Raw genomic sequence first — 72,089 nt, 5'->3', positions numbered from 1 at the left:
CATGTGTTCTGGAGAAGGTTTTGAAGGAAGTCGTGAAGGGAGAGGGTGGAATTTCTCAGTTGAATACTTCAAAATCTAGCTTGCTCTTGCTAGTTTCTCTAATCTTACCAACTTCAGCTAAAATAAACAACAACTGTCAATGTTTTCTGATTTCAGTGTCAATTGGTCTGTCATTTGGACCATTACATTGCTTTGGTCCCATGAATTTTCCTTTGGCACGACCAGCAAGTCAATGTTTTAATTTATCCTGTCAAATATCAACTATTTCATAGATTGATAGATATTTCACATACATTTATGATTCCCAGGTAAAGTGCAAGTGTCTTATTGACTTGGAGATCCTCTAACTTTTCCTTCAGTGTGAATATGAGGTTGACACGTGTGAGTGTCTCAGCATCTACTGGATGATACAGCCATTAATGTCCCCCCCAGGACTGTAATCCATTAACTTTTTAATTAAAGTTTGTCCAATTTTTAACTTGCTTATTCGGTCATTGATATTTAGTACTTATGTTATGTTAATGAAAATGATTATAATATAATAGTACATAATATAATATTTTAATGTCAGATGTTTCTGTTATTTTGTCCACACCTGGTATATTTAGAATTAATTTTATGAACATCCGTGGACACAATGCATGTTATAGTTTTGCAGAGAGGATGAGTCATTGATCTTGGTGCAGTGTATACTTTACCTGCCATACCTCATAACAGCCACTAGGGGGCAGCTCCACTAACAATGATGACTTTCAGAATGAATAAATGGATGAATGGGAGAAAGTGGTGCTTCCATTTTTAAAAGCCCAGTCAAATCCTATATGACAATTTGAAGAAATGCTTTGCTTTCGTCCTGAACAGCTCTGTAGCCAACAGCAGTGCTATTATTGAATGCATAACTCAAACTGGACACATTCCGCTTGGTATGCAGCCTGTATTTCGTCCTGACCTGCCATGGTTCAATACTGAAAAAACGCCATGACGTAAAACAGCTTTCCCTGGCACCCCTTTATGAATAAAGAACTTAAGTACAAAAGTGGTTGCCCAATACTATTACAGGAACACTCAGACATTCTGACGCAGGAGGTTTCTTGTCAATTGAGTTAAATACTGCGGCAGTGGGGCAGTGAATGAGAGCCACACCCTCCTCTTACTGTGTGTCACTGTAGTGGTAGTAGTGCCAGGGGGGCTCCTGCGTATTTCCCTGTCTGAGTGTGATTGATAATGTCTGGGCTTTGTCCTCTTTGTCATTGCTCATAGAAATATCAGAGTGACTTCACTCAATCCTGCAGTCATTTAGCCTGGCTGGGAATGATGAAGGGAGACTTTGAGTCATTCCTGCAAAAATGAATTTGTTTGATTACGGGGTAATGATAATTTATACAACAATTAGTCTGCTAATTACAATGCTAAAAATATGACCAACTTTGTGTTTATTGTCCGAGGGGCTGGATTGTTGAGGGCAGAAGATAATTCATTTTGATGCAACAAACAACACAAATAATACTACTAAAGAAAAACAAAGTTCAGTGATCTCAGGGTTAACAGGCTTATTGAAATGCATGAAACTAAACATCATTTACATCACAAGCCTGTTAATCCTGAGAATTGAGTATTTAGAATGAACAAATGAAATGCATTGGAAAAGTTTTTTATTAACAGGAAATTACAATCCAATGTCATAGTAACAACAAGAAGTATCTGTGGATTTACAAAATACTGTAGCTGTGTGCAAAAATGACTGTAGCACTGGCTAACCCTAACCCTAGTTCAAAGCCATCGCACTGTGGAGGCTAGAGTACACAACTCCTGTTAGCTTACAGCTAGCTGATATCAACTGATTTTAAGTTTTTTATTGTGGTAACAGTTTTTGGCCAGTCAGGCGTATATATTAATGAAATAGTTAATAAACCCCTTTGACTGGAATCCAAATTTTCAAATTGTTTAAGACTTTAATTGAGGTTGACTCTTGGCTTTGATCCAATGGACCACCATGTTTCTTGCGAATGATAGCAGCTCTGGCAGTGGAAGCTCTTCTGTCCCCACTCCACACTCCTTTTCAGGTGAGTTATTGCTCTCTGAGTCTTCTGCCAAAGACGAACCATCCACTCCCACTAACATTACCTCCTGTTTTTCTTCAACAATGTCCTCCTCTTCATCATTATTCTCTGTGTTTGATATCATGATGTCCTCCACTACATTAGTGTTATCATTGCTGGAATTAGGAGATTACCATTTATATCACCCCCTCTCCCTTGTTTTTACAAAAGCAGTCTATCATCAGCTAATTAGCTTTAGCACACTAGAATGCACAACTTATTGTATTTCACCAAATCGATTCAACTTTTGTAGGAACTGCCAACTGGAAACTGTTATGATCATCATGTGTGATGCCGCAATTATACTCGCAATGGTAAGAACGAAGCAATCAAATCACACAGCAAGCAGCAAATGTCAAGGGTCATCACCACTTACTCCAACTGGTCCAAATTAAACCACCTTAATAAACTTAATTAGTTCACCCACCCACACCACATCCCCAATTAATCAGATTGATAGGTTTTATGACCTGGCCTGCCTGACACACAGAGACGCACCGCAGCGCTCCTCCCCCTCCATGTTGAAAACACCATGTTGAAAGATAGGACTGTCAGTAGTGGGGCTGGGTTGCTTGTATCCATGGTGCCTCCAGCTGATCAATGAGAAATGACGCCACATCCAGAGGGAGGAGGACTGATTCTTTCCTCTGTACAGCCCCATGCATTTTACAATCCTCCTTACTGTACACATACTGATCACAATGCCATCCACCATTCTCAATAACAGCAAAATCTTGCTGTGTCTTAACCCAAGCAAGAAGCGGAACTTAATCAAATTGTGTGAATTAGACATTGTAACAATATAAATCATCACGGTTTAACGTGAAATTTTTCATTTTACAACAATAATAATAATAACATTTATTTTGTCCATAAGTGAATAAACAGAGGAAAATAAGGTCCCTGAACACTGTTTGAAGCTAGAAAGGTGTCAGGGTCCGCCACATATAAACAAAGTACAACGGTATAAATTGTGTTGTCCTTTAAGGTCAGTTTGTTTATTCAGTCATGAAAACAAAGAGAGTTTGTTTATTTAGTTTGATTACGCAGAAAAAAATCAGCTACTGAAGATATTTCTCTGCTCATTAACATTTATTTCCCAAAACTCCTTTGGATTCCTCCTTTAACATTAAACTTTCCATGTTATTACAATAAATTGTTCATGTTATAACATGATATAGATGGACATGACTGCGGGGATCGAGACAAGCATCATTGGTTTAAGACACACCTTCAAGCAGATAGCCCAGTTGCGATGGTAATACAAAACCCTGCCACAGCAGGCTGGTGCGCCGAGTCAAACCAGGTATAGCCAGGTCGGCAGATGTGATGGAAAAACAACATTTCAATCAGGAGAGATTTTTTGAGTGAACATGAAGATTTATTGCCATGTGTACCAAAAGAATGAGAAAGTCTTTGGTGGTTAGACTCCATCGTGATGAAGCTGCGCGTTGAATAGGAAACCCCCCAAAGAAAAGTGAAGAATAGAAAAGAACGATGGGACAGATTTTTAGATGAGTATCAATACCTACCTTACTGCAGGGACATATTTCTCTCAGAAGAAGCATACGAGTATTAGATAGAGACATGCATGGCTGGGAAGAAAGATGTAAATATTATGATCTGCCCCACTGAATAGATTGCATAGAACTTAATGCTTATAACATGATCAGCATGATTAAAGGTCGACGAGGACCCAACTGAATAAAAGGTCATGCAACCAAATGAAAAATAGGAACAATGACAAACAGGAATTAACTGCAAATATCATGAATGATGTGTGATGTCACAACAACCAGTTTATATGACTTTTTTTTTCATTTTATCTATTCATGCTTTTGACTTGAAGTACCAGTCCTTTATCTTTCTTTACATTTTTCCTCTTACTGTGTTTATTGTTATGCACCAAAACACAAATTCAAATTGGCAAGAAATGTGATTCTGTTTAGGGCGCTTGTGTGTCCAAGCTACCTGACTGGTCAATATACTGTACAAACACAAGTAGTTTAGTTGTAGGTTGTGATTATTATAAAAAAAAAGCACACGTAATGTTGTACTTTAGAGGCTGACCTGCTCTTGCGCAATCCTTTGAGCTCGAAGATCTTCTACTCGACGTATGAACATCTGCTCCTTGACCTGTCGCCCTCCCACGTCCACAGCCTCTGCCTCCACTTTCTCAGACACTGCTGGTTGCCCTCCTGTCCTGTCTGACGGGATGATGTGCTTCAGTCTGGCATGTCCTCGTCATCAGAGTTATGATCCTCTAACATGCAAAACATCTTAATATCATGAGTCCAATACGATAGTCACGTCAGAAAAAAATGTGTAACAGGCCCACCACTAATGTTGTTTTAGCTTTGCCATATCTAACTTTACCATAGGCAGCTGTTGCTAGCTAACCAGCAATAATTTACAACATCAAAATACACTTTCAAAACAATGTCTGAATGCTAACGAAGCTAGCTTGACAGCTATCAGTACTAGCAATGGCTATGTTGTTGTTTACGTTCAATCTGATAATATTAGATGTTTACTTACTAGGTGAATGAGACATGAGGAAGCTACTTGTAGTTAGATGTTGTGATGAAAACAATGAACAGATACACTCTTCTTCCACCCGCTAGTGAGGACTTGGACTCCGTCGAGCGGTATTCGGCAGGCGTCAGACACGTTGCAGTTATTAGTAACGTAACAAGAGGTTTGTTTTGCCCTGAGCAGTTCAGGTACGGAGCGACAGCAAGCGGCCTCTGCTTGCCCCACCGACAAAGGCTGAAAGAAAGCGAAAGTCTGTCACTGAAAAGACGGACACAAAGCGGAGATGTGAAACAAAGAGGTCTCAAACCCAAGTAAACATCGGGTCATCGTTTGAACGGTGGCGAAAGCTCCGTGAAGATCTGGACCTGAAAAGCGATGCTGATACAGCGGAGTTTCTGTTGAACAGGTCATCTTTCCTCTTTATTGTGGATGTTGTCACACAGATAACTTTCATGCCGATGCTGGCTTATGACTGTGAAAGCTGCCGTTAGTTTTTTTCTGTGTTATTAGACGGCGTCGAGACAATTTCTGTCTCTGCAGTATTGTCAACACTTGTTTATTTGTTCGACGGAGACGTTAGCGTGGCATACAGAGCCATCAGTGGTACATTATTATTAGTTACATGTTTAACGTGATTTCCATTTAGTACAGCTCATGTTCAGAGTGTGGTGAAAATTGTCTGTGTGTTTTCTGATAAGGAAAGAGGTTGGTTTATTGGTTGAAAAATGTAGTGTTATCTAGCAGTATGCATTGTCTAACGCTGACCAGCAGAGGGCGCGTTCGCTTCACTGTGTGTGCCATAGACTTATAAAGAGTAGACGCCGCATTGGCTGCTGAGGCGCAAGAAATACGGCCGCCATCTTGGACCGGTCACCCTACCTGATCCTACCCGATAGACATCATAGAGAATTCAAGATGCCAGAGCACTGTGCAGCGTATTCCTGTGCAAATCGGCGGACGATTGCCAACAGGGGTCGGGGGATTACTTTTCACAAGATTCAACATTATTATTGTACTGTATTTATGTCCGCCAGCGAAATTTAGCCGGCCGGCAAACGTTAAGCTCGGCTATGTTTATAGCCGGTGTTGAGCCGGCTATTAGGCCAACTGAGACTTTATAAATCTTATATTCCATAACTCAGGCTTAGATTACAACTGACACAAGAATGCTATTGTAGAAATAATGCAAATATTGCTGGTATAACATTGACCAGCACATTTTACACAGGTGACACAGGCTGTATTATTCACATGTAATTCTTTCATCCTAACAAAAGTAAGACACCTCTCATGTCTCACACCCACCCCACTTACTTACAAATACAGACAACAGAACATCTGACTGTAGAATAGTTTGCAAACAAGCTCACTTACAATTTCAGCAGCTTTGGTTTATTATCAACAGCAGCAAAATGGGAGTTTTGTTGACCCTAACCCTCTAAGAAATTTGAAGGAAGAAAATAAGCTTGACCTCCTTCTTAAAATGTTTTTGTGTTGACTTTCTCGAATCTCCCGTTTTTATTTTTAAGGTTTCCCAAAGACAAAGATTTAAGGAAGAAGTGGGAAGTTGCTTTGAGGAGGGAAGGATTCACTGAAGGCGAGTCATCCGTGATCTGCAGTGAGCATTTTAAGCAGGAGGAGTTTGACAGGAAAGGACAGATTGTCCGACTCATAGATGGTGTTATTCCCTCCATCTTCAGCTTCCTGGTTCACCTCCAAAGAGTAGGTGTATCACTATAAGGCTATTAGCATTCATAAATGTAAATATTCTATTATCAATAACAGGGCAGGGTGAAATACTTATCCCTGTGTGTGTATGTGTGTGTATTTATATATATTCTTATATTATGCTTCTTCATTTTAGCCAGAAAAAGGCAGGACTATGTCTGCTTCCAGAAAAGCTGAAGAGAGCCTGTCTGTGGCCCCTCAGGATGACCCGGAAGCTTCAACCTCACAACCTCAGCCTAATGATGTGAGTATTTCTATTTTAAACATCATATCACAATCGTCCTAGACGAAGTAAAATCTCTCTTGTTTGCTGCCACTCATATTAAACACACTCACAAATAAACCCATACACACAATTGAAGACATGTTGAACATGAATTCCTGACACACACACACACACACACACACACACACACACACACACAGTGCTGGCAGTGGCTTTGACAGGTGATGACTATAAGAAAGAATGTGGGCCATACTCTAGTTGTGTCAAAGTGATGTGTGTGAAGTGAAACGTCACTCAAACCATGTTCATCCCTCTTTCTACTAGGATCATAGCTATGTCTTGCCTGCTTCTCCTACCTCTCTTAAGGCCAGACTCACTGAAGCTGTAGCAAGAGTGGAGAGTCTGGAGCGAGAGAAGCAGAACGCCATGGCTAGAGAGAAGAGGGCAAAGACCACAGTGAAGAGTCTTTTGGGGGATTTGAGGGAAAAGAACCTCATTAATGAAGAACTCAAAGAGAGGCTTGATTTCTACTCAGGTAAGATGAAGTTAGCACTTTGAAATTCATGTACATCTTATTCTTACACTCTTTATTAAACTCCTTTGTTATTATATGAAGGGGACTTATTAATTTTTTCTCATACAATTTCAGATCTTCAAATAGACTTCATGGCAAAGCAGGACAATGAGTACTCAAAGGACCACAGAGAGTTTGCCCTCACACTCCATCTACATGGTCCAAAGGCATACAAATACCTCAGAGAGACTCAAAATTTTCCCCTACCTCATCCACATACATTACAAAGGTAGTGTTAATGTTGTTCAATTGAATTTTTGGAAAATACTGTTGCAAATACGTTAAATAGCTACTTCTCAATATTTTCTCAGGTGGCTGTGTTCGGTGGATGACAAGCCTGGCTTGAACAAGATGATGCTGGATATGCTGAAGAGAAGATGCCAGGAAGACCAGGCTAAATATGCATGTGTTGCACTCATGTTGGATGCCATGGCCATCAGAAAACATGTGCAATATAATCCACATAACCAGTCAATGTCTGGTTTTGTAGACATGGGTGATGGAAACAATGAGACCGATGTTGCTACTGAGGCTCTTGTGTTCATGGTGGTTGGCCTACAAGGACATTGGAAGGCTCCCATTGCATATTACCTGACGAAGTCTCTGTCACCAGAAACACAAAGGGTCCTTCTCAGTCATGCTTTGGAGGAGCTGCATGCACGGGGCATTAGGGTGGTATGTGTCACGATGGATGGGCATGCCTCCAACGTCAGCATGTGCAACCAACTTGGGTGTGAGCTGAAGGGAAACCCACGAGAGCCGCTTAAAACCAGTTTCCCACATCCGTCGACTGGTGACAAAGTATTTGTTATGATGGATGCATGCCACATGCTGAAGTTGGCACGTAATATGTTGCAGGTAAATGATGATTGTTGTAGACCTATTTGTACAAGTTATGTCTCTGCTGCTAAAAGTTATATCTAAATATTGTTGTCTGTACATTTGCACAGTTATAGCTGGATGTGATGATCAACATTTTGCTGTTTGTACTTCTTTGAGCAGTGACTGAATCTTTCTCTGCAGGCGTACAGTCCAATTGCAACGACCACCGGACAGATCAATTGGAGGTACAACAAATAATCTCAATGATGTGCAAAAAAAAGACGGACTGCATGCTGCCAATAAAATCACAGACAAACATGTCTACTTTGAGAACCACAAGATGAGGGTGTCCCTGGCTGCACAGACACTGAGTCGCTCCGTGTCAGTTGCTCTTCACACAATGAGGGATCTTGGGTACTCTCAGTTTAAAGACTGTGAGGCAACAGCAGAATTCATTGAGGTAATACAATTAGTGATCATAGAACCAAGTAAGTGTTTTTAAAAAAATAACATCAAAATGTGATTTGAGCATCAGGAACAAATTGTTGAAAATTCTGACTGTCTCTAAGTTCAACATGCAAATATTTTCATAAACCGTGATATTGCATATTCTTCATAAACACAAAAGTTTGTATATAACCTTACACATACTTTCACAAATTTTAAAGTGGTAAAGCTCTGTGTGAAATTTGCTGTAGTACAACGCAGGCCTATGGAGAGAAGGAAGTCAAGCAAATACTAAGTTTGCATGTTGCACGTTGAACATACAGTTTAGAAATAAGTACTCTAATAATAAGTACTATAGATGAGTATTGATTTCAACTATCTGATACCTAATGAAACCCTGTAATGATAGTGATTTAAATGCCGATATTTCTTTATAGATGATTGACAGGCTGTTTGATACAATGAATGGACGCAATCCTCGTGCCAAAGGATTTAAAGCTCCCTTTGGTGCTTTGAATTGGATGGAGAGGAAAGCATTTTTGTCAAGAGCCAGGGAGTACTTGCTCACTTTGGTGACAAAAGATGGAACACCACTTCACCGATCTAAGAGGTCTATTAAAATAGTGCTAGTTATTTATGCATGAAAAGTTCATGACATGAGTTCAATGAGTTCAATGAGTTCATGAGTTCATGAGTTCATGAGTTCCGTTATGCATCGAGTTCATAAGATGCTCTGTCCTCTGCATCAGGTTCATATGATGCTACTGTTACAATGTTTTTTCCTTTAGTTTTGTTTGCTAACATGATGCTCTTTTATTTCAATGTTTTTCTGTGTTTAGTTTTGTTTGTCGGAATTATCTTGAATTCAGTGTGTTTCAGATCCTAGATGTTTCTAAATGGTACGTATTACACAACATCAAGCACATGTAGGTGTCAAAATGGTAGGTATTGCATGTGTTCTTGTTCTCAAGTTATCCCAGTTCTGCAATTACATTGTTCCTAGTTAGCTAAGTGTCCTACAAGTATACTGTATAAGTTAAACAAGAAACTTATCCCATTCCTAAAAACATGGATGCAAACTAATTATCTATCGGCCCTGGTAGCAGCTAACCATTTTCATTCTCTGAGTTTGCACCCCTGTGATAAGCACTCAAGAATTGGGGATTACACATTACATGAACAATGAACAAAATTATATGGTGCTTTCTTGGGGTGTCTTGTTTTGCCATGATCAGAGTAATAAAACGTTTTTCTTTTGCAGGTACTTGTCGGTCATCGGATTTGTTATTAACATCGACACGTTGATGCTGATGATTCCTGAACTGCTCCTAGTTCAGCGATATGTCCTCACCTACAGGTTCAGCCAGGATCACTTGGAGCTCCTGTTTAATTCCATCAGAGCGTCAGGTAGGGTTGATGTTCTTTTAATTGCAATAAATTCTGAAAATGACTTATGAGTAATGTATGTATTGTGTGCCTGTTTTCCATACAAGGTGGCTGGAATAACAATCCATCTGCACACCAGTTCCAGGCCATCTTCCGCCGTCTGATGGTTCGGTGTGGTGTCTCGCCTAGTGAGACAGGCAATGTTGCAGCCCAAGATGACACTGTGTCCCTGTCTGCGGTAGAGATGTCCTCTGCTGAAACTGCTGAAGAGCATCCATCTCCATTCGCCAACATTTCGGCCGTTTTGAGTGACCACAGCTATCTTCCCACTCGGTTTGGTGGTCTGGTGGAAAATGCTCTGGTGTACATCGCAGGGTTTGTAGTCCGGCAGATTCTGCGAAAGCTGTCCTGTGATGTGTGCCGTGCAAGCTTGGTCAGAGATGCTGTACCTTCATCATTTGATGAGAGCTACCACCTTCTAGCCCTGAAAAACAATGGTGGCCTAGTGATTCCATCACAAGGCACAGTGAAGGTGCTGAGAGCTGCAGAGAGGGTAATTTGCCAAGCTTCAGCAAGGCAAGCTCCAAAGGTGTCGACAGTCACCTACATCGTCCAGGAGGAGATTGGAACAGAGGATGTTTTTCAGCTTGGGGAACACATTGAGGAGACACAGTTTGGCATCGACAACCATTACTCCAACTTGTTGTCGTTGGTAGTGTCTGTCTTTCTGAAAATAAGGCTGCACCACATTGCCAAACTCACCTCTCTTGACCTGCAGAAAGGGAGCACGAGAAAGAAGCTCTGCAAAACAGTCCTCTTTCAGGGCTTTTAGCTCATTTAAACTCTCATGAGCAACTTTGTGTAAATATGTGTAAATATGTGTTTAACTTGAAAATTTAAATTTTTTTTATCATCTGTCTTCATTTTTTATGATATATATAGATTTTCATTTATTTCTGAGAGAGATCTCTCAGAGAGAGAGAGATATCGATCTAGAGAGAGAGAGAGAGAAAGAGATCGATCTAGAGAGAGAGAGCGCGCGAAAGAGATCGATCTAGAGAGCGAAAGAGATCATAGAGAGAGAGAGATCTAGAGAGAGATCTAGATCGAGAGAGAGATCTAGAGAGAGATCGAGAGAGAGAGCGAGAGATCTAGAGAGAGAGATCTAGATCGAGAGATAGATCTAGAGAGAGATCTAGAGAGAGAGAGAGATCTAGATCTAGAGAGGAGAGATCGAGAGAGAGATTGAGAGAGATCTAGATCTAGAGAGAGATCTAGATCTAGAGAGAGATCTAGATCTAGAGAGAGAGAGAGAGATCTAGATCGAGAGATAGATCTAGAGAGAGAGAGAGAGATCTAGATCTAGAGAGAGGAGAGATCTAGAGAGAGATCTAGATCTAGAGAGATCTAGATCGAGAGAGAAATTAAATAATACTTAAATAATAAATGTAAATAATTCAATGTAATTGTATTATAATTGTATTTCGGCATGTTTTGCCTTCGGCAACAATGGTTGATACCATTCATGCCAATAAAGCCAATTTGAATCAATCTTGATATAGATATAGATATAGATATAGATTTTAATTTTTTATGAAATATATGTAGATATAGACATTCTTTTTTTTCTGAGATATAACTATTGTGATTTATTTATATATGGATGTATAATGTATTATTGTTTCTTTGATTTTTCAACTTATTAAAATAGCTGAGTAGTACACAATCTGCTTCTGCTTCTCATATATTAGTGTTTGTGTGTGTGTGTTATATTATATTATATATCGTATGTCTTATGCAAAATACCTATCATACATAACATATATCACATACCAGAATATTCTATTACTGTTATGCCTACTATGAATATTAAAATACGTCGAATCATGTGTCCGGTATCATGCCTACATGTATGACGTTTGCAGAAAAAAAATCCTGTGAAAATCAGTTTAGTATTGAGCGAGTTCTGATGGATTAAATGCGCTGACGCTTCATTTCTCCTGTCAGACAGATTACACTGAGTAGAGCTGGTGACCGGTCCAAGATGGCGGCCCCACGGCTCGTCAGCGCCAATAGGCAGCAGCGGTCAATGCGGCGTCTACTCTTTATATGTCTTTGGTGTGTGCAGGGACAAGGGAAGTCTCGTGTGAATACGTTCAGAGAACGAGAACACACACTTGAGTATGAAGTTACGGTGTGTGTGGCGAACTGTGATAATAATATGACATATTTTTGCTCTTTGCAGGTAAGAAGGGAGAGTTAGAATTGTGTAATTGATGGGTGAACATGTTATGTGGGAGTTTATGATCCCGGTTGGACTTTATGTGGTATTGTTTATGAATGTTACTCGTTCAGCGAACGTAACCTACTGAAAATGGCTAGCCAGTAGTTAGCACTGGTTGCCTAGTTACCTCGAGTGAGCGTGAGGCTGGAGGGTAGAACTATGAGCCGGTCTAAAGAGCCCGCACTGCTCGGGTGTAGTTCATAGATAAATAAATAAATAACTTAAAATACATGATTGATTTGGTTAAAGTGACAATGTTTGGTAGGCATGATTAGCTGACTGTGTATTTGAGAAACAAGTTGATATTGAAGGTACATGATGAAACTGGTCTGGAATAGCGATGCAACAGACATGATTTATTGTTTGGATGTTGGTCTAGATGTTCATAATTTTTCTGTGTTAAAATATATCATATACGTTCAGAGAAGGAGAACACACTTGAGTATGAAGTTACGGTGTGTGTGGTGAACTGTGATGATAATATGACATATTTTTGCTCTTTGCAGAACAAAATAAAAGACTTTAAATTAAATGTGTAGTGGAGGGCAACTTCACTCTGCACCACGCTACATTAGCCTCTATGTTAGCATTGTAAGCTAACAACAAGCTAACATTGCTATCATGTTTACACCAAATCAGCCTATTTATTTGCTCGTGGCAGCTAAATGAAGCAGCAAGTAATGCAAGTAAGATGAATGAATGGATGAATGAACCCCTCCGCTTCCTGTTGGGGTTTCATTCATCCTGTCCGGATTTATTTCTCCATAACAACCTCTTGCCCGGTCACTACTCAACTGTTTTGCTAACCCTCCTCCCGGTCTTGTCCATTTGTTTTCAACAAAGCCTTTGCTAAATCAATATGATGGATTATCATATACGCGTTACGATGTGTGTATTTGTGTGTTTTATCTGTCATAAACAAGAGATTACGGTTTAGGGGGCACGTTTGTGTCGCGGTCTGGTACTACTCAAACAGCTGGGACACAGCTGGTCCGAGGCTCATGCAGGTTTAGTTTTCAGCCACAATGTGAAAGCGATCGTTGTGATTAAAGCTGACGGCAGCATCTGTTAGTCTCTTGGCCCTCAATAACTTTTAGAAGTGGCTAACTTAGCTGTTGATAAATAGTAACGTATTACCTAGCTGTAACGTAACGTAGCTGTAACATGCTAATGACGTTACGCTAGCTTGGCTGTGGAGCTTAGCTGTGGACATTGTAATGACTTACAAGATTTACGTTAGTTTCAACGTACATTGTAGTAACTTTACCTGTGAATCCGACATCGTTACTCTGCATTCATTCTGCCAGCTTGTTGCTCTTGTTGCTTGTTGCGGGAGGGGGTGTGTCATGGGAGGCTCGGAGGGGAGAGTGATACGAGCTCTGAGGGGAGGGATTAAGGAGCACAGAGGGGAGGGGTGTGTGTGGGGGGGATGCTTTTTTCAAATCTTTCTCAGATCGTAGACCAGAGCTTTAATACAATGGTCAATAATATGTAAATCAGAAATAAATGTGTGAATGCCACAAGACAATTCCTGGCTTTGGGTTGTAGTAATGTTTGTTGACTTGTCCAAATTTATGTCACACACCTGATTGAAGTCACCCCCAACTGTAAGTTGATAATCTGACACGTCTAGAAGAATATTAGAAACCGTACTAAAAAACTAAAAAAGGGTCATGGATATTTGGGCCATATAACGATGCAAGACATATTTTTGTGTTGTTCATTTTAATACAAAATATGCTAGTCTTCCAGCATCATCTTTACCAGAACTATCGATACTACCAACTAGTTTCCTGTTGAATGTGATAGCATCTCCTTTTGACTTATCGCTGCAGAAGAGTAAGCAACACACTTGTAGAACCTATTCTGAAATCTATGAATGTCATTGGATTTCAAATGTGTTTCCTGACTCAGAGCAATTGAAACCTGCTTACGTTTAAGAAATTCCAAACACTTGGTGCGCTTAACCACTGTTGCCAACTCCTCAGTAAGGAAAGTCACTATTGGCTGTCCTAAAAGTCGCCAGAAGTCTCTAAATGACGTCATCACCTAATTTGCATAACTGGCCATGTGAATTGAATTGTAATGGACGCTGTAGGAGAGAGGAATAACGTCGTGGGAGAGATTAAAAAACACCCTTAATATGTTTAGAACTACAAATAAACTTATTTTAGTGCAGTGATTTATTTTGGACAAAGAAAATTTTACATTTATATCCAGCCCTGACTGTAAGCCAGGGTGGAATCAGCCAGCGGCGGCTTCGTGCATGCGCGACTCGCAGTCTGGACGCAAGGGGTGAACTTCTCTTGCTCTGACTGCAGCTGGGATGGAGTGTTGCGTGAGGACTGGGCCGCCTGTGAGTGCTTTGGGATGGTCCCACGGCAGCACCCGCTGCTCGTTGAACGATACGTGCTGTCACGTCAGAGTCTCCACAAGTCTCCAAATACACCAGAAAAAGTCGCTAGATTTGTCGCTAGTCGCTTTTTTGAAAAAGAGTCGCTAGAGGGGTCTGAAAACTTGCTAATTATAGCAACAAAGTCGCTAAGTTGGCAACACTGCACTTAACCAGTGTGTTTAGACCCAGGACATTCATTGACATTACATTAGAGGGTTCATTAATAATTGGGTTTGTGTAATCCTGTACACAGGAGAATACCACATGTAGACCTACACAGAACGGCAGCTTTCACACACCAAATAAAAAATGTGATACAACAGTCTCCATACAAACAGCAGGGCGTTGGCGACAAACGCATAAATACCCGAACAAAATATTCCATCCACAAGAGATAAAAGTTTTCCTCTTAGGTTAGAAAGAAAAATAAATAAATTATCATAAAAACTCTACTAACTGTGGCTTTCAAAGATGACACACGTCTCTAGTCCAAGTCGGTATAGGTATCAGAAACATTGCAAGATAAAGATTTATGAAATAAGGAAGGTCTGCGGTCAGTTTAATACCTTGAGCCGACCTAGGCGCTGTAACTCGCCTAAACTGTAACTAAAATGACACAAACAGTATGCTTATATAAGCTTGTGCTTGAACACACAGGAAAGGACCCTGTACATTGTTTTCTACACATGCCATAAAGTTTATTCAAATCAAAATTAAGCAGGCCTATAGTAATGTGATATCCAAATGATCAGATAACATGCCACGGCTGCAGTCAGCGCAATAGTCTGCAGTGGTCAAATGAAAAGAAAACACAAAAAAACAACTTAATTAGCTCAGGGTCATATCAGACCCTGGTAGGAGATTTCTGCGCTTACCAGCCTTAAACAGTCCGCTGTCTGGGTTAGTTTGATTCAGTTTCAATGTCCACTGGGATGTCTTGGTCAGCATAAACTTTTCGGCATCCGCTGCGTTTTCAAAGAGATGATGCTTGACTTTCAGGGTTGCTGGATATCTCAGAAACGCCGTAAATCTCTGTTAGCGATCTGTTTTCTCCCTGTGTCGAAAGCTCTCCTCCTCTGTGCAGTTTGGTTGCTGTAGTCCGGGAAAAACAGCAGCCTAGATGTTATGGACCGACCCTCGTTGAGCACTGACGAGAAGGCTCTGACTCTGTTGAGAATCTTCTATCTGTCCTGGTAATGTAATAGTTGGAAGATGAGTGTCCGGGGACGGTTTGCCTTATCCTGGGTGGTATAACTGCGGTGAGCCTGTTGAATTTCCATCCTCTCCCCTACAAGAGAGGGGGATCCACACCGGTATACTGACTTGCAGAAACTGAATGGGGTTTTCACCCTCTGCTGACTCAGCTAGGCCCACCAGTCGGATATTGCATCTGAGCAACCTATCCTCCATCTCAGTGAGTTTTTGGCAGAGGCTTAGCACATCATTCTGGAGGCTACCCACTTCATGTTTAACCGCTCTCATGTTAGCTGTTGTAGCATCCAGTCTCCCATGGAGCGTTTAACCAAACTCAGCTTGATGAATGATATCCTGGCTAAGTTTAGTAATAGGCCTATATTAATAGTTAATAGTTAGTATAGTATATTAACAGTTTTCTTTCCCCCCCTACTCTTAAATAAATTATTGAAACCTTGCACTGAACTAACAAATGAAATACATTTATATTTCAATTCTTGCCAGACACCTATGGGCACCGATTGTAAAGTTGCGCACGCTAAAAATAAAAAGCAACTTTTCGCTTTTAGATTTAACATTTAGCATTTAGATTTAACATTTAATATTTAGATTTAGATTTAATATTTATATTTGAATTTAACATTTAGATTTAGTTTCAACATTTATATTTAAATTTAGCATTTAGATTTAGATTTAACATTTACATTTAACATTTAACATTTAGATTTAATATTTAACATTTAGATTTAACATGTAACATTTAGATTTAGATTTTTTTATTTAATTGAACATTGACATTATATTTTTACAAGAGAAGTAAATATCACAAAGTTCACAAATATTGCTGTAAATCTTGTCAAAAGTAACATTAAAAAATTCACATATGTTTTTTAAACATGGTTTGTTGCTAAATATGGCAAAAAGTTGCTGTTTATTTTAGCGTGCACAACTTTACAATCGGTGCCCCATAGACACCTGGCAGCATTTCTGCTCAAATTTTCTACATATTTAAAAAACAAATGCAAACAGAATAAACATCTGTATGCACATTAGTTTTTGACTGTTTTTTTCTCCTTATAGATTATTTACTTACACCTTGAACAAGGCTTATCGTACTCTATGTTGCCAATAGCCAGGCTTACACCAATTACATTACCATGCAATTACAAACTGATAGAGGCATTTACTCCATGCAGCAGCAGCAGGGCCAGCAGCAGAGTCACATAAATTTTAGTGTGGAGAAAGTTAGGAGAGCTGACTGACAAGATGATGGCAGAGGATTTGTTGTTAGAGTGAATTTTTGTCAAAGCGAATAGCAAAAGCGCCTGTTAGGCAAAACGTAGGATTTTAACAGAGTGATAATAGGAAACCTGATAACATTAATTACGGAAAAGGAGTTGTTACCTCACTGACCCTTCTTGTCCATTACTCCCACAGACTGAATAAATCTACTCCCTGACGTATTTAAAATCAATCCTCTGTCTACAAATGCCCAGATAGGCATTGCTCTGTTTCAGATGAACAAAAGCAGTGCTAACTGAACACATTATATTTCCTATGATGAGCCTACTTCAAAGTAAAAGTCAACAAGCATTTTTAAATATTTTTATTAATAGTTTTTATTTCAATTGCATATGATGGTGTAGTTTAAATTATTGTGAAGCAACTAAAAAAAATAAATAAATAAAAAATACTTTTTCAAGCCAGATTATATTATACTTTTGACTTCAGGAAAATAAGAAAGTGGCCTGGGGACTGGCAGTTTGAGACCCCTGCTTTATTGTGATAGGACAAGAAAGAGAAAGGAAATTGAAGGAGAGAGTGAGCATGCAGCATAGAACCACAGGGTGGTTTCAAATCCCGGGCCACTGGCAAGGACACAGTCTCTGTCTATTGGGCAAATTGAGCTACTGGGCCACTCAATAAAAGTGGTGTGTTTTACCATAGTGTGTCTGTCAATCTAACAAAGACAGTCTGACACAGTTTGAATAACTTGTGACCTGTGCTCTAAGGACTTGACTAGGAACAATCCTGAAGGCATTTAACATTTATAAAGGAGGGAGGTTCTACTTTTTCAATGTATTTAAAAAAACATCCAGACACTGCTACAGGTGTAATCAACCATCCAATCAACCATGTGTATGCAAGTGTGCAGCTTGTAACTACTTTGGAATGATTTCCTGAAGTGAGGGGATGAGGAATCAGACCCCTGATCATGGAACTGTGAGCCATGTACTGTACTTTACCTATTCTGCCACAGAGCAGCAGAAGGAACTATAGGTGTAATCAATCATACAATCAACATACATATGCATGTGTGAAGTTTGTAAATATGTTGGAAATGTTTCTTAAAGTCAGGAGACGGGGACTCAAATCCACAACCATGGTAGCATGAGACAACAGCATTATCCTATTTGCCATGAAGCAGCAGGTGTGATACAGTCTGCTGAGGGTCTGAAATGGGGCTGCTCCACTACTTATAGTGTATACTGCACAGTTCCACCAAACACATTATTATTCTCATCTCATCTCATTTTCTTGGCCGCTTTATCCATGAGGGTCGCGGGGATGTTACCACTTTATCCCCCCTTTCAGGGGGTTGCGGGGGTTACTGGAGCCAATCCCAGTTTTCATATGGGCGGAGGCCAGGGTATATCCCTGGACGAGTCGCCAGCTCATCGCAGGGCCCTCTGACGGCAGAGGCTGCCACACAAGGTGCCAACTGCACATCAGGAGCAATTTCGGGGTTCAGTATCTTGCTCAAGGGTACTTCGGCATGTAGCTCAGTTCCGCCCAGGGGAGCCGGGGTTTGAACCAGCGATCTTCTGGTTGGTTGCATTATTATTCTGATCTGGTAAAATCTGTTGTAGTAGCAGTAGTATTGAAGGCTGTAGTTGTAGCTGTAGTAACAGTAGCAGTTGTATCAGTAGCTTAGCAGTACCTGTAGTAGTAGTTGTAGTCACCAGTAGTAGTAGCATTAGTAATAGTAGTAGCAATAGTAGTAGTAGTATTGGTAGTATAAAGGCTGTAGTAGCAGTAGTAGTAGTAGTAGTACAAAGGCTATAGTAGTAGTAGTAGTAGTAGTAGTACAAAGGCTATAGTAGCAGTAGTAGTAGTAGTAGTAGTAGTATTGGTAGTATAAAGGCTATAGTAGCAGTAGTAGTAGTAGTAGTACAAAGGCTATAGTAGTAGTAGTATTAGTAGCATAAAGGCTGTAGTAGTAGTAGCAGTAGTAGTAGTAGTAGTATAAAGGCTGTAGTAGTAGTAGTAGTAGTAGTACAAAGGCTGTAGTAGTAGTAGTAGTATAAAGGCTGTAGTAGTAGTAGTAGTAGTAGTAGTAGTAGTAGTAGTACAAAGGCTGTAGTAGTAGTAGTAGTAGCATAAAGGCTGTAGTAGTAGTAGTAGTAGTACCATAAAGGCTGTAGTAGTAGTAGTACAAAGGCTGTAGTAGTAGTAGTAGTAGTAGTACAAAGGCTGTAGTAGTAGTAGTAGTAGTAGTATAAAGGCTGTAGTAGTAGTAGTAGTAGCATAAAGGCTGTAGTAGTAGTAGTAGTAGTAGTAGTAGTAGTAGTACAAAGGCTGTAGTAGTAGTAGTAGTAGTATAAAGGCTGTAGTAGTAGTAGTAGTATAAAGGCTGTAGTAGTAGTAGTAGTAGTATAAAGGCTGTAGTAGTAGTAGTAGTAGTAGTAGTACAAAGGCTGTAGTAGTAGTAGTAGTAGTATAAAGGCTGTAGTAGTAGTAGTAGTAGTAGTACTAGAAGTAGTAGTAATGGTAGTAGCTGCAGGTGGGATCTGAACAGCCAACTTGTGATCATGTGCCTTCCATTCATTCTCTAAGGCAAAATGTTGAAAAAAGCTTAATATTTTTAAAAGTACAATATATATATAAAAAAAGGTGAAAAACAGCACACCATTCATGAAAGAGCTGTATATTTTAATATTGTTTTTGCAGCTGAAAGCCTGCAGGAGCTGAAAGGTGCCAAAAAATGTACAGAATTGTAATTATAACTACAAATGTATTTCAATACAGTGTACAAATACAGTGAGAATTCTGAAAGCTGAACTGAAAATGAAAGCATTGCAGAAAATGCAGAAATGTGAAATAAATTGCCTGAAATATTACAAAACTAAAATGCATTGCAGTAAACTGCTGAAAAACCTGGATGTCAAACTGCAATAACTGAAGAAGGTAAGAGTATGAAATAGCATTGGTGGAAAAGCTGGGAGGTAACTGTAATAATGTCAAAGCTGAAATTTGAAATGAGTAAGATTATTTGCACAATATTGTAATGAAGAAAAGAAGAAAAAGTTGGAATAAAGCTTAGTATTTTTAAAACACAAAAGGTAGAAAAAGGTGTAATAGAGCAGAGAGGTTCCCAAAGAGCTGAATATTTTACCTGCACAGAAAGCAATATGTGGGTGGAATAACCCTTTAAAATCTATAAGTGCTTGTACAGAAAGTCGTATTTGGTGGAACAGCTCTGGAACAGAGTGCTGGAGGTTTAATGAGTTCATCAACATCACCTGTGTCAAAGAGAATCTGGTGACTGAAAAGGTTTGGTCACTGAGACAGAGAACCTGAAAAGTGCCTCTGAAAGAACATACCAGCCAGTGCCGGCCCAGACCAATTTGGTGCCCTAGGCAAGATTTTTAGCTGGCGCCCCCTTGCATCGCATACACTCACACAGAAACTGCATGTATGTATCCAATATTTTAAAAGTGCATCTGAAGAGAGAAGAGAAGTATATGTGACCACTGGATGTTACATTTTAATAAAAAACTGATGCTTGGTGTGTGCTATACATAAGACTTATATAGACCAATAATAAAAATACGATGAGATTCATTCAACTATATCGTCATTGCAATGCAATTCAGTCTAACCAGAGTGCAAAAAGCAGTAAAGTGCAGTGAAATTTATATATATAGCCTATGAATGATATGGGAAAGCTAAGGTATGGAGTATTAACAGTAATACACTTTAACAAACATAAACTGTGACAATAAACCAAAGGCTTACAACTACCCTATTACTTATAAATGGGATGGAAAACTCAGAGCATTTTAACTGACATACAAGCAGGAAAACACAGCCAACAGGTTGTAATAGCACCTGAACAGGCCTGACGTTAACTTTCCAAATGTCCCTGATGAATTTAAGGTGGAGTAACATTAACTTACGTCAACTCAGCTATTTACTGATTATTAAACAATGCTACTATCGTCCGAAGTAAGCTAGCAAGTTAACACTCTGCTCCAACAACGGTAACTACGATCATTAAACTATTAGTTTCATTCACTTCATCACATTGACGTTACTGTACCTCTTTCTTTTTCACATTTTGCTTCCTCTTCTTTCCTTCTTTTCCTTCCCTGGGCGCCGGATGGTTTCAGTCTTTTGGACATTGTGGTTTCGCTACAGTATCAATAAATCTCTCTCTTGGTCTTGGGGTCATGGTCCGGTCAGATTCAGGCAGCTCGCCTCTCCACCCCGCCCCCCACCCTCACAGAGGGGCACAGTGCAACGAACCAGCCAGGAACCCAGAAAAAAGGCCTCTCCATTACTTAATAGGCTTTGCTATGAAGTTATGTTGCTGTGGGCTTATATAATATTTCGAAATAATATTAGTAATAGCGCTGGTAAAAAATTGTTGTTTTTTTTTCTCCCCCCGTTTGCGGCGCCCCACGTGGATGATGGTGCCCTTATCATTGGCCTATACAGCCTATGCCATGGGACGGCTCTGATACCAGCAGTTAAAAAATGTAGGCTCTTTGGCTTAAATCAGCAAACTTAGCTCACTACCAGCATCCTCAGGTCTTGCTGTAAATGTAGATGTATTATTTGTGTGAATAAGGTTTAAAAAATGTCAGAGAAATCACCAGAACAAGTTGAAATAAAGCTTAGTATTTTAAGAAGCAAAATAGGGAGAAAAAGGTGGAATGTAAGCATACATTTCCCCAATGAGCTGAATAATTGGACATTAAATCTATAAATACTTGCAGTATTATAAAATATAAAAATAATAAAGATTCAAATAACTAGAGTGTGAAATGACACTATAGATTTCAGATAAAGACTGTCAGTGTTAAAAGAAGCAGGATAAGATAACATACCATCCATTCCAGTCACTGAATTATGTTTATGTAACACATTTTATATACATTCATTTGATTATTTATTTCAGAATGTCTTATTCGTGTTTTCAATATGGAACACTTTGGGTCTCTATAAATAAATGATGACATCAGTAGACCTCAGAATCATGTTTATTGCAGGTATGGACATTGAATGTTTATTGAATGTGACTCCTGTTTGTCAGAAGCTCATAAACAGGAAAATAATAGACATCAGCTAACGAGATCATTAAGATAAGGAATAACAATAAGGGCAAACAAGCATCATGTAGTTAAAATAAAAATTAGCTAGACAAACACAGCTGTACAGTACAGGTTGAATTATATATTGGATGATGGTCTGGTACTGTAACTGTACTTACTATTCCTGTACCTACCATCCATTTAAAAATATACACCAGTACAATACATATCATCACCACTTAAATAATGACAATTATAAAAAGTTATGTTGACAATGAACAACTTCATTGACATATATTTTATAAACTGTATATATATGTGTGTGTGTGTGTGTACACATCAGATAATTACATACAGCATGAGATATGAGAACACACAAGCTCCACAAAGATAATAAATCAGTGTTGTAAAGTAACAGTGAGCAGTGGTATAACAACTCGCTCTCACTGATTGAGTGAACCAGCACAGGCTCTGTGGCTGCTGACTGTCCTGTTGGGGATGTTTCACCCAATGGAGTGCCAAGTCCAGGTGTGTCTGGACTGCCTTGACCAATCCTGCAACTTTGTCGCTCACTCACATCATGGACAACCCATTTGTAGCCAAATGGAATAAGCCAGTGTGGAGCCACAAATGAACACAGCACTCAAGGAACTTTCTAAAAATGATCCTGATTTTTTTTAAACGACAAGTGTTGTTAGCCCTCAATACTGCATGCTCTTCAAGTAGTAACAGGAACACTGTCAGTCAGCTAATTACTGCAACTGTACATTATTTAACAGTGTCACATGTCACCTTTCTAGCCCATCGTATTGTTGGGAGAAGGAAGCTCGCAGACTGGAAAATAAACACACAACGTCAACTTTAGCGTCATCTTGAAAACAGCACACAGCTTTCCATCAGTATGGAATCGGCTCCTTTTTGCCTTTCTGTTTCTTGTCAGTCTGAAACATATTTAATTTCACTGTTAGTAAGCTGTAAAAACCCTTTGTTTAATATTGCTGCCAGGTGTGTGATGTGTGCACGTCTGAACAATACCTTGCAGTCACAGTACAGTCAGCTCCCTGTGAGTGCTGCTGCTGATGGAGAAGATGCGTGCTGGAGTAGATGCACATATTTTGGATGAAGTTTTTGGATAAATTAATCTCAAAATCAAAATGGACTGATTGAGGGCATTCCACTATAACATCTTAGGATACGGGCTTGCAGAAGCTATTCTCCAAATTTGAACATATATACAGTATATCTTTTTTAAATCTAGCCAATCCTTCACGGCTGTCCTGTGTATAATTCCATGCCAGGGTATAGCCAACAGCCCTGCATTGTGAGGGGCTTGAACACTGTATTATTTTGTTTGGTAAAACTATTTAGAATGCGGGGTGAAACCGGTTAGGCTACATAATTCTGAGTGCATAACCTGGTTATGCAGCCACTTTAACCAGGTGTGTTCTGAAACAGATGCTGGAGGCTCAGAAGGAACTGTATCCTCTGGTTGGCTAAGCCAGAAAGCACTAGAAAAAAAAGGAAAAATAAGTTAATCACTGTCACTCCTCACCACCATCCACAATTATTATAGTTTTATTTCAGAAATATTGGTATGATCCTTCAAAACAGAATCAGTGACATGGTACTTAACACGCCTTATATTTGTGGAATGGACACAGTTTATTAACTGTTAACGCTGCTGTTTGTCCAGGCCTTGGTGCAGGGAATGCTCAGTTGCAGTAGGCAATTCCCAACACTGAAACAATAAAATGTCCTGGCCAGTACAACTCAGATCAATATATTGCTTACCAAGCATTGTTTTTATACATTTCATTTAATCCTGGGAAAAGGGATGACAGATAGATAAAAAAGAGACATTGCCTGCAGCTGCAGTAGTCAAAGGGACAAACCCAGGAACATCTCTGCACTCTTATGTCAGCACAGTTGAAGAGTAATAGAGGGGCAGGAGCAGGGAGGTGACAACTGCTTCATGTAAGAGCTCAGTGGCAATGACAGACCGCCCATCAGATCTGCAAATGAGAGCTGACGTGTCCCATCTGGACCATCTCGATTAAACTGAACCTTCAGTGCAACTGAATGACAGTCACCCCAAAGCAAGTTTCAAAAGGTGATTCATTCTTTTACTTTCATTGGGATTTTCTGTGTGTGTGTGAGTGTGTCGTGTGGAAGGGCAGATGAGTGATGCAACTATTGTGGCAAACAGGATAACTGCAGATGTCACATTATGACTCATTCTTGTGGCATCTTAGGAAATTACAATCTCCTCACAACCTTTAAACATGAAGTCACACTTTGTGGTACGTGTGATTTATGTGTGTGTGTGTGTGTGTGTGTGTGTGTGTGTGTGTGTGTGTGTGTGTCCACTTATGAGAGAGGTACAGAAAACTGTTATTGTTTTGCTCAGTACAGTGGGACCCGCATGATCTTAGTCCCCCACTGCTGCATTCATCCAACTGTTCTATAGATGTACTTGACATTTAGTGGCTAACAATAGCTGACTGAAGTTGACTGTGTGAAGTGCAGATGACAAATGTACATGGATTTATTCAAACGCCTCTCACACTGGAAGCATCCCCCACTCTTGGGGCTTGTGAGTACTTGATGGCCAAGCACAACCACTTCACTTTTCATCGCACTATAACAGAAGTCATGACTTGTGGGTGTTTTTCAGATGATCGGGACACACAATTAGATTGTAGCTAAATCATTTGACTGGGTGATCACTTTTGGACAGTCTCAGCTTGAAGACATGTATGATTTTGTTTTCTATTCTACACAAGTTTCGAATCCTTCTGAAAATTCAGTCAATATATCACCAATGTACTTTAATACTTGGGGTTTCCACCAATGGGTACTTAGTAAAGTAACCAAGAAAAGGAATTGTTTTGTGCAGGTGTTAGCTTTATATTTGTCATATTACTGCTGGGTTATATACTAAAAAGTATATATGACAGTAGAGGGCAACAGGGTGGACTCAAACCCTGGGCTGGTGTAGTGAGGACACAGCCTCCGTACATGGGGCACACGGGGGTGTTCAGGTGCTGTTGGGAGATTACGTCATTTGAAGCATACCAAGACCTTGATCCTAGCTCCTCACCTGGGACCAATTTGCCTTGAGATGCAGGTCCTACTGATGCGTCACAGGCGCACACAAACCTCTCTGCCATAATTAAGTGGCAAATAAAGATAAGCAAATTGGTATGGCGTCAGTAATAAATAAAATGTGGGTGTTGAACTATCGTGGTGAAGAGGCAGCCGAGCCTGAAGGCATTAACCTTATAATTTAGGTTCCAAACCTCACGTACGGTCATGAGCTTAGGGTTCTCAGTGGAAGAGGAATGCGGATTCAAGAGGCAGAAATTGTCTTCTTTCACTCATTGAGACAGGGTAAGGAGCTCAGACAACTGACATACAGTACTAATAAAATGGACGTCATGACAGCTCCTCCAGCGTGAAGCCAAAATATCTTGATCACCCCCTAGCAGCTGGCTGCAGTACTGGTGATAAACCCCTCCCCCAGATGGGACATGAGCTAAACTAAAAGCTTAAAGCAACAGTCAAATAATTGTTTCCCAAAGGTGGTTTCTGTCTCTTTTAATGTATGTTCAAGCTTTAATTTTTCTGATAAGTTTGGTTTTGATTAGTTATTTGATGCTATAAAAAAGGGATGAAACTCTGTGATTAACCGCTGAGACCTGCTCACAACTTGGCTGCTAGGTATTGAACTCCACCACCAGATCACTATTGTGCAGACTCTGCTCCAAATGAGGTCACCAGTCCAGTATGGCAGCAAGTGCATCCGAAATAGGAAGTGGGGTTGTCCATCTTTTTATATGTCAGTGGTTCCCCACATGTTCAACTGGGAGAGCCCGGGTCACACCTAGAACACTCTGGAGGAATTATACTGTATATCCGGTAAGATAGACCTCAGGATCCCCAGGAAGAGCGAGAGAGGCATACCTTATTAAGTCTTATTCCATTGTGACCCACACCCAGATATGTGGTGGGAAATAGATAGATAGATTCAAAAGTGCGCTCTAAATCTAATTTGACTTAAATTCTCTCTGAACTAACTTTTGCTACACTCCGGCCGTCTACAACATGTGCAAAGAATAAAGGAATAAGCTCTTCATATATATTTCTCATGATCTTCTTTTTATTCACCCCCACCAGTTTTATCATACGATGGGAACATGGTTATTTGTAATAGTTAATGGAGACAAAGACTCGAAGAATACAAGCATCATCTGCTGCTTGTCACAGCAATTTTACCATCAGTGTCTATGGTGTAGCTTGTTTACTCCTCACCTCAGACAGGTATCAAAATTCCTCTCACATCAGCCACCCGCCCACAAGTGAGCATCCATTATCTAGATGGAGCCCAGGGGACCAACTCCATCAGAAGGTCACAGCATTGTTCATGCAACCAAACTCTCAGCATATAAAGCAATTTAGCCACAAGGAAAAGTGCCAGTGTTGGTCAAAAACCAAACTTGATCCCAGGCTGTTTTTCAAGTCCAACTAGAAACTTCCTGAAATGATCCAGAGTTTCTGAACCAGTGCCATAGCAGACGAAACACAACTAGTAATATGATCATTGTTAGACAGAACTAAAGCTATTGTTTATATCCAAAAAGCAACAATTAATTTGTAGAGTAATGGAGGACCTTACAGACTTTGACAGCTTGAAGTGAGTTTTGAATCTATTTGAAGATGAACCTGTGGTTTAAACACAGTCTGAGAAATTATTCTATCTGCTGAAATGTGCTTGTATTCCCATACCCTTTAGAACAAGTCAGGCAGATTCCCAGAGCCTGTTTTTTAATGTATTAAAATACACTGACATTAGCACTTAAAATTAGCACCCCTTAATTAGTAGTCTTAATAATTGTGATAAAGCAACAAAAACGTCTTAGTGAAGGTTAACAATTACATAATTGCGAAGTTACTTGAAGTCAATAAATGTATTATAATTTGGGCACTCTTAAGGCTTAAACTGTTATTAAGTTCCTTATAAGAGCTTATAAATGTCTTATGTATTGCTGCTCTTTTCAACTGTGGCTGACAATAGAGTGCTGCAGGGAAAATGTATTTTTGTGGGCTAACCCAGAAGTTAGCATTGCCCTGGATGGCCCTGGGTTTTTTTAATTGGATTTTGGTTTATTACAGGTAATGACGTCTGTAGCAAAACATTTATGATACTTACACATTTTGTTCGGTGGGATAATCTTCACAGATGACTACCTCTTGTATGCTTTTTGAAGCGTAAATGCAATCCCCAGAAATAAAAAGCAAATGTTGGGGTAATTTAACGTCACCACCACTTAGCTTCTTACTACACTACATACTATAGGCCTACACAACATTTCCATCCTCTGGGCCCACCAGTAGAAGCACAAATTTGATAAAAACAGCACAGCACACCATACACATTCTGACATTGTGGTCCTAAACCAGGTCATATCTGGAATGGATCTGTTCCTTGGGATGTAATTCAATCAATCATCAAGGAAATTAAATAGTGTGGAAATGTAATTACTCTTTTGGGGGAGGCTTATTAATGGCCCATGGTGACCCCTGGACGCCAGAGTTTGAACCACAGGAGTAAACCAATTCACTAGTTGTTTTACTCAAAGTGCTGTGGCCACCAGCAGGACACTATACTGGGAAACACCAAACGAAGAACATACACAGTGTTATGAATGTAAAAAACGGGATGACGTTGGAACGGAGAATGTATGCTCAGCAAACCAATAAAGTAAGGGACAATGATGTTTTGAGCTTTCTGGAAGCCTCTTTAAGATAGCTTCAGCAATAATCCAACTCAATTTAATCACACTTCATTGGAAGGATCAACCACAGCCTCACACATATATATTTCAGAAGGGTTATTCTCCTCCTCGTTGGGTCTACTGTGTGGTGTTTTGTGCTGAAATTTAAATGGATCAAACGCAACAGCAAAAATGCATTACCCTCGTGGTTAGTACAAGCAGTCAGTACACTGACCTGCATGAATACACATGAGATTATAATTAAGAGTGAGGCTACTTTATTCACACATAAATGTTATTTCAGGCCCTTTAATTTGAGGACACAGTCAAGTCCTCTTGAACTGCATAAATGGTCAAAATGAGTTTCTTATTTCTTCAAGTCTTTACAGTACTTTCTGACAGCTTCAGAGAGCTGAATATTTGTTATGTCTGAGGCAAAACAAATTAGCAACAAGTAAGAGGTAAGGTAAGTAAGAGGTAGACTACTCACACTAAATCAGAAAACATTAAATGTGCAGTCCAAAGATCAGTCGTTCTCATCTTTTCATGATGAGTAAACACCCTGTAAAAGCAGTTATACAATGTCTCATGTGGCTCAGAGGAGGGCTTTCTAAAATCCAAAAAAATAGTCGGTGATATCATCGTCTAAAGACTACAAAGTCATAACACAAAAATGTATACTTTTCACATTAGTTGCTCCTTGTGAATGTAATGTATTTTCATACAGAAGATATACAGTAGTATATACTGAGGTAAAACTTTTTAGTTTCTGCTTTTTGTTCCAAGTTAATCGCTCTTGTTTACATGAAGATAACCAGCGACCCCTCTCACAAGTAAAGGCATTTATATTGAGTACCAGATATGAAAACTTTCATTTGTGTCATTTTGTGAGGCATTGACAAACAAGCTGTTTTGTTGTTCAGGTTGAATGACTCATTGCAGCGTTGTTGCAAGGCTCATACCCCTTTCATAACTGACAACAAAAAAAATACCCACTACAGCCCAGTCGCCAGGATAAAATGTTAGCAGCTAACCTTTCTGCAAACCACACAAACATTAAAAAAGTTGTACATGTCATAGGCTATGTACTGCAGTGGCATTTCCACATTCACATGACTGGCAAACCACAAACCCAGTGTTAGTCTGCATTTCAACATTGGTAAGTGGGAAACCACTGGATTTTTTTAAAGGAGATCTTTGTGGCCTTGAGACCTCGCGACATCTGGCTTTGTTTGTGGTGACCAAAACAGGTATTTTAAGCCAAACCATGTTGTTTTACTAATGCTAACTAAGTTGTTTTTGTGCCTATACCTAACCTACTTTGCCAACACTTACTCTGGCAATTGGGTTGCCCAGTAACATTTGGATTTTGTCTTTCATGTGAATCAGTACAATCTGCATTCACTCCGCGTCAAACAACTCTGTAGTAGTCACAGGTGTTTATTGGCCCTGGCTCTAATCAGCTGTGATGAAAACACAACACCAGAGGGGACATGCTCATTTTTAGCCACCATGTTATGATGCACCTTGAAGTTAAGGCAGCTGGCTTGGCGAAGGACCGAAGTAAAAGATATTTTAAAAAGTAACTGCTGTTAGTGGCTTCTGTGCTTGTCAGCCTCTGATCGGACCTGCACATATGCAACTCTCAACAGAGATGAGAAAGAGGTGAGATGTCTCACTTCTTAGCTACTTTCATCATCAGCGCTGGAAAAATAAAACAATGTGTCTTTATGATAAAGACTTTTTAGAACAAATTTTAACATCTCCTGGATATAGTCTATTCACTGTTTTTGGTGCATGAGTGATGAAGACCAGACACACAAGAAAAAACCCATGGAAAGGCAAACTGGTCTACTGGCAGTGGGAGGAGTCAGTCGCCTATTTTTATCAGGCTTACCCAAGTGTAAAAAGCTCAAATGTACACACTACTTTAGGTGTAAAAGTGGTTTTATATTGGCACAGCAGGTCTTGCATATCTACAGAAGAAGGAGCTCTTGTGTCAGCTCCTATCTGTCGCTGCCATGAGGTTCAGGAAAATTAAGTGCACAAGCTCCTGTTGTGAAGTGTCTGGTGAGCGTGTTATACCCACTGAGAAAATGAACATGTTGTAGCCCCATTCATATCATCACGTCACCTTTCATTTGAAAAGAATGAAAACATGATGTTACACTTTGTGTTTGTATGTATCAAGGGTCATAGAGTTGGTAACATCTCAACATTGTATCATTTTAACATCAATAAAATATTACCACATTAATTACCAGAAAGTGTGATTACAGTGAAATTAATGACCTCCCTCCCTCATCTGACAATGTCTCATATCACATTATATACAAGGCAAATACTGAAGTTTCACTAAAATCCAGAAATGAGTTCATCTCTTGTGTTTGCAGATTCAAAGATCTTTGTGCCTATTTTCAGTTTACACCAGACTCTGTTTTTATTTAGTATCTTCTTGCCTATTTTAATTGAAAAATAAATTGAATGCTTGGCTGGATCCGTTTACACCAGGAATTTTCGTATTCAAACTGCTCATGTATTAACGGTTGGCACTGTGTTGCTTTGACTTAGTCGTCTCTTCCAACAAATGATCTGTTTTGGATTCATTCCATGCATGAAATCAACTCATGCTCCAATATATTCACACATCTCAGAATCCCATTTTCTGCTGGATGCCTTATCAAAGTTAGAGGAGTGTCCACCGTGACCGACTACGCAATCCAGCTGATCATATTACCTACGCAGTGGTATTGACAGCAAACGTCCCCTTGTCTCTCTGGGCTGGTTTCCTATTTGTCCACATCTCCCTATAATCTGCATATCTGTTTATCTCTGTGCACCAACCTCCATGACGCCCTGATCTTTCTGCCTCCTACGTCTTCTTTCTCAATCCTCCTCCTCTGTGGTAACTCCCTCCCATGGCTCCAACAGCTCCATCACCTCTCTCTCCAGCTCTCTCTCCTCACCTCCCCCTTCCGTCTGTTAATTGGATGAGCTGTCACAGTTGTGAGGATGATTAAATTCCAGTCGGGAGTGGCTCTGTGACCACGGAGCCTCCCTGGTACAGCTCAGTGATGAATATTAGTGTAAACCATTCCACAGTCACCTCACCTGCACAGGGAAGTTCAGCATGTCTTCTTCACTTTAAGTGTCCCACAACCATGCATGATGGGAATTTAGGAAAATAAATATTATCGTGTTCATGGTTTGAAGTCAATGCTCTAATTCTCAGAAATAATAATAACCAGATATACAGAATATCAAGGTCAAAGCAAAGCATCCTTCAGAAATACTCCTGTTAGTGTAAATTGGTACTGCACCATGGATTAATTAATCAAACAGATGAATAACACTGCCATAGCGCTCTGTTCCCAGCCCAGGGAAAACATTTGCATTTGATAGCACATGTGTAAACAAAATGAACTTATTGTTAATGGCATAAAGGCACTTAAGCAAATCAAGCACTCGTTGAGGTGCGTGGACACTGAACTTGGTATGACAGCATAGTCCTCTATTCATACTGAACACCCTGCTCTTTAAAGCACAGCCTTTCTCATGGAAATCAGGGGCAGCCTCAGGTCACACACCCTTCTCTTCTCCATTTAAGCTTTGATATAAGAGGTTTGTATATAATATTTTATTTGAGTTGTAGGAATAGGCTATATGTAACTTAATATATGAGGCATTTGGTTTAAAGGAGCACTATGTAGTTCTGGAGAAGAAATTCAAACTCAGAATTTTAATATTTACAATATTAATGAGGTAATGATACAAACGTTGTTCCATCAGTGAATAAACAAGCTGCTCTCAGAGGACAATAAGGTCCCAGAACACTGTTTGAAGCTAGAAAGGTGGCAGGGTCCGCCACATATAAACAAAGTAAAACAGTATAAACTGTGTTGTCCTTTAAGATCAGTTTGTTTATTCAGTTTATTCAGTCATGAAAACAAAGAGAGTTTGACTATTTAGTTTGTTGAGGCAGAAAAAAATCAGCCAATGAAGATCTTTCTCTGCTCATTAACATTTCTTCAACAAAACTACAGAGTGCTGCTTTAATGTGCCACCAAAGTCACAATACAATACATATGCCTATTGATACAATAAAATATATATAGATTTTGTGAAAAATGCTTGATCATAGACCTGCGTGACTGTTACCTGAGTGTAGATAAGAGCTCTGTGCTCCACATACAGATCATATCTGCTTTAGAGATTTGAGAAGAGAAGGAAAGGAAGAAGGTGGTGTTTCCTTTAAACTTAACATGATGGGGAACTAAAGTGGGCCTGACCGGAATGCCTCAAATGCATCACACTATCTCATACTGCGACTTTTGATTTGCTATTAAAATGACCGTAAAGTAGGCTCAGTGTTCGGCCTCAGTGAGCACACAGACGTCAGTACTATACTGAGCCTGCACTACTCTGTTCTTCCAACTGCAGGATAATATCCTGGATCAGGCCTGCTCTCCATCAGCTGATCCACGGACTTTAATGCTTTTAGAACAAATATTGTCAGTGTTCAGAGTTATGACAGCAGGTTTATGGTGTCACAGTGAGGTTCTGAATATTTATGATTCACATCACAGTTAGATTAAGACCTGTGACGCACAACATCTACAGTTCGTGATATCAGAAGCGCCTCGGCTGGTACCTCTGTATTATAATATACTCGTGACAGGGCTCGAGTAATCACACTACTGTAGTGACGTTACTAGAATAGCTTCCTGGGCTGCTATATAGGAGTGCATGCGAGCCTCGGTGGTCAGGAGGACGCACGGGAGTGAAGCTGGTGCAGAGACTGAGCGCGCGGAGAGTTTATCGCCAGTGGCCGGAGCTCGGAACAGTGTTTTGACGCACGCACGCACGCACGCACGCACTATGGACTACTGTTGAAGCTCAAGAAGCAGTGCGCGCCCACAGCTGCTGCTCGTGTCTCAAACCTTACTCACTTGGTTCTGTGTAAAGTTCTCGGCGGTTACTTGGAGATAGTATTGAGTGTAAGTGATTCTAGTCGCGTCGACAAACAGCTCCGCATCATGAAGTTTCTGCTTTTGCCTGTTTTAATGGCTTTTCTCGCCGTCGCCCAAGTTTTTTGCGAGGAAAACGAGCCAAGAGAAGAGGCTGACTACTGGACGAGCACCAATCAAATCCAGGTAGTGTTCTCATCTTATTCAGATTACTTTAGTCATTTATAAATGCCGCTTAATACGTGATGCTGTTCTAATTCGGAGCAAGAACAAAGAATAGTTAGTCAACACTTCTGTGACTGTCAGTGTGTTTCACCCACAGTGAGTAAGTGAACTAATGGAAGTTAGTGTGATAGAAGCGACCATACATTCAGCTCTTTGAGCTCACACTTAGAGATCAAGTTAATCCCAACATCAAGTTATACAGGAGGCGTTTTAATATTAAAGTTATCTAAACCTAATAATAATGCTGTACATTTCTGTAGATGAAGTGGAGCAGTAGTGATGACAGAGTATGGATAAAGTATGAGACGTATATCAGCTCACTGATCCAGATGTTTTCCGTCAGCATGTTTAAAGATGTGGTCTGATGGCTCTCTCCATGAAGCACTCACGAGTTAAGTCTTGAATAGAACATGATTAGTTAATTTTACTCTGATTAGAACATATGCTAACATATGCATATGCTAGACTAATATATGCTCAGTGTTGCATTCTGCCAGTGTGTTGAATTGATGAAATGTCTCTGACTGTAAAGAAGTCTACCTCGCAAGTGAAGCCGAGACATCGAGGCTGGATTTGCTGAAGCTAGAGACAAACCCTGCAGAGTGAGAGTGCACTTCCATTCATTTCACCAAATGAGTGTCAACGGGCAGACACACAGGATGTAGAAAATTCAATCATCAATAATGTTATTATGATTAATAAATTATTATCAATGAAATGTTTTACACTTGATTCTGGAACATTCTGGCAGCAAGATCATTTGCCTCAGAAACAGGTGAAACAATCGACTTAAAGAAAATCAGCTTTAAGGACTCACTATCGCCAAAACATGAAGATGGAGGCTGTTGCAGTGCTCAGAGCAGCCCACCAATAGGAAATTAAATGAAGCCTTTAAGTGTACAGTATAGTGAGAGCTGAAGCCCAAACCAGCTCCATTGACATGAAATGCACGTCCTGTGTTTGACATTGCCAGTGGAATAGTGCCAGTATCCTAAACTGTAGGCTGGGGCCATTCTGCAGATGAATGAGCCTACGATAAATCATTACAGCTTCGTGCGCAAGACATTAGAGGCCCCCAGGTCCACATCTCAGTCCCACTAATGCATACTGCAGACATATATCCTGTGATTGAAATAGAATGCTTAATGAAAGTTCAAAATGTATGCCCAATATGGATTATTACTCTGTGCAGTTTATGTGTGGGAGGGTGGTGGGCAGATGGATGGGGGTTGAAGGGGTTTCGAATAATACACATATCAGAAAATATTGTGCCCTAATATAATAGACCAAAATGTCACATTAAGATGTACATGCAACAGTTAAAGCATGGTGACTTAAATGAACTCTGAGGAGTTAAAAATAGGTTTTCATGTAACAGTTATTGCTTCATTTTCCACAAAAATGTTGAAACCTCTTCATAAAGACACATTTTGGCAAATAGCATGAGAGACAGGGCTGTTCTGCACGAGTCTACACACTCCTTTGTTGTCTCCGTGAACATTCATTGAGATTCCCCCACCCGCAGGACGGCTGGCTTTCCAATGACCCATTCAGAGAAATCCTCCTGAGGATGACGAGAAAGCCGCGGCCGCATCAGTTCATCGGTCTGATGGGGAAACGCTCCACGGGTAAGAGCTCATTCTCAGTACCATGCACGTTTCTTTCACTCTGCGGACGTTCATTTAAATGTTGTCCTCTCTTTCCTCCCACAGCAAATGCACAGATCACCCACAAAAGTAAGTATTTTATCAAATTCACTCATTTAATTTTCCTTAAAAGTCAGTGGGAAGAGGATTCTCCCTGAGCATTAAGCTTCCACAATGTTCAAGCAGCTGCTTGCGTGTCTGTTATCGTCAGGATGAGCTGATTTAAAGTCACTGGAACAACGATATGATCATTTATTACGTGAGTCTCAACAAGTCCATCTCATACCTCGTTTCTAATCATCCTGTCTCCATATTTGGTGATCCCAGAAAAAAATCCTTTTCCACCGTTTTAGAAATACTCCATGAATCCGCCCCCTCACCTCCCAGACACTAAAAACAAAATAATAAAATGTTTTATTTGTTTTTTTTATATTTTTTTAAAAAACAGTTAGCTTTAATTTATGTTGTCTATAAGTTTTATTAATTAACATTAACTTATTTGTATTTGTTGGCCTAAAAGTCATCACTTATGAAGCCTAAAAATACTGGAATCAGCCTTTAAAAAAAATATGTGCAATGAGTAACATGCGTAATTGTAGAATCTAATCTCCCCCAGGCTGCTAAAACCAGTGACAATTCTAGAGTCTGTTGGGGCCTCAGGCAAAGATTTCCAGGGGGCCCCTACAACCACCATCCATCACCATCATGTTATAAATAATATGACACCAACACGAAATATACAAAATTAAACATCACATTGTAAATAACCCATATTATAAGGCCAGTGATCATCAACACATAAAGCACTGATTTTTACAGTCCTTTTTCGGGAGGTTTAAGGGGGTTGACATTGCAAAATATACCAATATGAGCGATTATCAGGGGCCCCAAACATTTGCCTGGTTTGCCTCTCCTGACAGTGTGCCTCCGGCTCAAACACCCACGTTTGCAGAACAAACACAGGGAACGTGACATCAGTGTCCTCAGCGGCAGCTACGCCGCTCCTGAGTCTAAAGCTTAAATTAAACCATCTAAAACCTGTTTGAACTATCCAAAACACCACTGATGACACTTTGCTATTCATAGTTTACTAAAACCACACAATCAAATTTGGATTCCTATTGCCGTAAAATCAGACGAACTACTTCATTGTTATACCAACATAAACAGCAGTACAACACACAATACATCCCGGCAGCAAGTGTTTTAGTGGACATGTGCTTTATCACACACACACACACACACACAAGGTTTAATTAATAGACCACAGATGATTTTGTTCGTCGCTGTTTTTGCTTTTCTTTTTGAACACATTCATTTGTGAGTGAGGGAGGTGGTCCGAAGCGGAAGTCTGTTTGTGACAAAGAGGGGAGAGATAAGGAGCGCTGAGGAAAAAAGGAATGAGGAGGAGGGGATTTACCCTTTTTCTCTGTCAGGGGTTTTTTGTCTAAATTAGTCACCCACTCAGTGATGCAACACTAGTATGTATGTATCTAATTTATTCCTCTTATGCAGGCATGACCATAAGTCACTCATCATTAGGGAGAGGGAGAGTGCTGGGATCAATGCCCCAAGGACATCTGAGAGTTAAATTGGATTGTTTATGCTTGTGATGGATGGAGGGGGTTATGCATTTCACCCTTCACTTATAACGAGGATTTCTTCTGCTCTTACACTCTCACACAATTTTCTTACACAAACAGACAAATCAGTCAAGGGAGAAGACAGAGACAAGGCAGGACAATGTTTAGTTGTTTCAGTCGTAGGTTCAAGATTCTGCTCCAAGCAACAAGGTCATCATTTATAGATTTACCTAATTATCTAACTAAATTATTTTATCAATTTCCTGTAGTTCACTCTCATATTTCAACACAAGAAACTAGAGGCAGGCAATATGGATAAAAGAAATCAGTCTAATGCAAATATTGCTGTTTGTACTGTAAGATATTCCCCCAGGGCTCTCTACAGTTTTATAACACCCCAATCCAATACATACACACACACACACACACACACACACCCCTCCTCCTCCTATGATCATATTACAGTCCATTACTGTGATTGACAAAAGCCCCAGTCAGTGTGTGATACGACTGTCCGTCATATTTACACCACAACAAACCTGACAGGACCCACTGTCAGTTTACTTTGGGTCTGACCAAACCTGGTTTGGTTTCACAAAACTGAAGTTGAAGCAATGAAATGTGTTGCAAACAGGCTTGAGCTCCCACTGTTAGGTCCGCGCTGTATTGACAGAGAATCTTTTTAGATCCTGACGAAGTGTTCTTCAATCACCCAGAGACGGTGAACAGGGAAGAGCTTCTTTCTTCAGACTCGTTCCTTTAGTTGCTTCCACCTTTTTTCTTGTGTGGTTCAATAAGAAATAACCACTAAACATTTAAAGTGGTCCCAACCTGCCGATGTACAATACCGTGTGTATCCTTTCATAATGGGTTGCAACCAGGCAGAGCTTTGTTTAATAAGTCAGAAGCCAAACTTTTTATATTAAATGAAAATGTTTGTAGATCTCCACCAGCATTATGAACTGGCATGTGTGGAGACAGCTGTAAGACAATATTTAAACCTGATGTATGGAGATTGTAGGGGAATCTACAGTAAGTAGATGAGAAGCAGACATTCATTTATGACTGAATTTATGACTGCAAATCATAAATTAATGAATAAAATGAGGAATTTAAAACAAATTGAATGGCACACAGTAGAGCGCATACCTCAGCCAAGACCCAACAGTCCTCTTTGTTCTCTCACATAGATACCAGCTACCTAAATATTTAAAGAAAGTTTTCTCAGAAAGATCTACGCATGACTCCCTGAGAAATGATAGAAAATGTTAAAAAATGAACTATCTGATCATGTTAAAGAAAGAAACATTTCTGGATCTGTCCCTTTATCTAGATCTGCACTAAAAGGTACTGATGTTTATTCTGGGCTGTGGCATGTCCTTCATCCAAGTTTTGTGGAAATCTGTTAGTTTTTGTAATCCTGCTGACAAACCAACCAACCAGTCATAAAACTGAGACCAAGGAAAAACATAAGCTCTTTGGTGGAGGTAATTATAATAAGACAATTCAATCAATAAAATCAAACTTAGATGATCACACATTTTCAGAGCTTTTATCTGAGGGCACAAGGGTAATTTGAACTTCTGACCTCTGTATTTATAAAATTCTGGTTACAGCGCTGGTTAAAGGTAGCTAAATGTTACTGACGCTGTTCATTATCTTTTCTTTGAAGGACATAAAGTCAACTCTTTTGTCGGACTGATGGGGAAAAGGAGCCAAGAGGAGCCAGGTGAGTTCAATTCATATAAAGACACACCTCATTACTTTATCTACAAAAGTACTTAAAGGACTGAATAGTGCAGAATGTGTGCTAAAGCTAAGAAGCTGTCTCTCTCTCTCTCTGCAGAGCCCTATGACTGGAGCACAATACAGACGTACGACAAGCGCCGCTAAACAGTCATCCCTCCTCCAGCCTGCTTCTCATCTAGCCATTCCTCATCCATAGGAGGGGGTCCCCGACGCTGGTTTTACTTTCTCCAAACTGTGTGTAGCTGTTAGTTGAATAAATTGATTCTGTTTCCACACTGTAGTGATGTAGCAGTGCTGTGCCCGTGCCAGTCTCATTTGTCCCAGCAGAAGGTAGATCAGGGCTAGACAAGGGGAAATGGTGTCATTATCACTGTAAGTGTTTCTGTGAGTGTTTTCCACCATCTGCCATGCTACAAAGACTAAATGTTGTGGACCATCAAAGCAAGGCTATGCCCCGGGGTATGCTGAAGATTGCACTGCCAAAGTCACTGTTTAGTGCCTCATAACTGTTTAATTGCAGCTGATTGTTCTATAAATAACACTGGGACTGGTTCTCACTTTGACTTTCACATGACTTTAGTAGAGCTGTCATGTTCTCCACCAGTTGTGATATGACAGGATACCTGTGTGTTATAGTGGTTTATCACATATTAAAATTATTTTCTTTACTGGTTCAACTTCAGCTTCAAGGCCTGAATTCCTTGTGATATTAAAGTAAGTAAACCTTCTGGTGTTCAGAGCAAGTTAACATGAGGTAAGGCTGCACTCTGGTGGACAACAGAGGTACTTCATGAAGACAACACATTTTAGTGCCAATAGGAGAGTTTACTGTAGCAGCAGTTAAACAATGACATTGAGGAGAAAGAAAGTCAGATAGATAATGTATATGTGAGCAGGTGGACTAAAAATACAATGCAATCCAATAAAAAAAAAACTCACAATAAATTATTTTCAGACTATAAAGCTGAAAATGTTTGATTTATCCTCAGGGTGTTGGTGTTTAAACTTGTTATCGTACATAGTAAATTCTCTGGAAATCCATTTTAATCTACTGACAAATCAAACTTCTTCACATCAGACTGACAAGTTTCTTCCTTTAATTATAATCGCCCACCCCTTGTTCAACATTATGTATCTGTAACACACACTTGCACAAAATGTCTCTTTGCATAGCCAGTCCTAAAAAAACACCTAGTTCTCAGTCAACAAAGCAGAGGTGGCATTAACCAGCCTCACTGACACTGTTCACATGAGTCACCTCTATCCATGAGAAGCTGTAAAGATGTCCTATACGCAAATTGAATAAGAAACTAGTCAACAAGCTGGAGCATCAGCCTTTTTGGTGTTAGCAGTTAGATAGCAAGATAATCTGACAATATTAAAATATATTTATCATCACGTCTGTGGTCATTTATGAGGTTACATTATCTAAGCAGTATCACCAGGAAAATGCTGGACTTTTTTCTGTCTTTTACTGTTTTGGATCCAAGAGGTTTTTATGGTAACTGATTAACATTTTAGTGCCCTTGACAATATACAAAAAAAAAAAATAATAATTCTTGACACAACAGAAAAGCAACTCAATGTTTCAGTAGGGTGATCAGCTCCCAGGGCAGGTTGTACAGTCAGACAGTGCTATAGTGGGTTGGATTTTCCACGACAGTCCAAAGGACGTGATATTAGGCACATTCTTGAGTACCTTGGCTCTGCTAACAGAGAACACAGAGTCCTAACAAACAATGTTTTTCCAACACAACACAGAAGTTCCACAGAGCTCCTTTAAAATGTTTCAAATTAGATGGATCCCTTGATAGCCCTTGTGGCTAAAATCACACATCAATTGCACATGCCTTAAATGTACTTTTCTAAGTATTAACCATACTTGACAGAGTTTGAAACGTGCGTGCGTGGCCAGAGGTTTAAATCCACCTGCACTGGGCACTTGTCAAAGGTAATGAATAACTAAGTCCCTAAACACCAGCTCTGACAGGTACTGTGAAAGTCTGACAAACTTCTTTACAGTGTGACTTGATGACAAGCTTAATTCCAAATTGGTTCAATTTAGTCTGAGTTAAACAAAGTACAGCTAAGTATGACACATGTAGAATGTTCTAAGAAGCCCAACACATTGCTGACTGACAGACGGGCTGCTCATTGATCTTTATCAGGTTTGTAGATAGACAGAGTCCGGGCTGATGGGTCGGTGGCGTTGATCCAGCGTGGCATCCAGTAATGGGAGAGCCACTCAGCTCGGCCTGGGTACTGCTTCTCAAACACCTGTCTGAAGTAGTAGGCCTCTTTGGAGCATGGAGGGTTGTGAGGGAACGTCTTGTGAGCCCTCTCCATCTGGTCATCGTTCACCTGAGAAGAGATACAGAGCAGGTCAGACACTGAGGGACTGTTCCTGTCTTCCTCCAAATATATTAGAAAACGTGTTGGACAGAAAAAACTTTTTCTCCATTTGCCATCTGTGTTCACTGCTAAATCAATTCAAATTGTTGGAAACATCTGGGTACAGTACACAGCTCAAAAATATATATAAGAAAGGTCCAGGCATTTTAAAGCAGAAATGTTACATATTATTTAACAGACTAGAGCACACCAATTTATCGGTTGCTGACATCACAGATATATCGTATCAGTGTTTATGTTGTCCAATATGCACCAATATGAAAACTTCTTTCTTAGAGCTTATAAATGCTTGGGGTAAATGGAATGATTAAATTCACAGTGAAGATTAGTGTTTCAGTGGATTGATGTCATTTTAGACAATAAGGTTTATTCCTATATCCATCACATCTCTTTGTCAAGTGTTTAATAACCACATTTGAGGGATCATGGCAAAATATGTGTGCATATCAGCCAAAATATCAATATTTGAACTTTTTTATTTACCACTAATATCGGTATCGGCCCCAAAACTCAAGTCGGGCTCTAAAAGAGACACTTCCTTTAGCTACTGTGTTAACGCACAGGCCAAATCTAACTCTGCCCCAGTACCCACACTTGAGCACCTATGTACATGTAGGTATCCCACACACACTATACACTTAACCCACACTTGGTGTGCACTTCCAAGTTCCACTTTGGAATGGTGTTCAGAGCCAGGTGTATCCCATAATTCACCACGAATCCAGAATTGATCATCAATATTGATACCACCTCCACCCCCTGCACTACAAACACTTGATTGATTGAATCCTTTATTTATTCAGGGAAGGTCAATTGAGAGCAAGCTCTCTTTTCCAATGACGCCATGATTACAAAAGACATGAATAAACATACACAATATGATCATAATTCACAGTTACATTCAGACTGCAGAACATTGAACAATAGGCGTTTGAAACTATCTAAAGAAATAAGACGATCTAGTTCACGAACACACTGTAAGTCATTCCACTTCTGAGGGGCATAGACCTGAAAAGCAGTCTTCCCCAATTCGGTCCTTACATTGGGAATGTTTAAAATCAAGGTCTCTTGTGAATGAGTGTGCAAGTTACAAGTTCTGAATGAGATTAAACTGGTAAAACATGCAGCAAGGCCTTGTAGATAAAAAGCATGCAGTGCTGTTCCCTCCTCAGAGATAAAGAAGGCATTCCAACTTTGTCATAAAGAACACAGTGATGAATTCTAACCCATCACCTGTAATAAAACGGAGTGCAGAGTGATACACTGCATCAAGGGGCTTCAATGTTGAGAGAGCAGCACATGTCATCGGCATACTGATGAATTGTACTATTTGCTGTGCCAATACTAAAATCATTAATATAAAGAGTAAATAAAATAGGGCCTAAGATGGATCCTTGAGGAACCCCTTTTAATACACTTAAAAAATGTGATCGATAACCATCGGCTAGCACGACTTGAAAACTGTCTGATAAATAGTTTTTGAACCAATTAAGGGATTTCTTGTCAAAACCAATGGTTTCAAGGCACTTTAAAAGTAAGGAGTGGTCCAGTGTTTCAGATGCCTTAGAAAAAAAAAGAGCTGCGCAGACCAGTTTATTATCTAAAGCGTTGACAACTTTAGTTGTTCCTGTCAAAGTGTTGTGTGCAGATCTGTAGCCAGACTGATGAAGATTTAAAATATTAAAAGTAGATAAAAATCTTTTCTATTATTAACAAGCCGCTCTAATATTTTAGCCAAACAAGGCATTTTACAGAGTGGGCGATAATTATTTAAGTCGTCCACAGGACCACCTTTGTGCAATGGAGAAACGAAAGCAGTTTTCCACACAGTTGGAATACTTCCAGTTATTAAAGTTAAATTAAAAATATGCGTCAAAGCATCAGTTATAACAGGAGCAGCTAGTAGTAAAAGTTGTGGATCCAACTGATCAGCCCCAGTAGACTTTTTGGGATAAATGCCACACAGGGCTTCAAATACTTCGTGACCAGAGAAGGGTCTAAATGAGAAAGCTTCAAAAACAAGTTAAAGACAGCACAGCTAGCTTACTGGCAACCTTCAGTTGCACTTCCAAACACTTATGCTGTCGTTACCAGAATGTCCTCAGTACCAGTCAGTAGTTGTGTACGCAGAATAAGTACTAAATTGAACAGATCTGAAACATTTTCCTTTATGGATTGGGACGATGGTTTGAGAAACCAAACTTTATAACAGTAACACATACTGTACCATAGAGTCTAGGTGCTCCTGCAGGTGTGTGTACCAGGACTTCTTCACAGACATCATACCATCACTGAAGGCCTCTTTACGCCTCCACAGGATCTCATCAGGGATCAGATTGAGACCTTTGAAGGAGTCCCTGAGAAGATACTTCTCCACTCCATGCTGCTTACACAGGAAATACAACACTATTGTTAAAAGGCATGCTCCATGTTTCAGACAGTGAAATTAACACTGGCTCACATGCCCAGACAACACAACAGCTGTACAGATCAACTGACCTTAGGAATCCTCATCTCCTCGGGCAGAGAGAGGTAGTATGCTGTGAGTCTGTGGTCCAGGAAAGGCACTCTGAGCTCCAGACTGAAAGATAAAAAGGAACATCAGTCGAGACAAATAAATACAGAATACAGTCCTTAATTTATCGGATGATCTATAAATGAAGAGGCAGGATGACTGTAAGACTTGTAGATACAGACAACAGAAAATAATGTTCGCTATATATTACTCATTCACTGGCACTTTATACAATAGTTAATAGTTCCATCACCATCATTCATCACTGGTCATCACTCAGGTACTTTTATTTCAGTTAATTTACTTTTATCAAAACTAGTATGACCTCATTGGTTTGGTGGTTTTCATCCCTGCAGATATTCAGGCTCATTATTAAGATTTAAGTAATCACATTTTGCTCTAATTATAATGCATTATTTATTTTAATGTTCAGGCTCTTCAATCATGTTGCTGTTGACCACTTAATCTCATTCCTCTCATGAAGGAGTTACTTTTGAGTGGTTAAATTTAAGATGAGATCTAAAACCTTTCAGGCGTTTCATCAAGGCGACTGAAAATTAACATTCCTAAAAGCTGTTGCACAATACTAATTAGTGCAATTTCTATGCCAGTACGTTATGTCAGTGCTTTTCTTCCCAATTAGTTAACTGACTTGCTTAATAAAAGTAAGAAAACAGAAAGTACACTGATGGAACATTTTGAGCACAGATATTTTCTTTGAAACGCTTGAAAATTCAATTCCACAGTTGCCACCAGCATCCAAAGACAGACAGCAGAATAATTGTTTAATCATCCAAAAATGTCAAATAATTGCAGCATTTACACTGGGCACAGAAGAGAGACAACAGACTTCACCTCTTTTGCTGGTTTATAGTTCATGGACAACCTGATGTGTAATTTTGCTCATGGAGTATGTATCCAGTCTGAACCTTTTAGTGGTGGCCGTGGTGGATAATGAAGTGAAAGGTGTTACCCATGTGCAGCAGTGGTGCGATCAGCACGGAGGACATCAAACAGGTAGAGCTCCTTCATCAGTCGAACACTGTCCTCTGCTGCTGCTTTGGGAGATGGAGCCTGAAGGAAGAGGACAGCACTGTAACACCAACATTTACATGTCATTTGAGATACTTTCAAAACGTGTCATCTGACAGCAATGCAACACGTTCAGACATATATCATTTTTCATAAAAGTCACAACAGCAATCCCAATGCCAAAGACAAATTCCAACAACACAGGACCAGCAGTATTTTTTATATGAAGTGCTCATATTCTATTATATTAACATCAGTTGCGCACACGTTTGGCTCTCTCTAAACGGACACTGCCGCTGCTGAAAAGGTAACTATGGTTACTGGGTCCTCATTTGATTTGAGCACAGTCCACATGTTCTGATGGGGTTCAAGTCTCAACTTTGTGAAGGCCGTTCCAAAACCTCAATTCTAGCCTGATTGATCCGTTCCTTTACCACTTCTGATGTGTGTTTGGGATCATTGTCCCGTTGGAACACCCAACTGCACCCACGACCCATCTTCTGCTGATGATTTTAGGTTTTCCTGAAGAATTTGGAATTTTGTTGGGTTAAAGGCCTCACCTTCTCTCCTCCAAACATATTGCTGCTCATTGTGGCCAAACAACTCAGTTTTTGTTTCATGTGACCACAGAGTTTTCCTCCACAAGGTTTTTTTCTTTGTCCATGTGATCAGCAGCAAACTTCAGTCCAGCTGTAAGGTGCTGTGTCTGGAGCAAGGGCTTCTTTCTAACACGGCAGCCTCTCAGCTCATGTTGATGTAAATCACACTTGAATGTGGTCACTGTCACCTGTCTTCCAGCAGCTTCTGATTCATTGCAGACTTCCTTTTTGGTGGTTTTGGTTGACTCTTCACCATCCTGACCAGTTTTCTCTCAGCAGCAGGTGACAGTTTGTGTTTTCTTCCTGATCGTGGCAGTGACACAACTGTGCCATGCACTTTATACTTACAAACAGGTGTTTGTACAGTTGGTCCTTGAACCTGTAACTGATTTGAAATGGCTCCAAGTGACTTTCCTGACTTGTTCAAATCAATAATGCACTCTTTCAGATCAATGCTGAGCTCCTTAGACTTTCCCATTGTAGTGTTTGTGGCTGAGTCTAATGGCTGTATCAAACAAGTCCTATTAAAATGGGCCCAGAAAAGTCACCAGCTGTTATCAATCAGAATCACTCAGAAGAAGTTAAGAGGCTACAAAGAACATTTGATTCACACAACGTTCTATAATTACCAACATGATTGTTCAAATTACTGTATGTATATTTTTGATCCAGCAGATTTGGTCACATTGTCAGAAGACCTATAATAAATTCATTATTGAACCAAACTTCATGAATGTTTTTGTGACAAAGTAGTTTGTGTTCCACTCATTCATCACAGAAACATGAGAGCTGTAGAAATCATTGGGACTGAAGACTGACAAGATGTACATGTTCTCTTCAAGTATATGTTAAACTTTTTATCACGACTGCATAGAATGAAAGTGGATTGAAGGGGCAGCAACTTAAAGAAACAGTTCACCCAAAAATGTAAATTCCGTCATATCTACTCACCCACATGCCGATAAAATCAGGTAAAGTTTCGCCAAGATCCCAAACTGATTTGAAAAGATATTATTTACATCCTCAACATATGGGAGAGCTGGTTCACCAGCTTTAGACGGGGTGCACTACAGCCAAGAGTTCAGCTTAAAAAGAGTTTTAAAAATGTGGGAGCTTTTGGAGACTTGCATTACGCCAGATATATATATGGCGTATATGTACAGATCCATGTTGTGTTTTTTTTCAGTTGCTTTTTTTTAAAAACATTTTTAAACTTTAACTTTAAATTCCTCATCTTCTTCAGTTGTTTAGGAGAAAAATGCATAGCTGTTTGGCAGTGAAGCTCCAGAAATGTTTTGTGGACTATAAAACCTCCCCATCATTTAGTCCTTCCTCTGCTGAAGATTTGTTTATTTTTACTGCAAGTTAAAATAATGACTTGGTTAGGCCAGCATGATAATAGGGGTGCCTATGTGCCTAGTGTGAGAGAAAACAAGTAACAGCCCCAGAATTAATTCACCAAAGACCATGGGTTGCATATCACCCTTCTCTCTCTCTCTGCTCTTCCTCAAGGTAAGCTGAAAAATAAAGACAAACTTGTAGGAAGAAGCCCCACTTCTACATCCCTGCAGCAAGGTGAGAACTTCAGCCACTAGAGGTCAGCAGACATAATGTTTTCACCCACTGTTGACTGACTCTGCAGCATACTCCCCTCAGGGAGTTTAGTTGGTCACATGGTGCCACTTATTGGTACATACTCCCAGTTCTTTTTCCTAGTTTGTTCAGTGGCTGCTACTCCACTCAATTAAATGAGGAGATCCATAACTTTTACTGAACTGCTTCCATGTGGAACTCCCCCTGAACTGCTGAACTCTGTGGGCCAACATAATATTTACTAATCATTTCAGTATACCACCATATATAATCTAATACATATTAACACAAAATGTTTCCATGCCAAATGTGTTTGCCTTGCAAGACAAAAAAGCTACACATTAGTCAAACATTATTGGGACTGGTCTCTGGAGGACTTGCCTTGTGGAAGTAAATGTATCCCTGAGCCAGCTCATCAGCACCCTCTCCAGAGAAGATCACCACACTGTCTGACTTCTCCTTTATGTACTTTGACACCAAGTACATCCCTACAGTGGAAGAAACAGAGACAAGAGCTTGATTACAAAGCCATGGCACACAAAATTGTCAAGTCACAATATGAACTTCTATAATTGAATAATAAAAGTGCCCTTATACAAACCCACCACAATGCAAAGGCGTGAAAATTATAATAGTGCATATAGAAAGTAATGTCATGGAGAAATACCAAATATTAGAATAGCCAAAGCTTAGTATTATCTCATTATGGTCATGTTATTTTTTGACATAGCCTCTTAATTTTTTTCCCAAAGTTCTGGGGAAGCATGCCCCTGCACCCCCCTACAGGGTCCGGCGTCCACCCGCCATAGTCTCAGTATATCCTGCAGGAAACACTGCTTCACTGATAAACAACCACCATTGTTGATGAAAATGACGTCACTCAGGCAGAAATCTTCACGGACAAGGTAATGTTTTAAAGTTTCTTTCACGTTATATTTATACTATAAAAAAGGCCTAGTTGTTTTTAGACTTTTAATGTAGAAATGTTATATATTACATCTTTCATTCATCATACTTAATGAAAAGCTTCTATAGAACTTCAATATGTTTTTCATGACATGTCATATATACGATGTGATGATTTCATAATATGGACACAATATTTTTTGACAGCTTAAAGAATATTTCTTGTTTGGGTTATTTGTTATTTGAAGGTATTATCATTGCATTATTACATATTGTATTGTTGATTCTACCTTTTTCTCATTGATGTGATGCAGTCATGTGAGGTTGTGGTACAGTAAATATCCCACATGTTGGTGAGTTTCAAACCCAACCGAATGCCTCATTTTGCCACTAACACTCCCTGCACCCACGCTACGCTCCCACTCAGCCGGCTCCGAGGGCTAGACGGACTTGTCCCCCCCACCTCTTACCATTTAACTAATCTCCCTGGATTCCAACGACCTAGTCAGGAGGAAAAGGAATGCCGTGATGCAGCATACTCAGACACATTTTTGTCACATCAATGAGCTGATCAATCAGGATGGTGTTCAAACTTTCAGAAAACAGTCAATGGACTTATTTAATTACATTTCAGTAGTATACTGTATTTTGGATCAGTGGTGTGTATGGATTCCAACAGACAAAGCTTTGAACTCCTAACTTAGGAAATTCATTGTGTGCGTGCATTCCTTGCACTGAATCAGTTGCTGTTTCTTTTTGCTATCATGGATTTATGAGTAATGTAGATTTTTTCTTGATCATAAGTGACAAAGATGGTCATTTTTACAGAATCAATGCAAAATGCCAAAAAATTTCAGAAAGCAAATTGGAACTCCTACCAGAGTAATTTCTAACTTCCTTAAAAATGTTTTGGTACTCTCAATAACTCAGATTATGTCACTTGGTATAAATAAGTTGCATAAGCCTAACAGCCTAAATACTAGTTACCAGTTTGTTAAGCACACCTGTGCACTCCAACACAACAGCCCTGCAATAACTCCTATATTTGTCAAGTTGTTGACTGAGCTGTCTATTTTTTAGACAATAGTGAAGCATGATATTCTACAGCACTGCATTATATTTTTATTATTCTGTTTATGATGTGTTACTTTAACTATTCTACTTTTTGCATGGTTAAAAAAGCTATTTAGTCTGATTTCCATGCAACCAATTCTAATTCAGTATGTTTCTGGGTTTTTTTTACCAAAGACAGTGTTTGTATTGAACACATTTTTTGGTTTATTCTATCAAACAGATGAAAATTTCCATTGTTTTTTTCACCTGTAACTTGTTTTTTTCTCCTTACTTAGCTAAAGGCGACAGGATGGATTTGAACCCATGTCCCTGCTGATTGCGCATCCTCAGTAAATGGTGCACCAACACTTTTAATTGAGCTATCAAGCAGCTTGAAAATTTCAATTGTTATGTAAAAGTGAAATGATTGCCCATTAACAACAGCTAGACCTGTTGATTGGTAAATAGGGCTTCTTTTTCCCTCATCTTTATACTTCAAGGAAAAACAATTCTGGAGCTTGTATGTGTGTATTTTTAGATTTTCTTTAAAAACTGGTTAAAGATGGAGAAGGCAGAAGAGACTACAGTGTATCATCATCGAATAATTTTTTCTTCCTACCCATTTCCTTTTCCATTATCTATAACCATATGCACATTCTGAGTTGTGCTCATTGCACCTTGTTTACTGCAAACGGTTACTTCCTAAGCTCATCACAGCAAATTACTTTGTATTCAAATTGCTGTCTACATTTTTCTGTCTATATTTTTTGCCACTCAGCTTGCCTAACCGAGGTATGGAATACATGTGACAACCTTCATCTTTCAATACAATTTAGTATTTTTGCTACACCCCACACTCACCAACAGAGGCACGTATGGTGGTGATGTCATAAGTCTCCAGGTGAAAGATGACTTCCTCCACAGCTTGGATGCCTTCTTCCACAGTGAAGTTCACCTCGTGGTGTTCACTGCCGATGTGAGTTGCAACCTGACAAATACAAGCCAGCTGACTAAAAATGAACACCAAGCTGATGTTTTGTAACCGTAAACATTGCTGAAAGGGGAAAACAAATGACAGCCTTCTATCACAAGAACTGACCTTGCGAGCAGCTATCACGTCTGGACTGTCCTCTGACCCAATAGAAAATGTCTGAATAGGATACTGCAACTTCTCCTCCTTGACCAGTTTCAACAGTGTAGCAGCAACCAAACTGGAGTCCAGGCCACCTGAAGATCATGAACACAAACCAAATGAATGCCCACCTGCTTCATCAATAACGCTGTCCAGAAAAGAACTACATTCAGGCTAAGCTAAATGGTAAATGGTATAAGGTTCATCATCAAAACTGGTATATAATGAAATGCTACTCGTAGTAACTTTATGCTACTCACAAAACCGAAATTATAAATGGATGAATAAATAAGGTTCTGAACAATAAAGGTGAAAAAATTATGCCGCCATCACCATGGCAACATAAAGCATGTTGAAAACAATATGACTGGCTTGTATTTTATATTATCTGACCAATATTTTCTTAGATGTTGTACATTAGCATTAGCCTGTTGTATTCTTCAGTCTTGACAGTCAGTTAGCCATTGGGCTGGTCACACCACCATTTTCAAACAATCACATTGTCAGTGACCGTCAGAAATGTTCACTAGTTCACACGAGCTGGTCAGTGTCTGGCAGGAAGCTGTTAGGCTAACCACTATAATATAATCAGGCCCATTCATGCTGTGATCAGGAGTCAAGTGGTGTCTGAAGGCATAGATTTCCCAAGGCCAAGTGTCAGAAAGGGTGTATTAAAGCCAAATTACTGACAAAAATAACAAGAAATGAACTAAAATGGTTGATTTGATTAATCTTATGATATTTACTGTCACACAAGGCAATACGTGTTTTTTTGTTTGTTTGTTTTATGAAGGCTTATATTGTTTTTCCATGTTTTTATGTAAGTTCAAATAAATTATAAGTTTTGCATCTTTACATCTTTCTTCCCATCACTGTTAACACACGGCCACAGAGGCTGCCTCAGTACATAGATGGCAGAATTTAGTTTACCTGACAGAAGACAGCCAATTCTCCTGTGAGCCATGAGACGTTTCCTTACAGCATTCTCAAACAGGGTTCTGATGTTCACTTTCACAGTTTCCTCCTCAAAACCTATGGGGACATCAGTTTTAAAAATGTTCAAACAAAATGTTAACCAAAAGACTAAATTAACACAAGTTAATTGTAAACAGTCTCATACTTGTAGGCAGTCTCTCCACAGTGTCGTAGATGCTATGAGCAGGCTCTTTTGTGCAGCAGTGAAACGGCCCCATTTGAATGGACTGAACTTTGCCGTTCTGCTTCAAATCAAAGACCTCAAAGTATCCAGGGAGGAAGGGGATGATGTTGGCATGGGTGTCCATTGCATGAGTAAGGTCTGTAAGGCCTTCAATCACAATAACAAGTTAAGCAATGCTAAAAAGCTGTAAAACACAAGAGTGTAAAAGATTCAAAGAGGGGTCATAAACTATCCCATTACCTTTGGCTTCTGAGCATACTGCAAGGAATCCATCGTCTGTGAGGAATTTGAACAAAGGCCGGACACCATACGTATCTCTACCCAGAAAGACTTTTCTGTTGGAAGTGTCCAGCAGAATAAAAGCAAAGACACCATCCAGGAGAGAAGCCATCTTCTGGATACCAAAGCGGTCATACAGATGGAGCAAAACCTCACCATCAACTTTGGTCTGGTAATCAAACTCAAACTGCTTCTTCAGCTGAAAAGAAATTGGAGAAATAGCACAAACAGGGTTATTTTAAACAGCAACCACTGGGGCTGAAAAGATTAGATAAAGTGGAAGTGTCAAATACTGGGTGTCATCTGTTTTTTAAGTAGACTTAAAAAACAGATGGCAGTATCCAGCACTTTATCCAAAATCCAAGCACTTTTCAAACCTTGAAAACACTAAATTAAAACACCTGTACACACCCTGCTATTACTCCAGTCATGATGAGTAACAAATGAGATAGTGCTCTAGGCGGGCGTTTGAATACTGATTAGGTTGTTCATTACTATGGTCGCATGAGAAGCTCGGAGGCATTCGGGTCAGCCCTATTATTTTGGCACAGCCAAAAGAACAGTTTGTCAGTGAGACCAAAGCTGATTTTATAAAACTTGCCATTCTTTCTGTCACTTCACTTTTTCTAAATTTCCTGGCGCTTGGTCCTGTATTGGTCTGTCTGATGTAATATATTTCATATGTTTATACATGTTAGTCTCGCTTCATATTTTTCCTGCATGGGTTTTTGGGCCGTGAGCTTGGGCAAATTTCTTCTGAGTACATGATTACTCTGGCTGAATGGAACCAGTGTACTCTAGCAGAGGGCCACTGGTTCATCATGACATGCCATGATGTTTTTGCTGAGTGGTCAGTGTAAGTTAGGTGTCCAAACTCTGAGACTTGCAGCAGATGTTGGCAGCATAGCTTTTATCATTAAGGCTGTCCAAGGCAGAGGTGGCCACACAATATTAAGTGCAAGTACAGGCTGTACATTCTTATATCACTGTTCACATTGTGTGTCAATCCAAAACAGAACAAAGTTGACAAGATGGAAGGAACAGATGAATGATGTTGACTTTAAATCATTCAAAAATATATTAATATGAACAATATCTGGAAAATTGGGTGACAATATTGTTCTGGTTTCTGCATGGGTTTCCACACAAAAACATGCAGGTTAGGTGAACTGTAATGTTCCTTCATAGACTGACAAACTGCTGGAGAGATTTGGCAATGTATCATGGGAGCTATCCCTTAAGACATATTCACACTGCCATTCACACAGTAAGCACTGCCTCAGGGATGTTGTTAGGTACGCGTCCTGCGTCTGATGAATTACTAAATCGTTTTATTAACACGTGTGCAGGAAATACCCGTTGTCGGCTTCAGCTAAGTAAGAAATAGTTCGCCCCACACGTCCAAAATTCTTAGAACACATCAGACAACCTTCCGCAACGATTGCAGGCTCTTTGGTGGAGCTCTGCTTTGAATGAAGTTCCATCATGACAAATGAATGGACTACTTGCAGAGTGACATGAAGACATGGATCAGAGGGACAAAAAACGTTGACAGCGGTGAGCGGTCATTATGACCCGTGCCCAAACTTTTGCATTCCACTGTATAAGCAACACAGCTGCCAGCATACTTTGTGTCCCCACACCCGACCTTACAGAGCAGAACAATATGCTCATTACATGCATTGCAACCTCAATAGAACAGGACTATAACACCCGCCAATGTAATAATGTCCACAAACGTAATAACCCACAAATGTAATAAAAATCTGCAGCATTTAATGTAATAAACCCACAAATGTAATACATTTTCCACAAACGTAATAGCCGCTGCCTACTACAAACGTAATTTCCCACAAATGGAATAACTATTACAGACACTGATAATACTTCCTAGGCAGAGTCTGCGGGAGAGAGAAAATCCCCCCTTGCTTTCTCCTCTTTAGTCTCTTTTTGTATCCAATTCTGTTTTGATATGTAGAAATATAAATGTTAATTCATTTATTTAATTTATTTATCTATTTGTTTATTCATTTAGGTTTTTGTTTTTCACATGGAGTCCATGTGCTTTTCTAACTAGTGTTGATTCTTGCTGTGACCGCTAGGGAAGGGAGGTGGGTGGGTTTGGGGAGGGTTGAAGGGACAAAGTTGTGCTTGTCACTTCAGACATCATACCAACTTTGTATTTGATATGCCATGCTGTTATGTCTGCAAAAATTCAATGAACAGATTGGAAAAAAAAAAAAAAAAAAAACCCACCTCACCCCACTGCCTTCAGGGCGGACATACAGAGCACTGAGGTGCACAAGGACTCATTTTGGAAGGAGCCTTATCCCCTCAGCCATAACTCATTGTTCTCCGGCCTCTGCGCTCAGCCTCACACAGGCATGCAAACTTTCTCAAGCTGCAAATATCCGCTCATTTCAAAACAAACAATTCCCAACGTTCATATCTAATTTGACATTTCTCCTAACTACCAAATGTTGGCATCGATCCATGAAATTGTTCGGGATCAGTGTCTGTGGTCTCATTGTTGTCATGCAGATTCAGCCAGGCTATGTATTTATCAGTTTTCCAAGACACTTGGCCAAACTGAAACCATTGTTTTCATTGTCTGTGTGTCCACCTGTCTGGTGAGGAAATGTTTACAGTAAATGCTGTTAGAGCGGCCCGGCATTAATTCTCCTCAACAAGCCTGCGTGGGCCGTGGTGCTGTTAACATAAGCGCTGCAATAGTGGTCCTGCCTCTCTTTATCTCAACTCAAAGGATGAGGACATTACCGTAAATTCTTAGAAAATGCTGAATCTTTACTTACACTTGACTACAAGGGTAACCCGCACATTTATTTAAAGGCATATATATTAGAAAGGCCAGTATTTCTACATTCCTGTGTCCAATAAAAGCAAGTATTTGCCAATATCTATGAAACTTATTTTTCTCAATCTTTGTTTGATGGCACAGTTTTGTACCAGATATGTATAGGCCTACAAAATCTACACCTTGCATCAGGTATAAAATGTATCTATAGAATTTGGATGAATAATCAAGACATGTAAGCATTTATAATATTGCAACAGGAGCTCATGCACCCTTGTTTTTCTCCAACTGGCCTTTATTCAGAACCTAGCTTTTATTTTAACACCTGATTTGAGTAACAGGTGTCAGGAAATTCACCTACAGCACTAGGTATCTCACACAAGTTCTTCAATGACAATATTCCTCCCAGTGTCCTGTGTCTTCTCCTCTGATGAGATTAAGAAAGCTGTTGCAACTGTCACAACTATGTGGATTTAACAAATGTTCAGTATATGGTCAAAAGAAAACACATTACCCATTTAAAACTAGAAATCAGCATGCTTTCAATTAAAGCTACGAGTCATCATTATGTTGATAGAAAATGTTTTAATAATCATCTGGCTCTATATCAAAATACACAGATGTCAGTTTTTTAACAATGTACAATAAGCACAAGTGATCTGTGATCGAGTATGTCTTTGGCTGAGGATAATAGGAAAATGGTTGCACGACTGATGTGACTTTGCTTATATTTATAACAATCTCAACCTGAAACCTGGAAACAAAAACATGTGTGCTGGTTTCACACTAATATACATACAAATACAGTATATACATGTGGCTCGTCTCTACAGCTTCAGGTCCTCTTCTCCTTTGCAGCAGTTTTCAAAGCTGTCTGCAGAATTGTTTCAGAGCAGAAAACGTTAAAGAAAATGTAATTATAACAGCCAAACTAAACAACTTCAAACAGCCCTGCCACAAAATCTACCTGTGTGAAGTTTACAATGCTCAGTTTTTCCTGATATTCAGATGATTGAAGGCATACTTTACATGGCTCAAAGCCAGTCAAATTAAAATGCTCACCATGGCAAATTAAAAAAAGTTGCAGGTGACATGTCCCTTAAAAATAGTTCAGCTCGAATCCATTATGAATCTAGCATAATACTAACATAACTTGCAAGCAAATAAATTATTAAATTAACAGACAAATCAAATGGCATTTACCTTGAAAACACATGACAATTGAGCCAAATAACAAAACACCTAAATACAGAACCCTCCAACACCATGATAACTTGTGGTCTGACTTATAAAATGCTATCTTTCACTAGTAAATACTTGCCACATCTTGCTTCTCACTATTGAAATCATTATGCTGATTAATCTGAAATTCGACAAGCATTTAAAAAAAAAAAAAAAAAACTTACTGACTGACTTACAGTGCACAGCTCACATTTTCCAGCAGTGGCAGTAACGTTACCAGCCACCTGGTGACGATGGACCAGGTCATCATGAAGCAGCTGTGTGTACTGAAGTAATTGCAGCTGCAGTTGGTCTCACTGGGTCAACACACCAGGCACCAAAGCTAGCTAACAATTAGCGGCCTTTTTCTGTTAGGAAACAGTGGACTCCGAACTGACATCACAGTAATTTGAGTTTGTGCAGATTGCACAAACTCAAATTACTGATGTAAATAAAGACTAAATTACAGGTGCTCAGACTCGGGGCCACTTACCACCAAACATTGAGCTGAGGCAGAGTGATGGACACCGACTCCCTTATATGATATAACATGACGCTGTGTTGGGAAAAAAAAGAGGAAACTTCGGACCTATGTTTGAAACGGCCTCTTTTGCCTCTAAATGTGTGCCCTCCTGTCTTGTTAAACATATAGAACCTGCATCAAATTTTGAAATGGCCATTTTCGGACATGCTTAAAGTTTACATTTCATAGCAGAACTTAAACTACAATAAACACTTTGAAAGATCTTAAATATGTTCGTGTAAGGGAAGAACATCTGCCCATACATCAATAACCAATAATAATCAGCCTCAAAAATGCTGTTTTGGTCAAGCTATATTATATGACACCTATTTGGTTGTTAAACAATAACAAAACAGGAACAAGGGATTGTGCAAATCCACTAAAGATATTCAGAAAAAGAGTTTATCAAGTGACACCAACCACCAATGGTTTCAGAGAAGCATCAGCATATCCTTACCGTGTGATGGTTGTAAATCTCTCCATTGTAGCAGAGCCACAAGAAAGGAAACTTCTTAATGCGCAAGGGCTGCATGCCATACAGCTGGTCCACAATAGACAGGCGGTGGAAGCCAAAACAGCAGTTGGTGAAGCCGTTGACATTCTCAAAGCGGAAGGCATCAGGGCCCCTGTGAGCAATCTTCATAGCACTGGTGCACTGAACCGACAGGCACTCATCACTCCCAAATAAAGCCCAGATACCACACATTTCACAGCTGATGAAGATGGAAAGAAAACAGTGACAGACATATACAGTGTTGATTAGAAAGCAGTTTATAACTATAAAATGATATACTTATAACCAGAAGTGTAAAATAAAATTGAAATAAAAAACCTAAATTGAGTCCAGAGCAGTACCCAGAACTGATTGTAGGAATGCATAAGGATGTTTTTCAGCCAATACGATAAACAATAATTACCTGACTCTCATGGCTGATACTGATAAAATAACCAATAATAGAAACCAATATTTTTATGCATTTTTTATGCACACGAGTGCAAGAAAGGCTAAGATGTAGTGATCAAAGATTCAGATTACTTGATATTCCATAGCTGTGACAAGATTTTATGGTTAAACTTAAGACTTTTTCTCTTGTGTTGTCTTCGTGTAAAAAGAAACGTCCACACCAGTGAAGACATGTGTGGCTCTTGTCTACATTGTGTTGCTTATGTACACAGGTGCAAAAGTTTGACGTGATGAACGTGACAACAGCATGTCTGTTCTTTTGTGTTTATTGGCTGCACACAAAACAACTTTAAAAAAGGTGCATACCACCACCTACTGTGTGTAGATGCTGCACTTGTTATCAGCTAGATTTATCAGCTATAATTTCTGATCTGCCGATAACCAATAATGTAAATTTTCCATTACTGGGGTGATAATTTATCTCTCCGATATACATCGTGCATCCCTAACTGATTTTAGCATTTGTGAAAAAAATACGGTTTCTAAACTATTTAAAAGTTTTAGATTTCTCAGAAATGCTTATAAAATGAGAAATGTCTGAAACTGCTGTAAACCAAATTACAATATTAAGATGCATACACTGTAAAGACACCAATACCAAAGAACTATTGTGAGTACACAGCCACATGTAGCTCAGGAGGTAGAGCAGCTCGCCACCTTGCATGGCAGCCTCTGCCATCAGTGTATGAAAGTGTGTGTGAATGGGTACATGTGACGAGTGTTAAGTGTTTTCAGCGGTCAGTAGACTTGAAAAGTGTTATATAAATACAAGTCCATTTACATGAGGGGTTATGCGACAAAGTGTTCAATGGTGTGGTTGTTTCACCTGTTCTGCAGGTAATGAATTACAGAGGATCATTTACGCATTGTGTACAGCAAGAACTACTTCATTGCTTGGCTACAGAAGGAAGGTTCATGTGTCCGAGGAAAAGAAAGGACTGGTTGTTGACACATGGGGGGTACATTACTATTACATAACACACTGAGAAAAAGTGGCGTGGGAACCTGGAACCTGACCTCAGAGAAATTCCCACTTTCCCTGAACACCGCAGATTTCAGAAGAGATCTGTGGCTTCAGGCCAGCCACAGAGGATGAAAATTGTAAACCATGAGACCTGGCCAGTCAATAGGTGTCCATCTGTGTCAAACACCTCATCACAGGTTAGTTAATGATGTTACTGAGTGAATGCCATGTGTGCCGATTGTGCCTGTAGACTGAAGTGAATCAAAAAAGAGCCTTTGTAAAGTTGTAACTACAGTTTTTTCTGTGAAAAAATAAGGCCCTACTTTAAAACACCTGCTTTTAGAATGGAGTTTGGTTTACCGGTCTGTCCACTCGATGGACCACCAGGAGCAGAGAATATTTTAATGTTAATAATACACATAAATTGAGCAGTGGCGTTTTCTTGCGGAGGCCAAGGGAAGCGAGGCTTCCTCACTTTTTTCAGAATATAACCGTCATTTAATGAAAACACTTTAACAGTTTACGTAACCCTTCTGTGTTGTGTCTATCGTCTCCTCCATGTCTCTCTTCATTAATTATTGAGCGTTTTATGATGTGTAAAACAGCGGCCCTCTAAATGTTACGTGGTGAATGAGCGTTGAAAACATGGTACTGCACTCTGTTGTCTGTGAGGAGGCCTCCCTTGGTGAAAAAAAAAAAAAGATTAACCAATCAGGTGAGGCTATTGTCACGACACTGCTCCCCTGTGATTGGTCAGGACAGTGTCAAGGGAAGCCGCAAACTCGTTGGCAGCACGCCAATCAAATCACAGTATGTTATCATCAACGTCATTGAATGAAATAACGGAAGATTTGATGATTTGTGTTTATATCTTAGTAGGCTAGCAAAATTATTAATTATGAAGGGTGGAGATTTAGAGTATTTAGTAAAAAATAATTTTAGCGTCACTTGATACAAAAACATCCGGCAGAGGCCGATAAAACAGACTTCTTCAGACGTAAAGAAGAGCATTTGACCAGGCAATTTGCTGCATTCACAGCAAGCTACCGTGAAGGCATCATTTTTAGCCTCGTACCACATTGCTTGTGCTAAAAAACCTCACACAATTGGAGAGGAAAAAAGTGCAGCCGGAAAAAAAAAATCACATTTTGTAGCATTGTCTGTGGGTTTAGGGGTCCCCGGCCAGAAGCTAATGCTGTTTGGGGGGCCTTGGCATGGAAAAGTTTGGGAACCCCTGGGTTAGATAATAAGCGTGTGTAAGTTCTGGTAAAATGATGCTGGGTGCTCTAATAGTTCATTGACTACATGAAATAGCAACATATAAATTGCAACATATGATTTTCTGCCCCCAACCCCGTAAAAAATACACAGCTTAGAGGTCGTCTCACTTGGCTTCCTCGCAAATTTTCCCCACATCACGCCACTGATATTGAGCTGGCCTGCCTTCTAATAATAAACTTTGTAAACAACATAAAGTAGCCTACTGTTGGAGGCGGAGTTAAACCGACCTGTTTTCACCTCCTCTCAGTTCTGTATACGGTCGAGTAATTAAACACAAAAGGCTTTTTAAAAAGAGACAACAGCTCTGCTTCACCACAGCGATGTCAATAGTTTACTATAAAGTCATTTTCTACCAATTCAGCAAAACAGTCTCTACACAGAAAAAATGATGGATGACAGAAATATGACCTGGACACTTAATAAGGTAGCTGTGTGTGTCAGGTTCGTCCATTTTGATGGAGCCTGGGTCTGAAAAGACACTCATCCACTATTTCTTTATTTTTTTCTGTAACGACGCCCATTGTTGATTGGCAAAGACATAATATAATTGCCTGCGTGACCAGCCATAGTATTTTGGATCCTAATACCTAAAAAGACATATGGTTCTTATTGTATGCTGTTCATTTAGAGTCGTTAGAATTTGTTAGAATAGAATTCGCCATTCAAATTAGAAGGAAGGAACATGGTGAACATAGCCAGCTATGTACAGCAACCGTGACTCACTATTTTTGTTCACCTGAACTTGTGAAAAGTTTGTTTAGTTCAATGAGACAGATAATGGACTGCTTCTTCATAAATGATGAAACACCATCCATGATTGCCTCATACACACCTCCCCCACTGTGACTGTCCTTTGAAAGAATTACAGACCGAGATTAACTTGGCTATCAAAATGAATTCATTACTGCTGCACAACAACAAATGTGAACACCTGCATATGAGCTTTAAGACCTACTTTTCTTGCTCATACATAAGCTTTGCAGGTGCACACTTTCATTACAGCTAAGGTTTAAATATGTTCCGTTCTCTTGTGTCAAGGGCATCAAACGCCAAACTCCATTTAAATTCCTACCATGTTTAGCTATGAGCAAAAACATCCAAAAACAGGCTAACGGACCTGGGCAGAGACCGCGCAGCACCTCATTCAATATAACGTCAGCCGGCTCCATCCTTTGTGCTCACCCCCTCATGGTGCTCGAGCCGGGCGGACGGAGGCAGCGTGCCGTGAATCCTGCTAGGATTCCTCTCAGCTAACAGTCTGCCTAGTGGCTCATATGCCGAATCTTCACAAACACCCTACTTATTCGGAAATGTCAAAAGTCATGCTCTACATAGTGTACACTTTTTATTAATATTAAAATGTTCAAATTAAGGAGTTTTTGAAAGAGAATTCGTTTTAAAACTCCATACAAGTGAACGTCATGATTCCTTACTACGCCACGACAATGTAAACGGAATGTAAACAGAATGTAAACAGATGAACACCACCGACATTGAGTCACTTACCTTGCTCTAATTATTTCCGTACTGAGTGGGACCGTAGTGACCGTGCTACTGATACCGATGTGTGACCGGAAGTACTGACTGTTACTTCACAATAAGAGCGTAGTAATGGACATAATAGACAATGCATTAATATGCGTTGAAAGTGGGCAGAATCCATCACGTATTTAACAAATGACCCTAAACATACAGTACAGTACAATACAGTAGCACTACTGTATGTTTAGGGTCAGTATTTGTTAATATATAATACTTGTAGAACTGATAATGACAAAAATTATAGTGTAGAAATTACCACTTGGTAAAAAATTTCGAAAGGCTTGATTTTTTTCCCGTTCAAATTTGATGAAAAACATTTTATTTTGAGCCTTTTATACATAAGCTGTTATTTTAATTTTGTTAACTTGGCGGTTCACATCCGCCTGCAAAATCACGTATTGTTGCATCACCTACACAAGTGGTATTTCTACATACAATATATGGAAGCATCACAGAATATAGTAGTTTGGTGTAGACAAGGTTGTGCCATTAAGATCCATGTGGCGATGCCCAGTGGCATCCCTGAGAGACTGAACAGCTATTTATTTTTTCAAGAAACTGTTTACTTTTACAGGTTTGGTTCTCAGGAAACCAAGGAAGAGAGAATGGACCTGAATTCAAACACAGCCATATGCACCCTCTGTACATGTTGTTACACGCCTGCAGAGCACAGTCAAAGTCTGCTCTTAAATCATAGGACTACCAGTCAGAGTACGTTCCACCGTGGCTGGCAAAAATCTGACAGGTGACTGCTTCACTGGTGGTGAACACACTGCTAAGCAACCATCATTGCTGATGAAAATCTATCTGACATCAATCAGGGACAAAATTTCACAGATTAGTAATGTTTTTAAGTCTTTGTTACGTTTCGTTTAGTCTCATCTGCCAACTTCCTTTCTCGCCCTCTGACTCTTTTTTGAAAGTTATAGTGACAGACAACCACATGAAGTGCACTGTTACCTTGAATAAACTGGTGGATTTCTCTGGATTGAACATTGTTGAAAACGTGTGTAAGCGCACAACTCAAAACACATAACAAAGGTCTAGTTGTTATAAACATTTCAATGTGGGAATCTTACATATTATAACTTAAATTTTTTCTCTTCATCAATTCCTGGAAATCATATGGAGCTCTTTAGCTGCTAAATGCTATGTTAAAGAGCTAGTTGCTAACATGTCTGTCTGCAGTTTGGTACTGGGTGGGTTTTGTAGACTCAGTCGGGCAGAGCTTTTTTGTTTGAAACAGCTGCTTGGTGACAGTGGTTGACTGAACAAAACAGTAAGGTTGTGCCCTGTAAAAACAAAACAATGAGCTGACAAATGCTCTAGCAATCCTCTGTAGAGGAACTGCAGAGTCAGTGGATTATCCTGTGTGGTTTCATCACTGACTAACATCACAGTACAACATGCTCATTTAATCAATTGTCAATATAACAACATTGATTAGTACAGTTTTTTTTCAGTATGCAACTTAGCCACTGACATCCCTGGAGGCAATTTAACAGATTCCCTGCAGCTTTGTAAAAGAGCCACAAAAGGCTTTATACTCCTTTATTTAATTTTTTATTTAGTACTCTCCCAGGAAATTGGTGGAGTTGCCCTTTAAGTCTGTGGGTGATGCTTTGGATTATTCTATCATAAATTATAATCCTTAAAATTTACAAAATTCAACAAAATAATTCTAAATAACTTAAAAAGTCTGAAAGCTTAGTGTGCACATACCTGTCACAGAATGTGTCAACAAAGTGTCAGTTTCAATTTATGACATACCGTAAACATACCATAGATTCCAGGCGCTCCTGCAGGTGGTCGGACGAGAACTTCTCCAGCAACATCAGACCATCACTGAAAGGAACTTTCTCCCTGCATACAATCTCCTCAGGGATCAAATTCAACTCCTGCAAAAGAGTCCCGCAGAAGGTATTTCAATGTTATTTTTTGCCCCTTTCTCCACTCCATCCGGGCTAGGACATACAGCATTTTGACAAAGTTCTTTTTTCTTGCTAAAGTTACATCTTCATGCACATACAACAAACAATAGCATTATGAGATAACTGACCTGAAGAATCCTCAACTCCTAAGGCAAAGAAGGGTAGTATGTTGTGAATCTGTGGTCCAGGAAAGGTGCTCTGATCTGCAGAATGGAACAAAAGGACAAAAAAAACTCAGTGGAATGAAATATGAGTGATGGGTGGTTAGGTGATGATTAGATGATAGGAAGAAAATCTTAAAACCTAAGGTAATGGTAACAGAAAATTTAACTTTTCATTGTTATTTACATTTTCTCTTTGAGATGAGGACCAACACGTTTTATTTACAATATGTAGGCTACATAGGAACCAGTTTGATGAACATAACTTTATATACAGAAATTGCTTTGTCTAATGTACATTTTAACCGACACAATTGTATCAAACCAAACTAATCCACACAAAGGCTATATTTTCACAAGACATTGCTGAGAAATGCCACCACTGCAGTCCAGACGGCTGTACTGGATAGATTGTCATGAAATCTGGTGAAGACATTCATTGTCCCCAGAGGGTGAATCCTATTGTCACTGATGATCCTCTGACACTTCGTCTTGCACCACTATCAGGTCTACAATTACTTTGCTTTACGAAGAAATGCCTGCAAAAATAATCACATTCCTATCCGCCTCAGCTGTATTCTGTTTAGTGACTTTGAAGTGACAAAAAATGTATCCAGAGAATAAAGTTCAAACCCTCTTTTCTCACCTCTGTGGTTGGGCCCACCCCCAACTTCAATGCTGAAAATGTGTGGGGAAGGACGTTTGTGAAGCTACTTGACTGTCCAACAAACACTTACTAGCAGCTTTTTTTGGTTGCATGAATTATGGATCACAGCATTTTTTTCTTAAGGCTACCACCAGATGGCGACAAAGAAAATCAAATCCTGCACATAGCAAGCCAAAGTCACACCCCTTCCAGTTTGCTCAATGGGAGCTTATTTCAGAAAAAAAAAAAAAATAATAATAAAAAATTGTACAGTAGTGAATGGAGAGAGACAAATAATTTTTGGTCCGTTTAAATTGGGCCATGAACTATACACATGGTGTTTGTCAATTTAAAAGATAATTTTTCAACTTGAAAAAGTAATGAACAATAAGACTGAAAATGCAGCTCCCTAGTTTAAAAAATAATGCATTGGATTTACTCAATTTGAAAAAGAAGGATCGTCTGACTTTGGCTATCCTGAAGAAACTGTTGCTGGTGCGGGGAAACTAACCCACCATAGATGATCTGTCAGAATCAGGAGTCCAGGATTTCAGGTTCAATTCAATTCTTTTATTGGTGATTGAGCATGATTGAAAACTGTTAATTAGCTGTGGTTTCCTATAAAGCAAATAAACAGAAATAATTAGTAACTTTCATGCTGGTGACTGTGCAAAGGAAATTCATAATTGTAAAATGTACTTTTCAATTTAAACAAAGTGCTCTTTAGCACCACCATAAGTGCATCATAAGTGACAGTCAACCATAATTATCATTAATAGAGCACCCAGTGAACCAACATCCCAACATATGTGATCCACAAACCCAACACCAGCTCCCATAATGTGTACAATCCTACAGTAAACATCACATCAAAGAACTTCAAGTCATGACATTACTCACGTAAGCATTTACACACACCATGCTGAGGGACAAAGACTGGCTGTGTGGGAGAAGATCAGCTATATAGGGGATAACAGGTGGTCTGATTCAGTGCACTGCAGGTGACAATGGCCCATCCCCCATAATGTACCATTGCTACGGGGGAGTTTGATTATCTTTCGAACAGCTGCCCACTGTTTAAAAGATAATGGCAATGGTTTCTAAAGGAAATCTGTGCAATCATAACAGCTAATGTCATAACTTAAGTTCTATAAGCCCAGTAGCCAATAACGATGTAACCTAGTCAGGCAGGGCAGGAAGACGGACAAGGCGGGCGTAGGTGCGGTCATCAATCTTGGTAGAGTGAGTAACCCTCCCCACGGGCCACAATGCCCAAGGTAGTTGGTGATCAACTACCATCACCGTGGTGCCAACTTGGATACTTGACGCGTCAGAGTACCACTTCTGCCGTGCTTGCAGACCAGGAAGATAATAGGGTTAGGGTAATACTTGATAAAGTCCTTCCAGAAATAGTCTGCGAGTAGCTGACTGTGCCTCCATCTCCTCCTGCTGCTGAGGATCTCTGACTGTGGGTACACCACTTGTGGCAGGGATGCATCGGGCCGCCCCATAAGCAAGGTTTTCGGAGTCAGGGTCAACAACATTTGAAGAAACATCCTAATGGCTTGGAGTTAAGGATCTCCTCCACTTCAATGAGTACATTCCTCAGGACCTCTTCACTGACGCACTGGATTCCAAGTGTGATTTGGAGGGCTTGTTTGAGGGATCTGACTCTCTCCCAGCTGCCACCAAAGTGGGGTGCATTTGGTGGATTGAAGGACAATCGGATTTGCTGCAGGGCAAACTGGATTTGAAGCTCTGGCTGGAGGGAGGCAAAGGCTGGGGCCCTCTGGAGGCTGGCGGCAAAGACTGGGACCAACTGGAGGCTGGCGGCAAAGGCTGGGACCCACTGGATGCTGGAGATACGCCACTGAACCATATGCCCACTCTGAGGCATCACAGAAAACATGCACCTCCCTCTGATTGCTTGGGGAGTCCATGTTTGGGCTGGTGTAGCACTGGGGTAGTCTGATGCTCTTCAGGGTTGGGGGCTCGTTCTCCCATTCCTTCCACCTGTCGAAGAGTTCTTGCGGCAGGGATGGGTCATCCCAGTCTCGCCTCTTATCCCACAGTAGCTGCACCACAATCTTGGCTCTGGTAGTGTATGGTATGAGGTGTTCTGTGTTTAGCAGGACTGTGGAGGGCTTAGACCACATTTACACATAGCTGGGTATTTACAGAACGAATATTTCTTCCCCTCCGTTTTCAAAAATAACGTCGCACACAAGTTTTTGCTGGAACCCGTTTACATGAACCCGCATAAATACGCAGTCGAGTGCCATCAAAACTATGCCAAACATGTAGGCGGCAGTGTAACGAGAAGGAAAAAAGCCATGCAAGCCAATCAGAATCCTCAAAATCAACAACAACGAATAACACGAGCGACTTCCAAAACTGGCAGTGGCAACATTGGCAGGCAATGTACCTATGTCTTGGAAGCGAAAGCTGTAGAAAAACTGCTGACCTCTGTGCACTTCTTCGCCTCTGCTCCTCAATATAGTAGAGCAGTTGTGTTTCCAAATGCAAACAGGCCAAAAGTGTTTGCACAAACGTTAAAATGAGCACCACCTTAACAGCATCCATGATCAGTAAGCAAACAAACTGCAAACAGGATGCTCACATGATGATACATTTTTAGTCGCATACTGTGACTTTGAGTACCTTAAACTCCGTTTGACCCAGTACACACAAACAAAAACGGCATTTTCAGAAATCTCCACTTCGGCCAGAGTTTTTAGAAATGATCATTTTCCGTGATAAAACCTCCATTTTCGTGTAAATGAAAGGCCAAACCGCATGAAAATATATGCGCTTTCCCTCCGTGTAAACGGGGTCTTAGTGGTCGGTATCCAGCTCTTCCGCTGCTCCTCCACTTTTGCCACTTTAGGCTCTCTGTCCTCTGCTGTCAAGGTTGTCCTCTTGAACTTGGATTTCATACTCCAACAAGTCAGCAAAGTCAAGGAGAGTAGGGATACACACTGTGGGGGTGAATGAATCGGCAAAAGCTTGATCGCAGGTCATGAGGTAGTTTGCTGAGCAATCTGGACACATGGGAGCCACACTCTAGTTCAACGTTGCCCTTCCTTCCCAGTTGCTCCAACATACTTACCAGGGATTGCACACGCAGAGCAAACATCCTGAAGGCTTTCCCGTCACCACTCACAACACTGGGGCCATCCATCAGCTTTGCTATCCGCTATAAAGTCAACTGGTGTGGCTCCCATATTGCTGGTTGAGCGCAGCCATTGTATCTGAATGGGTACCTGGAGTGGCAATAGGAGTCTGCAATCAGTAGCACCTCTTCTGATTTAAGATGATCAACCAGGATTTGGTATTTAAATCTTTCAGATGCATTGTGGGGTAGAAGGTTTCCCAGGGCTATCCCGCAGGCGAGAGAACTGTCTTGGACTGGGGTGAGTCATATCTGTCACAGTAGGTGTGGGCCCCCTGTAGATCCGCTCCTATCCACCTATTTGGCTTGGTGTTCGGTGCTGGGAGTGACGCTGCTCCGGGGTAAAGTCACGCCATGTAGATGAATAACCTCGCTCTATTGGGTGGTGCCTCTCTAAATGGTCATCCCCACGTGCTTGGGCATGATGTGGCTGGAATGACTGGGGTGGCGCATAGTAGTGCTCAGGTAAATGGTCTCTATCACCTGCATAGCCACACTTGCGTGATGAGGAGTGACGGACGTGGTATTCTTGACTTGGAGAGTGGTCATGGGGTGATGAGGCAGCCTGATACACATCACCCCCCCGATCGTGCCATCTGCTGTTGTCGTTGGACCAGATTTGGTGGTTTACAGGGGGGAGGTGAGCTGGTTTTCTGTAGATTCTGAATGGTGGCTCCTAGCTGCTCTGCTTACGCAACTAGTCTTTCTCGAACACACTTGCGGTTGAGCTGCTCCAATCTTAGCTCACTCTTACTCTGCAAATGACGTGCCTCATTTTGCAGTTTCAACTCCATCGATGTGAGCAGATCCTTAACCAGCCACAGTGCATCCTGATCGCCCTCCTGGCTGAATGGTGGAGAATTTTCTTCCTCCTCCTCACTTTGTAGGCATGATGAAGTTTGCTGTGATCAGGCTTGTGGCACACTAGGGTCGTGGGCCTCTTCTGCTCACCTGAACATACTATTCTATGGTGGGCTCATCTGGCTCGAGGGACCATGAAAATAAGGATTGGCTGACTTTGACTATCCTGAAGAAACTGTTGCTGGTGCAGGGAAACTAACCCACCATAGATCTGTCAGAATCAAAGTCCAGGATTTCTGGTTCAATTCTTTTATTGGTGCATGATTGAAAACTGTTAATTAGGTGAGGTTTCCGATAAAGGAAATACACAGAAATAATTAGTAACAAATTCAGGCTGGTGTGATATTGTAATGAGAAGCGTCGACGTACTTTACTTCACTTACTTTATTTATACAAAACAATAAACCGGGAGGACGTCAGGTCAGGTAGCATACACAGGTAGCATCTTGCTTCAGGCAATTCCCTTCACTTCTTCTTCTCTACTCCTGCACTGTCTACTGTCTCATAGCGCCTCTAGCGTTCAGGAGGAAACACCACAGCTGGTGACTGTGCAAAGGAAATTCATAATTGTAAAATGTACTTTTCAATTTAAACAAAGTGCTCTTTAGCACCACCATAAGTGCATCATAAGTGACAGTCAACCATAATTATCAGTGACAAATAGAGCACCCAGTGAACCAACACCCCAACATATGTGATCCACAAACCCAACACCAGCTCCCATAATGTGTACAATCCTACAGTAAACATCACATCAAAGAACTTCAAGTCATGACATTACTCACGTAAGCATGTACGCACACCATGCTGAGGGACAAAGACTGGCTGTGTGGGAGAAGATCAGCTATATAGGGGATAACAGGTGGTCTGATTAGGTGCACTGCAGGTGACAATGGCCCATCCCCCAGAATGTACCATTGCTACGGGGGAGTTTGATTATCTTTTGAACACAATTCAATAGTGGACACAGATAATTTGCTTTGGCAGAAACTCACAAAATTGTATGAAAGCAACACAAACTATGTTTTAATTAGTAATTAGTGTTGACTAAAAGTGATTGCAATGTGTTTCAATCAAGTAAATTAAACTCTTTGATCATTTTACTGCGACACAATTTCATCACTTTATTCCAACACAATTCAATCCCTTTTATTGCAACAATATTTGTTCACTTAACAATATTTGGTATTTAAATATTCTGATGTCAGTTAAATGTTTATAGTTGTGATAGTTAAATTACAATTAATTAATTCTGTTTATACACAGTATTTACTCTAAATATTTATTTGAGTTTAAATACAAGAAAATAAATTAAATTTAAATTCATTTAAAACAATTAAAATGAAATCAATAATTTCTTGTTGCCTAATACTTTTCAATTAGATTTTTCTTGATCATTCTTAACATTAAACACTTTTTCCCGTTGAAAATGATGGAACAGTTACAGCCTTTATTCCAGAACCTGGAAAAACAGCAAATATTCACAACGTTAAATGTGCAAGAATAAAAAAAAATAACATAAAATGTGAAATATTCTTAAAAAAAATACTACCCTTCAGATCGGAGTGTTTCAACCTGGTGACACCAATTCTCTACATCACCACATGTTTCCATCTTACAGCCACATCAGCCACTGCTGTCTCATCAGGAATACAGTTTGTACTTTAAACCTTTTCAGATGCCAACAGTCAGTGTTGTTAAATGTAACATGTACTCTGGCACCAGATCAACAGGATCCTCGTTAAGGTTGACACTGGTGTCTTGGTCTTTCATAACATGCATCCCCACTGTGGGAGCTCAGTAGATTCCTGGATGAAAGCTTCATGTTAGAATCCAAATTCACAAAATAAAACAAGATGAGATTAAATGTCAACCTTCAACAATTAAGTCAGAGAGAGTCAGGAATGTGCACATACTTAAACATAACATGAACCACACTCACAGGCCACATACAGGCTGAAAGAGTTGTTGGTGTGTGTCGTCATTCCTTCTATCCATACAGTCTGTGGAGTGATGACTTCATAACAACTGACTGACATGGAGGAAACAATCCTCAGACCTCGTTCTGAAATTAAGATAACGTTAATACAAGGCTGCAACAATCTAAGTTAGAAATTCATTCAAAGTTTTTGGTTCCAAATCATTTTCTTTGAAAGTGACAACTGTTAAAAATAACCTATAAATAGAATGACTGTCAGGATGAATGTACCCACTGTTCTGTCTGAGTCAGACTACTGAGGGCTCACAAATATACTTAATATACTCGATTTCATTTAGAGCATATTTTTTGTCTCACATCTCTACATTACATTGTGGTCACAGGAAGCCAGTGTGGAAAGGAGGAATCATCACGGGCACAACTCCTTCAACCTAGATGTGGCATTTGAGTGTTGTACTAACAGGGAAAGGCATTTAACTGGTGACGTATTTAGAGCTGGAGAAGAGGACACATAAAATCTTAAAATACTGAACCTTAATAAAATAGACTCTCTGTGTAACACATGTAGTGCTTGTAGTACACATAGTAGATGTAGTAAAGACAGAACTGAGTTTCATGCCTGTCGTCCAAAACATTGTCATCCTGGTCAAGACAGAGATGAGCAAATAAAAGCAGCAGGTTAGAATTCTTCTTCCTCACTCATATTAGCAGCGATGTGTGCAGCAACAGCACAGTGTTGTTGTTTTCAGAATGTACTCTTCATTCTTCTCATTAGCTGGCTGCCAAAATGCTCTGTAGTGTTTTGGCTGTCTGTCCTCTTTTTACGAATATCTTCAGCAGCTTGTGAGGTTGTACATGCAGTGGATGGTGGCAATACACAAATTCAGCATTTGTCTGGAAAAACAAAGAATAGTAACAGACACAACATTTGATAACTTTTGTCATGTGACTGAATGACAACAACTCATTTTTGAATTGATTTTTGATTTTTCCTCCCAACTGCTTGGTGAAGCTTTTGGGAAATTGGAAGAATTTTACTTAACATGACCATCTGATTAATTATCACCCACCTTAAAATGCAGTCATAATCAACAGAAGAGAAAAGGAGTAGTTTGAGACTGTTGCATGAACTCAACAGCACATCTTTTACACACATCTCATGAAGCACACGTGACAGATAAGGTTTTAAAAGCTGTTTAAGGGCTATTGTTAGCTTGACTAGTGAGTAGTAGCTAGCTAACATCTGCATTAACATCAACTGGCTCGAGTTGCTCACTGGCAGATAAACTGGATGACAGCTCAGTAACAATAATGCATATTAACAGACCATATCTAACTCTTATAATTTCCTTCACTGTGTAGAAAGTCCTGGAGGTCCACAACAAATCCTCTGACACAAGAGAAAATGGTGCCGTCTGTAACAGTCCTTGGCTGACTGTGCTTGTTTTCAGGAGGCATTGAGAATCAGCCTGATTGAGACTAGTAGACTTTACATCCCTCAAAATTAGACTAGTTCTACAAGATTCAGACACGTCTGAGAGAGAACCATAAATGAATTGTGTAATATTTACTAATTGCATGTTTATAAACTGAACAACCAACCATTTCCCTTTTTTTCAGTGTTCCTATTGGACCTCACTCTGGAGCCCAGTAGCCTCCAGCCAGCTGACCAGGTGTCTAACACTGAGACCCAGTTCTCCGCCAGATCCTTCCCTGGAGTCACCATCAGGGAGGCCCTCCCAAAGGAATTGTGGCTCCCATTGATGTAATTCTTTGCAGTGTTTGCAGTGTGTCAGGGCACATTGTCCTGCTGGGGGGCCACTGCCATTGGGTAGTGTTGTTGTGATGAGGGGGTGTACTTGGTCCACAACAGTGTTTGGATGGGTGGTGTGTGTCAAGTGGCATTCACATGAATGCCAGCACCCAAGGTTTCCCAGCAGAACATTGCATTGTGACGAGATGATCAATGTTATTCACATCACCTGTCAGTGGTTTTAATGTTGTGGCTGATCGGTGTATTGCAGGTCTGTCTGTCCTGGGAGAGGGATCCCTCATGTGTGGCTCTTCCTGAGGTTTTTTTCAACATGGCAAGTTTTTTCTCACTCGTGGGTCTAAGGACAGAGGATGTCATTGTCACTGTACAGATAGTAAAACCCACTGAGACAATGTGATTGTGGTTTTGGGCTATAAAAATAAAACTGATTTGATAATGCTTTATCAAATTCACATTAGTTGCCTTTCTATTCATCACCAGACCAGTCTGTTATTCTACAAACTTACTGGTGCTTAAACTTACAAGCTGCTGTTTATTTGCTTTTTTTCATTTACAAAAGGATCCCAATTAAGGACAACCGGTAAATGTTTAAATAAGGGCAAGATGTACAAGAAACAACAAAAAATAGACACATTCCCAAAACAACTCCGTACACAAGCTTTGGGGCATTTCTGCCAGTTTGGGATTTTTATTAGTGGTGTGCAGGTCTATACAGAAATATTGAATGTTTCAATATGAAACTTTTCTGATCTATGTAATGCTCATGTCAAACGACCGATATCCAAATTCAGTAATTTGCTGTAATTGTGTATTTTATCATCAACAGGGAGGGGCGCAGTAGAAAGTACTAGTAGTAGTAAGGGATTAGTCGAAATAATATCCAGTTGATAGGAACTACTTCTTCTGCAACAGTCACCTGCAAACATATATGGAGCTTTTGCAGTTCTGAGAGCAGGAATTATACTGTATGTGGTGTGTGTCTGAGGACTGTCAGGTACTGTGGCCAGACCACAAACCTTGTTAAGCATTTGAGATTTAACCACAACACAGAATATGAAAAATATACCCAGCAATGGTCTAAAGAAGAGGAGAAGAAAGGTACTGTTAGGACATGGCGGACTTAAATCACAGTCTTTTGGCGCCGACAGGCCTTTTCCATTTACAGATAGATAAATTGTTTCCATTAGTGGCATTTATCACCATCATTAACTGTTGCAAAGTCGTTGACATCGGTCTAGGCTTCAGCTTGTGTGATGATGTTCATACCACAAGAATTCCATCTTCTCAAAACTACATACAGCTGTTCTATTAAGCCTTTTCACAAGTATTGGTATCATGATGGTATCGGCGAGAACTGCCTTGGTTTTACTTGGAAGTGGTTCAGAAAGAAAATCAGTGGTATTGCACATCACTAATTTTATGGTTATAACAGTAATAACTGGTGCAAAGGCAGAGCCATTGTTTTCATGTCTTCTGTCCATCCATCCGTCCCACTTATGTGAACGTGATATCTCAGGAGACACCTTGAAGAAATGTCTTCAAATTTATATAATCAGAACATCTGAGGATTCAGAAAGTAAATGATAGTGTCAGAAGTCAAGTAATGAGGGGCTAACTTAGTAGTTTGAGTGAAAAAAAAACTTTTCACTAAAAACTATTAAGCT

The 72,089-nt window shown here is 39.9% G+C and overlaps 2 protein-coding genes across 3 annotated transcripts; one reads left to right on the top strand and one right to left on the bottom strand.

The window, feature by feature from the left end:
* The first annotated feature begins 32,817 nt into the window (after nt 1-32,817).
* On the top strand, nt 32,818-38,095 carry tac1 (tachykinin precursor 1). The gene is made up of 5 exons (XM_073463502.1): nt 32,818-32,934; nt 34,499-34,601; nt 34,686-34,709; nt 37,875-37,931; nt 38,049-38,095. The coding sequence occupies exons 1-5, from the start codon at nt 32,818-32,820 to the stop codon at nt 38,093-38,095; spliced, it is 348 nt and encodes a 115-aa protein (XP_073319603.1).
* A 664-nt stretch (nt 38,096-38,759) lies between these two features.
* Nucleotides 38,760-63,291, bottom strand: asns (asparagine synthetase). Of its 2 annotated transcripts, XM_073463314.1 has the most exons (14): nt 63,195-63,291; nt 62,001-62,075; nt 61,723-61,839; nt 55,648-55,903; nt 50,593-50,830; nt 50,314-50,499; nt 50,124-50,225; nt 49,161-49,288; nt 48,923-49,049; nt 46,484-46,590; nt 43,852-43,952; nt 42,863-42,944; nt 42,591-42,746; nt 38,760-40,312 (listed from the first exon to the last, which is right to left on the bottom strand). In XM_073463314.1, exons 4-14 carry the CDS (start codon nt 55,894-55,896, stop codon nt 40,103-40,105), a joined length of 1,686 nt encoding a protein of 561 aa, XP_073319415.1. In that variant the 5' UTR covers nt 55,897-55,903; nt 61,723-61,839; nt 62,001-62,075; nt 63,195-63,291; the 3' UTR covers nt 38,760-40,102. The 2 variants fall into 2 exon arrangements, with proteins under 2 accessions (XP_073319415.1, XP_073319414.1); XM_073463313.1 differs by lacking the exons at nt 61,723-61,839; nt 62,001-62,075; nt 63,195-63,291 and adding an exon at nt 59,906-59,922.
* Between the last annotated feature and the right edge of the window lie 8,798 nt (nt 63,292-72,089).

This window comes from Pagrus major, chromosome 3, assembly GCF_040436345.1.
Source record: "Pagrus major chromosome 3, Pma_NU_1.0".
Classification (NCBI taxonomy): domain Eukaryota; kingdom Metazoa; phylum Chordata; class Actinopteri; order Spariformes; family Sparidae; genus Pagrus; species Pagrus major.
This window is presented reverse-complemented; position numbering and strand designations above follow the sequence as displayed.

Bases quoted from the DNA above. Each gene is read 5' to 3' on its own strand.
- asns (XM_073463314.1), bottom strand. From the start codon at position 55,896: ATGTGTGGTATCTGGGCTTTATTTGGGAGTGATGAGTGCCTGTCGGTT. The intron at 50,500-50,592 runs GTAATGGGATAG...TTGTGATTGAAG, and splicing joins AGTATGCTCAGAAGCCAAAG to GCCTTACAGACCTTACTCAT. The intron at 42,747-42,862 runs GTCAGTTGATCT...CTGTGTAAGCAG, and splicing joins AGGAGATGAGGATTCCTAAG to CATGGAGTGGAGAAGTATCT.
- tac1 (XM_073463502.1), top strand. From the start codon at position 32,818: ATGAAGTTTCTGCTTTTGCCTGTTTTAATGGCTTTTCTCGCCGTCGCC. The intron at 32,935-34,498 runs GTAGTGTTCTCA...CCCCACCCGCAG, and splicing joins CGAGCACCAATCAAATCCAG to GACGGCTGGCTTTCCAATGA. The intron at 34,602-34,685 runs GTAAGAGCTCAT...TTCCTCCCACAG, and splicing joins GATGGGGAAACGCTCCACGG to CAAATGCACAGATCACCCAC.